General features: G+C 42.1%; 1 protein-coding gene and 1 non-coding gene across 2 annotated transcripts; both read left to right on the top strand.

The window, feature by feature from the left end:
- The first annotated feature begins 11,970 nt into the window (after positions 1-11,970).
- On the top strand, positions 11,971-45,212 carry LOC123751039 (uncharacterized). Its single transcript, XR_011226211.1, has 6 exons — positions 11,971-11,984; positions 13,715-14,011; positions 30,159-30,319; positions 37,668-37,975; positions 41,272-41,460; positions 43,628-45,212. It is a non-coding gene; the product is annotated as an uncharacterized protein (transcript).
- A 9,454-nt stretch (positions 45,213-54,666) lies between these two features.
- On the top strand, positions 54,667-56,815 carry LOC138360119 (exostosin-2-like). Its single transcript, XM_069320054.1, has 2 exons — positions 54,667-54,870; positions 56,257-56,815. Exons 1-2 carry the CDS (start codon positions 54,668-54,670, stop codon positions 56,462-56,464), a joined length of 411 nt encoding a protein of 136 aa, XP_069176155.1. The 5' UTR covers position 54,667; the 3' UTR covers positions 56,465-56,815.
- Positions 56,816-72,089: the final 15,274 nt, after the last annotated feature.

Genomic DNA, 72,089 nt, shown 5'->3' on the forward strand with positions numbered 1-72,089 from the left:
TATATGTCTCAAACCCCCCTGCAGTTTTCAAAATATCCCAAATATCCCAATTTCGAGGCCTGAGCCTTATTTTAAAGCCAAATTCTGGCTCTCTAAACGTATTCACAGTTTGATATTACGATTTTTATACCCTACATATGCCTAGTACTGAAAGCGGCAGTGAGTCACATTTCGCACAAACTCCCCTGCAGATTTCGAAATATCCCTATTTCGAGGCCTGAGCCATATTTTGGAGCCACATTCTGGCTCTATGCACGTATTCGCCGTTTGAAATTACGACATTTTATACCCAACATATGCCAAGTCCTGATAATGGCAGTGAGTCTCATTTCGCACAAACTCCCCTTAAGTTTTCGAAATATCCCAATTTCGAGACCTGAGCCATATTTTGGAGCCAAATTCTGGCTCTCTGCACGTATTCGCAGTTTGAAATTACGAATTTTTTATACCCAACATATGCCAAGTACTGAAAGCGGCATTTGGTCACATTTGTCTCAATCCCCCCTGCAGTTTTCAAAATATCCAAAACATCCCAATTTCGAGGCCTGAGCCATATTTTTGAGCCTAATTCTGGCTCTATGCACGTATTCGCAGTTTGAAATTACGACATTTTATACCCAACATATGCCAAGTCCTGCAAGCGGCAGTGAGTCACATTTTGCACAAACTCCCCTGCAGTTTTCGAAATATCCCAAATATCCCAATTTTGAGGCCTGAACCATATTTTGGAGCCAAATTCTGGCTCTCTGCACGTATTCACAGTTTGAAATTACGACTTCTTTATACCCAACATATGCAAAGTACTGAAAGTGGCGTTTGGTAACATTTGTCTCAAACCCCCCTGCAGCTTTCAAAATATCCAAAACATCCTAATTTCGAGGCCTGAGCCATATTTTGGAGCCAAATTCTTGCTCTATGCATGTGTTCGCGGTTTGAAATTACGACATTTTATACCGAACATATGCGAAGTCCTGAAAGCGGCAGTTAGTCACATTTCGCACAAACTCCCCTGCAGTTTTCGAAATATCCCAAATATCCAAATTTTGAGTCCTGAGCCATATTTTGGAGCCAAATTCTGGCTCTCTGCTCGTATTCACAGTTTGAAATTACGAATTTTTTATACCAACATATGCCAATGCGTTTGGTCACATTTGTCTCAATCCCCCCTGCAGTTTTCAAAATATCCCAAACATCCCAATTTCGATGCCTGAGCCATATTTTGGAGCCAAATTCTGGCTCTCTGCACGTATTCGCAGTTTGAAATTACGACATTTATACCCAACATATGCCGAGTCCTGAAAGCGGCAGTGAGTCACATTTTGAACAAATTCCCCTGCAGTTTCGAAATATCCCAAATATCCCAATTTCGAGGCCTGAGCCATATTTGGGAGCCAAATTCTGGCTCTCTGCACGTACTCGCAGTTTGAAATTACGACTTTTTACACCCAACATATGCCAATGCGTTTGGTCACATTTGTCTCAATCCCCCTTCCAGCTTTCAAAATATCCCAAACATCCCAATTTCGATGCCTGAGCCATATTTTGGAGCCAAATTCTGGCTCTCTGCACGTATTCGCAGTTTGAAATTACGACTTTTTTATACCCAACATATGCCAAGTACTGAAAGCGGCGTTTGGTGACATTTGTCGCAAACCCCCCTGCAGTTTTCAAAATATCCCAAACATCCTAATTTCGAGGCCTGAGCCATATTTTGAAGCAAAATTCTGGCTCTTTGCACGTATTCGCGGTTAGAAATTACGACTTTTTTATACCTAACGTATGCCACGTACTGAAAGCGGCGTTTGGTCACATTTGTCCCAAACCCCCCCTGCAGTTTTCAAAATATCCCAAACATCCCAATTTCGTGGCCTGAGCCATAGTTTGGAGTCAAATTCTGGCTCTCGCACGTATTCGCGGTTTAAAATTACGGCATTTTATACCCAACATATGCCAAGTCCTGAAAGCGGCAGTGAGTCACATTTCGCTCAAACTCCCCTTCAGTTTTCGAAATATCCCAAATATCCCAATTTCGTGGCCTGAGCCATATTTTGGAGCCAAATTCTGGCTCTCTGCACGAATTCGCAGTTTGAAATTTCGACTTTTTTATACCCAACATATGCCAAGTACTGAATGCGGTGTTTGGTCACAATTGTCCCAAACCCCTCCTACAGTTTTCAAAATATCCCAAACATCCCAATTTCGTGGCCTGAGCCATATTTTGAAGCAAAATTCTGGCTCTTTGCACGTATTCGCGGTTTAAAATTACGACATTTTATACCTAACATATGCCAAGTCCTGAAAGCGGCACGGAGTCACATTTCGCACAAACTCCCCTGCAGTTTTCGAAATATCCCAAATATCCCAATTTCGAGGCCTGAGCCATATTTTTGAGCCAAATTCTGGCTCTCTGCATGTATTCGCAGTTTGAAATTACGACTTTTTTTATACCCAACATTTGCCAAGTACTGAAAGCGCCGTTTGGTCACATTTGTCCCAAACCCCCCCTGCAGTTTTCAAAATATCCCAAATATCCCAATTTCGAGGCCTGAGCCATATTTTGAAGCCAAATTCTGGTTCTCTGCACGTATTCGCAGTTTGAAATTACGACTTTTTTATACCCAACATATGCAAAGTACTGAAAGCGGCGTTTGGTCACATTTGTCCCAAACGTCCATGCAGTTTTCAAAATATCCCAAACATCCCAATATCGAGGCCTGAGCCTTATTTTAAAGCCAAATTTTGGCTCTCTAAACGTATTCACAGTTTGATATTACGATTTTTATACCCAACATATGCCAAGTACTGAAAGCGGCAGTGAGTCACATTTCGCACAAACTCCCCTGCAGATTTCGAAATATCCTAATTTCGAGGCCTGAGCCATATTTTGGAGCCACATTCTGGCTCTATGCACGTATTCGCCGTTTGAAATTACGATATTTTATACCCAACATATGCCAAGTCCTGATAATGGCAGTGAGTCTCATTTCGCAAAAACTCCCCTCCAGTTTTCGAAATATCCCAATTTCGAGACCTGAGCCATATTTTGGAGCCAAATTCTGGCTCTCTGCACGCATTCGCAGTTTGAAATTGTGAATTTTTTATACCCAACATATGCCAAGTACTGAAAGCGGCGTTTGGTCACATTTGTCTCAATCTCCCCTGCAGTTTTCAAAATATCCAAAACATCCCAATTTCGAGGCCTGAGCCATATTTTGGAGCCTAATTCTGGCTCTATGCACGTATTCGCAGTTTGAAATTACGACATTTTATACCCAACATATGCCAAGTCCTGCAAGCGGCAGTGAGTCACATTTCGCACAAACTCCCCTGCAGTTTTCGAAATATCCCAAATATCCCAATTTTGAGGCCTGAACCATATTTTGGAGCCAAATTCTGACTCTCTGCACGTATTCACAGTTTGAAATTACGACATTTTTATACCCAACATTTGCCAAGTACTGAAAGCGCCGTTTGGTCACATTTGTCCCAAACCCCCCCTGCAGTTTTCAAAATATCCCAAACATCCCAATTTCGAGGCCTGAGCAATATATTGGAGCCAAATTCTGGCTCTATGCACGTATTCGCCGTTTGAAATTACGACATTTTATACCCAACATATGCTAAGTCCTGAAAACAGCAGTGAGTCACATTTCGCACAAACTCCCCTGCAGTTTTCGAAATATCCCAAATATCCCAATTTCGAGGCCTGAGCCATATTTTGGAACCAAATTCTGGCTCTCTGCACTTACTCGCAGTTTGAAGTTACGACTTTTTTATACCCAACATATGCCAATGCGTTTGGTCACATTTGTCTCAATCCCCCCTGCAGTTTTCAAAATATCCCAAACATCCCAATTTCGAGGCCTGAGCCATATTTTGGAGGCAAATTCTGGCTCTATGCACGTATTCGTGGTTTGAAATTACGACATTTTATACCCAACATATGCCAAGTCCTGAAAGCGGCAGTGAGTCACATTTCGCACAAACTCCCCTGCAGTTTTCGAAATATCATAAAAATATCCAAATTTTGAGGCCTGAGCCATATTTTGGAGCCAAATTCTGGTTCTCTGCACGTATTTACAGTTTGAAATTACGACTTTTTTATACCCAACATATGCCAAGTACTGCAAGCGACGTTTGGTCACATTTGTCCCAAACCCCCCTGCTGTTTTCAAAATATCCCAAACCTCCCAATTTCGAGGCCTGAGCCATATTTTGGAGCCAAATTCTGGCTCTCTGCACGTATTCGCAGTTTGAAATTACGACTTTTTTATACCCAACATATGCCAAGTACTGAAAGCGGCGTTTGGTCACATTTGTCCCAAAACGCCCCCCCAGTTTTCAAAATATCCCAAACCTCCCAATTTCGAGGCCTGAGCCATATTTTGGAGCCAAATTCTGGCTCTCTGCACGTATTCGCAGTTTGAAATTACGACTTTTTTATACCCAACATATGCCAAGTACTGAAAGCGGCGTTTGGTCACATTTGTCGCAAACCCCCCCTGCAGTTTTCAAAATATCCGAAACATCCCAATTTCGAGGCCTGAGCCATATTTTGGAGCCAAATTCTGGCTCTAATCACGTATTCGCGGTTTGAAATTACGACATTTATACCCAACATATGCCGAGTCCTGAAAGCGGCAGTGAGTCACATTTCGAACAAATTCCCCTGCAGTTTCGAAATATCCCAAATATCCCAATTTCGAGGCCTGAGCCATATTTTGGAGCCAAATTCTGGCTCTCTGCACGTACTCGCAGTTTGAAATTACGACTTTTTTATACCCAACATATGCCAAGTACTGAAAGCGGCGTTTGGTGACATTTGTCGCAAACTCCCCTTCAGTTTTCAAAATATCCCAAACATCCTAATTTCGAGGCCTGAGCCATATTTTGAAGCAAAATTCTGGCTCTTTGCACGTATTCGCAGTTTAAAATTACGACATTTTATACCTAACATATGCCAAGTCCTGAAAGCGGCACTGAGTCACATTTTGCACAAACTCCCCTGCAGTTTTCGAAATATCCCAAATATCCCAATTTCGAGGCCTGAGCTATATTTTGGAGCCAAATTCTGGCTCTCTGCAAGTATTCACAGTTTGAAATTTCGACTTTTTTATACCCAACATGGAGGAATAGTTCCTCTGGAGGAATATTTTCCTGTAACCTCTCACATGGTACAGGTGGCTCATTTTGTTAGTATCCATCAATGGTCCAAGTTCGTGTTCTACCTTTGCTAAATAGTCTCTCCTTGTTTGTCCTTTCTTTTCTGAGTATTTTTATGCTGGGATTGTCTCTCCTGTTTCTTCTCTCTTTGAGTAGCGTGCAGCTGAACATCCGTAGTCTCTCCTCGACGCTAATACCTCTCAGTTCTGGGACCAGTAAGTTGGCTTGCCTCTAAATATTCTCGAACTTCGTTATATGTTTAATGAGATAAGGACTCGATACTGTTGCCTTATATTCCTGCAATAGTTTTACATACGCGAAATTCAAGATCTGAACGTCTCATTGTTCAGATTCCAAATGGCAGTTCTTATATTACCTATTTATTAGCTTTTGGTGACAGGTTGTGGGTCATGTTGTAACGGGGGGTGGGGGAAATAGCTCTATCTTGTCCATTATTCCACCCCCCAGTTAACTAACGAGGCCGGGGGAAACAGCTCTCTCTAGTCCGTTATCCCGTCCTCAGTTAGCTAACTATTCTAGAGCAACTCCAGAGTTCCTAAGGCAACCTCTATCGTTCAACACCTTGTAACCTAGGTATTTGACTACCTAGGTGCTAAGACTTCAAGGCACCGTCACTTGATCAGTTACCCGAAACTCTAGAGAGAACTCTAGAATACATAATCATTACCACAAACGTATAAGAGGAAACGAAAGGAAAGAAATGAATAGTGAAGTTATTAGTGAGGGCTTGGGGTGAGAGGGAGAGAGGTGAGAGGAGCGAGGAGGGTCATTAGTTGAAAGTGAGAGTTTAGAGAGGGGGTGGAGGGAGAGGTGTAGATAGGTAGAAGTACAAGAGTAGATAGTAGAAGTAGAAGAGTAGATAGTAGAAGTAGAAGAGTAGATAGTAGAAGACGAAATGCTGCCACCATCCATTCATGATCATTACATACAAGACAAGGAATGGAACTTGTCTGTATCACAATATTCTCAAAAGATGTTATTACCATGTATCAACTCCAAACATGTACTCATTAATATCTTGAAACCAGTAACCACAGAGGCTTTCTCACCTCAACTCAAAGCTCTAGGGAACAAAGTTAAACACAATTTAAATAATAAATTCATAATTATATTTCACCTGAAGTATCATAATTTAGCAATTCAATTAAAATGTTCCAGTTTAATATGCAAAGTGAGTCATCATCCAAGAATTCGAGAACCCTAAACTTGACTGCCCCTGATCATCACACAACATATGTAAACACGACCAAGTCACCTTACTGCTCAACTCACCAAGTGTCTCTGCCTATAGCTGGATAGAGAGGGGGGGGGTCTGTAGTTGACAGAGACTCCCGCCCTGCTGGCCGACAGCCTCCCTGCTAGGGCCGTCTCCTCTGCTCTGCTGGCTGCCGTTCTGTCTGTCTCGTTAATGCTTAATGCTCTCGAATCGGTAGTTCTCCGAGTATTTATTGGGGAACCTAGTAGCTAACTCCGCCCACAAGTAGATAGCCTCCGGCTCTCTACCAAGCCACTCCTTGAACGTCGGCCTGTTTGAAGGCTAACAGGCTACCATTATAAGGTTAGCGGAAGCAAGGTGAAATTCTCATGATCTGACCTCAGGTCACTTGAGGTCATTAACGCTTTGAGGTGTGAGATCTCAGGCAGACAACTGGCGCCTTCTCTAATCCCTGTCTGTGACTCATGTACTCTATGTATGTATTAAACTAAACCAAACACCTTACAGTGTTACAATGTCAACTCGACAGTGAAAGTGATTTCACTGTCAGATTTCAATACGGAGTAATTGTAATCTTACTTTGTAATTGAACAAGTAATTTGTTATGGGGGCAGTGGTTGTACTGAGAAGGGCCAATAGCTAGAGTCAAGATGTATCTAGAATAGTGGGATAGATAGGCCCGCCCCCAAGGAACAAGGTTCCTAGTAATGATTCTATGTTTTAAATTACAGGTCTATAGACTATTAGCAAATCATCTACACCACTTCAACAGGATGAATGGATACTTCTCAAAATCAAGCTTATTTATTAAACCCTCTAATAACCCCTTATATACATTAATACAATAAATCACTTTACCACTCTTCCTTACGTTAATCACCTTGGACCACATAGACAGGATGCAAGGTTTACAACAGCAACTTGGGTAAAGACTACTTGGAAAAGGACAATACTAAAGGCTCTAAGTAGCCTGGTAAAACTTGATCACACATGGTTTCACTAAAACACCCTAGAGTAATCTTAGAGATATAAACACTAGCTTAGGCTACACAAGAACTAATTACACACTTTGCCAGAGCCCGGTAACACAGTATAAGGTAATTATCTTGTAGAACTGAGAATCAGGATAAGGTAAGGGGAGAGAGAGAAGGAAGAGGAGTACAGAGACTACGAGAGAGTGTGAACACCACAACAGCCAGAACAAGTGAGAAGGAGAACAGCCTCCTCCGCTCTCTTAAATATGTTGCCGGGAAGGGAGCCTAGCTGATCGTACAGCTATAAACATTACAAATTTTCACCAACATTCATTACTAGTTACTTTAACAGTTCTAAGAATAGCTAACAACTAGTTCAATATTTTATTTATTAATCAACAAGCTCAAAGTCTAAATGCTCTGTGAGAACAAGATTCATCTTACGTCTGGCAAGGTAGACGGAACCGAGGTATGAGAAGCTCTGCGTATAAACGTTATTGTTAACAAACTATCCTTCTCACAAGATTATTTGGAACTCAATTTGACCTCTAGTTTCAACTAAGAACCCAGGGTCGTAACATAATTGTAGAGGTCTTGAGTAATATGTGGTCTGTGGTGACAGGTCCTTCAGGGCCAGATGGTAGAGGTCTGGATAAATAATAGTGCTGTGGACGGGTCCTGGAAGAAGCTTTTGGTCATGTGTTCGAGCTACTTTACATCTGAAGACAAAACGGTGTCGTCCAGACGGTCGTTGGGACATCCAGAGATTCGGGGGTCATCCAGACAGTCGGGGGTCATCCAGACAGTCGGGGGTCATCCAGACAGTCGGGGGTCATCCAGACAGTCGGGGGTCATCCAGACATTCGGGGGTCATCCAGACATTCGGGGGTCATCCAGACAGTCGGGAGGCATCCAGACAGTCGGGGGGTCGTCCAGACAGTCGGGGGGTCGTCCAGACAGTCAGGGGGTCATCCAGACAGTCGGGGGTCATCCATACAGTCGTAGGGTTGTCCAGACAGTCGTAGGGTCATCCAGACATTCGGGGGTCATCCAGACAGTCGGGGGTCATCGATACAGTCATAGGGTTGTCCAGACAGTCGGGGGTCGTCAAGATAGTCAGGGGTCGTCCAGACAGTCGTTGGGTCGTCCAGACAGTCGGAGTCATCCAGACAGTCGTGGGGTCGTCCAGACAGTCGGGGGTCGTCCAGACAGTCGTGGGGTCGTCCAGACAGTCGGGGGTCATCCAGACAGTCGTGGGGTCATTCAGACGAAGGTGGGGTCATCCAGACAGTAGTGGGGACATCCACAAAGTCGTTGGTTCATCCTGACGGTCCTGGGGTGGTTCAGATGGTCGTGGGGTCGTCTAGACAGTCGTGGGGTCGTTCTGGCGGTTGTGGGGTCATCCAGACAGCCTTGGGGTCATTCAGAAAGCCGTGTGGTCATCCACATTGTCGTGGGGTTGTTCAGAAGGTCGTGGGGTTCTCCAGACAATCGTTGGGTCATGCCGACGGCCGTGGGGTCATCCAGACAGTCGTGAGGTCGTTCTGGCGGTTGTGGGGTCATCCAGACAGTCGTGGGGTCATCCAGACAGTTGTGGGGTCATTCAGACAATCGTGGGGTCATCCCATTGTCGTGGGGTCATCCACATAGTCGTGGGGTCGTCTAGACAGTCGTGAGGTCGTTCTGGCGGTTGTGGGGTCATCCAGACAGCCTTGGGGTCATCCAGACAGTTGTGGGGTCATTCAGACAATCGTGGGGTCATCCCATTGTCGTGGGGTCATCCACATAGTCGTGGGGTCGTCTAGACGGTCGTGGGGTCGTCCCACTTGTTCGATTGTTTCGTTGTGGCTTGTACTCACCTAGTTGTGCTTGCGTGGGTTGAGCTGCGGCTCCTTGGTCTCGCCTCTCAACTATCAATCAACTGGTGTATAGGCTCCTGAGTCTATTTGGGCTTTTTCATATCTATGTTTAGAACTGTGTATGGAGTCAGGCTCCACCACATCACTTTCTAATGCATTCCATTTACTATATTCTCGGACACTGATAACGTTATTTATAATGTCTCTGTGGCTTATTTGGGTACTCAGCTTCCACCTGTAATTACCTAAGTGTAGTTACAGGATGAGAGCTATGCTCGTAGTGTCCCGTCTTCCCAGCACTCTTTGTCATATAACGCTTTGAAATTACTGACGGCCTCCACCACCTTCTCACTTAACTTGTTCCAACCGTCTACCACTCTGTTTACAAAAGTGAATTTTCGTATATTTCTCCGGCAGCTTTGTTTCGTTAGTTCAAATCTATGACCTCTTGTTCTTGAAATTCCGGGTCTAAGGAATTCTTCCCTATCAATTTTATCGATTCCTGTTACTATTTTGAACGCAGTGATCATATCGCCTTGCGTCTAACCTCTCTTCGAGCTCTTGTCCTTCAGTTCTGGGAGCCACTTAGTGGCATGTCGTTGCACCTTTTCCAGTTTGTTAATGTGCTTCTTAAGATATGGGCACCATACAACCGCTGCATATTCCAGCTTTGGTCTAATAAAAGTCGTGAACAATTTCTGTAGTATTTCCCCATCTATGTATTTTAAAGCAATTCTGAGGTTAGAAAGTGTAGCATAGGCTCCTCGCACAATGTTCTTAATGAGGTCCTCAGGTGATAGTTTTCTATCTAGAACCACCCCTAGATCCCTTTCTTTGTCAGAATTCTTTAAAGATTTCTCACATAATTTATAGGTTGTGTGGGGTCTATGTTCTCCAATTGCACATTCCATAACATAGCATTTATTCACAGTAAATTACATTTGCCAAGTGTTGCTCCATATACTTATTTTGTCCAGGTCTTCTTGAAGGGCATGACAATCATCTAGGTTTCTTATCTTCCCTATTATCTTAACATAATAAGCAAACATGTTCATGTAATTCTGTATTCCCACTGGTAGATCGTTTATGTAGACAATGAACATTACCGGTGCAAGAACTGAACCCTGAGGTACTCCACTCGTGTCATTCCTCCAATCCGATACCTTGCCTCAGATTACGGCCCTCATTTTTATGTCAGTTAGGACATTTTTCATCCATGTTAGTAGCTTACCAATCACTTCTCCAATATGTTCCAGTTTCCAGAACAACTTCTTATGGGGAACTCTGTCGAAAGCCTTTTTTAGGTCCAGATAGATGCAGTCAACCCAACTATCTCTTTCTCTTAAAATCTCTGTGGCCCGATCATAAAAACTGAGCAAGTTCGTTACACAGGATCTTCCAGATCGAAAACAATACTGTCTGTCTGATATTATATCGTTTTCCTCCAGGTGTTCTACCCATTTAGATTTAATTATTTTTTCCAATATTTTGACTATTACACTTGTCAATGATGCAGGTCTATAATTAAGGGGGTCTTCCCTGCTTCCACTTTTGCAGATTAGAACTATGTTAGCCTTTTCAGGCACCCTTTAAACAGGGATGCCTGAAAAATCAGTTGAAGTGGAATGCTGAGCTTAGGTGCACATTCTCTCAGAACCCATGGTGAAACTGGACCAACTGCTTTGTTCTTACTTAACTCCTTGAGCATTTTTTCCACCTCATCTCTAGACACCTCAATGTGCTCTATGTTGTTCTCTGGAATTCTTATTGTGTCTGGTTCCCTAAAGATTTAATTTTGTACAAGCACACTTTGGAACTTTTCGTTTAGTGTTTCACACATTTCCTTTTCATGTTCCATGAATCTATTTCCCATTTTCAACCTCTGAATATTATCCTTTACCTGCAATTTGTTGTTTATGAATTTATAGAATAGACCTGGTTCTGTTTTACATTTGCCTGCAATCCCTTTTTCAAAATTTCTTTCTGCCTCTCTCTTTATTGCCATGTAGTTGTTTCTCCCATCTTTGTATCGCTGGTATGTTTGGGGGTTTGGCCTCTTCCTGTATTGATTCCATTTTTGTGCCTTTTGGTCTCTGGCCCTCTCGCAATTTCTATTGAACCAATCCTATTTCCTAGTTCTGCATCTATGTTTTGGTATAAATTTGTGTATGCCTTTATCATATATAGGCATATTTTATGCCTTGAGCCGGTCGGCCGAGCGGACATTACACTGGACTGTGATCCTGTGGTCCCGGGTTCGATCCCTGGCGCCGGCGAGAAACAATGGGCAGAGTTTCTTTCACCCTATGCCCCTGTTACCTAGCAGTAAAATAGGTACCTGGGTGTTAGTCAGCTCTCACGGGCTGCTTCCTGGGGGTGGAGGTCTGGTCAAAGACCGGGCCGCGGGGACACTAAAAAGCCCCGAAATTATCTCAAGATATATTTCACAAAATCTGACATACATCTCATTCACCTGTGTCCCCTTGTGTGTGTACCACCCATGTTAAATAATCCGTTCTTTGTCAATCCTGTCATTTTCCTTGAGAATTTTGTATATGGTGATCAATAGTGACAATAGGCACAATGAGGGGGCCGTTCTGCTTATCCCAATGGCCCCTCGTAGCATCAGGGGGTCTTCATTTTTTCTAACGGCCCCTCGTAGCACAGAGGGTGTTTTTTTTTCATTTTTCCATATTTTTTGTCAATTGCTGTCGTCAATCATGTATTATTTTCCAAAATGGGAATTAAAAGGTATCCTCCTAGTCCCTACCATTTCGGCCAAGGGGATTAAACGGCCACTTCCAGTCAACCCAAAATTTCGTTACCTCAGTGACCCTGCACAGACATTGCTAATGGTCAATGACGTCATCCAGTCGTCATCTTCCTTGTACAGGACCGTTTTCTGTTATGGTGTACTTATTCCCATTTTTAATATATGTGTCAAATGGATTAAAAGGCCGCCTTTCGTCGCACTTTATTTTCGTTACCTCGGTGACCCGGCACAGATATCGTTAATGGTCAATAACGTCAGTCATTCTTCATCTTCCCCGAATAAGTGCGTTTTCTGTTATGGTATATTTATTCTCATTTTCAATATTTATGTCAAGGGGGATTAAAAGGCTGCCTTCTGTCAAGCCTAATGTACAATGACGTCATCCTAATCTTTCCATAATAAACTCGTTTTCCTAAATTAGGTATTTCCATATTGTTTCCCATTTTCTAAGATCATTTTCTAGCTAAGATTGCATAATGCACATAAGAAATGAGTTCAACCCTGTTACCGAACCAGCATTTACCCAGGTCTTTTCCTAAATCTAAACTTACCCAATTTATATCCATTGTTTCGTGTTCTGTCTCGTGTTAAATCTTTTAATACTCTATTAATATCCCTTTTGTTATGTACATTCATCCACTTGCAAACCTCTATCATGTCATCCCCTAATTATTCGCCTTTTCTAGAGAATTTAGACTTTGTCAATCTTTATTCAAGGATCGTTTATCAAGCATTGGAAATAAAATGAAAATCCACATCTGCCATTCGTATGAAACAGACCCAGACATGGGAATACTACTGAATCCCTAATGAAGTCTCCAAGTACATGCGAATATATGTTATTATATAATTTTTCAAAACAGGCTACACCATCACTCAGATACTTTTATTTAATTCCTCCCACATTGATAGTCCTGTATACGTCTCATAATCGCTCAAAAACATGCCACCACACCCTTCTGTAACATATAACCCATCTATACCCACTCAAAATACTCATTCATTGTACATAGATATAAGAGCTACTTTGTATGTGTAAAATAGGCCTTCTGCATTTACCTTCAATCTGATGTTCTCATAACCTTAATAAAACGTCATCATCCCCAATGAGGTCTGATCACCAATGGGGTACGATGCTTTCAGCCTTCCATGACGTCATTAGCGGGTCCAAGGAGGGTCCCCACCTCTCATTAGCACATTCCCTTAATCTCTTAATAGCTCAACTGTTCTCGGTAAGTGTTATCACAGGCTATGCCATGATGCCTTGTATCCACTCATATCTTGGCTCATTGTATCTTTGCACATATTTTTTTTATATTTAATTCTTCAACTCTACCATACAAACCAAACCATCCCATAATAAATAAAAGCATTCTATAGAAATTAGATCCGTTCTTTTACTGGCGCATGACGTCACAAAAGCGATTTAGTGAGGGATTAATATAGCCTCACATTAACAAAGATGTGTGACTGGCTTACGGCGACCTGAATTTTCAACTGTGAGTGACGTCATAAGATGCACAATGAGGCCTTGGCATCCTACTTATTTATGTAGTATATTAAATGTTATTATTCAAAAAATGGCCAGATTGTCCATCCCCAACCTAACCTAACCTCCTCATCACAGGTTTAAGAATATACCACCTCATCACAGGTTTAAGAATATACCACCTCATCACAGGTTTAAGAATATACCTCCTCATCACAGGTTTAAGAATATACCACCTCATCACAGGTTTAAGAATATACCTCCTCATCACAGGTTTAAGAATATACCTCCTCATCGCAGGTTTAAGAATATACCTCCTCATCGCAGGTTTAAGAATATACCACCTCATCACAGGTTTAAGAATATACCTCCTCATCACAGGTTTAAGAATATACCACCTCATCACAGGTTTAAGAATATACCTCCTCATCACAGGTTTAAGAATATACCTCCTCATCGCAGGTTTAAGAATATACCACCTCATCACAGGTTTAAGAATATACCACCTCATCACAGGTTTAAGAATATACCACCTCATCGCAGGTTTAAGAATATACCTCCTCATCACAGGTTTAAGAATATACCACCTCATCACAGGTTTAAGAATATACCTCCTCATCACAGGTTTAAGAATATACCACCTCATCACAGGTTTAAGAATATACCACCTCATCACAGGTTTAAGAATATACCACCTCATCACAGGTTTAAGAATATACCACCTCATCGCAGGTTTAAGAATATACCACCTCATCACAGGTTTAAGAATATACCACCTTATCACAGGTTTAAGAATATACCACCTCATCACAGGTTTAGGAATATACCTCCTCATCACAGGTTTAAGAATATACCACCTCATCACAGGTTTAAGAATATACCTCCTCATCACAGGTTTAAGAATATACCACCTCATCACAGGTTTAAGAATATACCACCTCATCACAGGTTTAAGAATATACCTCCTCATCACAGGTTTAAGAATATACCACCTCATCGCAGGTTTAAGAATATACCACCTCATCGCAGGTTTAAGAATATACCACCTCATCGCAGGTTTAAGAATATACCACGTCATCACAGGTTTAAGAATATACCACCTCATCACAGGTTTAAGAATATACCTCCTCATCACAGGTTTAAGAATATACCACATCATCACAGGTTTAAGAATATACATTTCATACGTTTTTATTATTTTTATTGGCAATAAGTGTTTACATTCTAGTCATAATTAAAAATGCAATGGAGACAAGCATAATATTTCAGATGGCAGTCATAGCAAATTCAGTGATTTTAAATTTGCTAGGCAGTTCTATTCCAGCTTCTCTATCATATCAAATCAGGGTAATTCACAGAGAGTAACAGCGGTTATTTTCACTGTAGATGAATTGTACACTATATTCTACAGGTGGTTAGCATACATCTAGCTACTCATCATTCTAATACTTGTATTCATACGCTAGTCATGTATAACTGTAATCGTTCATTATGCAGTGCTAAGTTCAAAACTAGTTAACTATCCAAATGTCGTACCGCGATTTAAGCAGAATCGTACGTCTGGCAGCTTAGCGGATTAGTAGCTATGCTCATTGGTTAGTAAACTGTCCTCCCATCCGTCAAATAGTTGCCCAAATGTCGCACCGCAATTCATCCATCTGGCAATACAGCTGCATCCTAGCCAGTATATTCATTGGTTAATCATTTCTGAACCTCAAAAATCCTAATCTTGCTATGCAAATCAGCCAACTTGTTTCCGAACCAACAGTCACAAATACATGCATACATGCCAACACATGCTCCACAACACATACATGCCAACACATGCTCCACAACACATACATGCCAACACATGCTCCACAACACATACATGCCAACACATGCTCCACAACACATACATGCATAGAGAATAGGCTGTTTTTTGCCACTATTTGCTCCATTAATCAGATGTAATTTATACCATATTATAAATTATTGTACCATAATAAATGAAATGTATTAAGATTATGATTTCAGTAAACCCCACAGCTCACTCACCCCAAGTAATCTTAAAATTGTGTACTGTTAATTCATATTAATGCATACCAATCAGTAAGGTAACCATATTATTCAACCAAGTCTGAAACATTATTAAATTCCCTATTATATTTTAACACATCGAATATTGTAATTACATGAATAAATACCCACCTACATACTATTTATATGGATAAAGCAGGGTGTATATATCCCATTTAAATAAATATTACTAGTTATTAATAAAAAGCTTAGGTTGTGATAAGGCGCACTAAAATATATTAATTTAACATCATTAACACAAAATGCAACACTTGTACCTACACTCAAAATACACAAAGTAAATAACACGCAGTATAAAACACATACACATTTACACTCAATATAGCAGTTACACACAAAGCATTTCCACACAAAAAATCCATTTTATACATAAAATACCACATTTACTTACCAAATATGCCTTTTATGCACAAAATATACTTTTTACACACAAAATATAGCATTTACACACAATGTATGCCATTCACGCACAAAAATATGTCATTTATAGATAAAATGTCATTTACATACAAAATATGTAAGTTACACACACAAATATACCATTTACACAAATATTGCATATACAATCAAAGTATAACCTTTACACAGAGTATGGTATTTACACAAATATAGCAAATTGCTTATAAATTTAGAAAATCAAAATGCGCTCTCACTAAATTACTCAATTTCACAAACGTAATTTTCACAAAATACCCAAACATTGTCTCATAAACCAAAAATAAACTTTCACACTTGCACATGAAGATCTATTTTTTCAGATTACATATACAGAACTCAAACAAATACTCAACTCGCATAAAAATTACAGTTGCATCAGTTCCACTTCAGCAACTAAAAAAACACATTTTACATAAATACACTATTCACACTGCATGACAAAAGGTCTTCTACACCTTAGAAGACAGAAGACAGCGTGTCACTGTGAGGTCTCGGAGTGGCGAGGCGTCACCAATGGAGTCCCACAGGGATCAGTCCTTGGACCTATAGTTTCTGATATATATGTAAATGATCTACCAGAGGGAATAGACTCGTTGCTCTCAATGTTTCCTGATGATACAAAAATTAAGAGGAGGATTAAGACAGAAGAAGATAGTATAAGGCTAAAATATAACCTAAACAAACTGAAGGAATGGTCCAACAAATGGCGAATGCGAGGCTGGTTAGCATCAGAATGACCTTCAGAAACCTGTGTAAGGAATCCTTCAGAACCTTGTATATCACATTTGTAAGGCAAATGCTGCCATGCTGCCCCAGCATGGACCCAGAATCCATACTTCGTCAATCACAAAAAAAAAAAATCAGTTGACTAACAGTTGAGAGATGGGCCCAAAGAGCCAGAACTCAATCTGTGCAAGAACAACTTGGTGATAAACTACTAGGTGAGCACAAGCCGAAGCTGGCAAAAGTGCAGTTATGCTACTAGGCTAGTCCCAGAACTAATAGGCATGAGTTATGAGGAAAGGCAGTATGAACTGCACCTCACGTTGCTGGAAGACAGAAGAGCTTGGAGAGACATGATCACCACATACAAAATTCTCAAGGGAATTGACAGGGTAGACAAGGATGGATTATTTAACGCGGATGGTACACACACAAGGGGACACAGGTGGAAGCTGATTACCCAAGTGAGCCACAGAGACATTAGAAAGACCTTTTTTAGTGTCAGAGTAGATAGTAGATAGAATGCACTAGGAAATGATGTGGTGGAGGCTGGCTCCATGCATAGTTTCAAATGTAGATATGATGGAGCTTGAGAAGCTCAGGAATTTGTACACCAGTAGATTAACAATTGAGAGGCGGGACCAAAGAGCCAAAGCTTAACCCTCGCAAGCACAACTAGGTGAATACAACTTGGTGAGTACAATAGTAATTTGAACAAATTTATGATAAATATAAGTGTTGAATATTATGAGGTCAGAGCAGGGTGGCCGAGTGTGAGGGTGAACCACTGCCACCTTGCGGGTCGTGGTTCGCGACTCCACACACGCTCTTTTTATCCCTTATTTTATACAACTTAGTTTTAATATCTAATCTCCATTCTATTAAATATTATATTTAATTTAATTATGCACAATTTAAAAACTTAAGAAATAATCATAATATTAACATTTAAAATAATGTGAAGGACACTGTTAGTTTTTTACATGACACTAAAACCTGCGGCCTGAATGACACCCAGTTGTAACCTGGTGAGGTTAAGCTTAATGATACATTGAAAGTTGTAGATATTATTTTGGTCTATTGACCACAACAGTCTCACAATAAAAGATTATATAAAAAGTATATAATATGTCGTCAAGAGATATGGTATATCTATTTATAGTAAAAAATCATCAATGAAAAACCAGTAAAAGTCAAAGATCAGTGACAGAAAAAAAGGCAGCACAATGATAGCACTGTATACAATACCTTGAGAACTTTGTATACAGCACCTTGAGAACATTATATGCTGCACATTGAGAAAATTGTATACAGCTATATGAGAACTTTGTATACAGGACCTTGAGCACATTGAATACAGCACCTTAACTTGAGAACATTGTATACAACACCTTGAAAACATTTTATGCAGCACATTGAGAACACTGCATATAGTAGTGTAGGAGATGCTCCAGACCAACACTGGTGGGTGTGAGTGTAGAAGATGCTCCAGACCAACACTGGTGGTGTGGGTGTAGAAGACGCTCCAGACCAACACTGGTAGTGTGAGTGTAGAAGACTCGCCTGACTAATACTAGTCGTGTGGGTGTAGGAGACGCGCTTGACCAACACTGGTGGTGTGGGTGTAAAAGACGCTCCAGACCAACACTGGTGGTGTGAGTGTAGTAGACGCTCCAGACCAACACTGGTAGTGTGAGTGTAGGAGACGCGCTTGACCAACACTGGTGAGTGTGGGTGTAGGAGGCTCTCCTGACCAATACTAGTGGTGTGGGTGTAGGAGACGCTCCAGACCAACACTGGTGGTGTGGGTGTAGGAGACGCTCCAGACCAACACTGGTGGTGTGGGTGTAGGAGACGCTCCAGACCAACACTGGTGGTGTGAGTGTAGTAGACGCTCCAGACCAACACTGGTAGTGTGAGTGTAGGAGACGCGCTTGACCAACACTGGTGAGTGTGGGTGTAGGAGGCTCTCCTGACCAATACTAGTGGTGTGGGTGTAGGAGACGCTCCAGACCAACACTGGTGGTGTGGGTGTAGGAGACGCTCCAGACCAACACTGGTGGTGTGGGTGTAGGAGACGCTCCAGACCAACACTGGTGGTGTGGGTGTAGGAGACGCTCCAGACCAACACTGGTGGTGTGAGTGTAGCAGACGCTCCAGACCAACACTGGTGAGTGTGGGTGTAGGAGGCGCTCCTGACTAACACTGGTGGTGTGGGTGTGGGAGTCAATTCAGACCATCACTGGTGGGTGTGGGAGTCGACTGAGATCAACACTGGTGTTGAGGGCGTAGGAGATGTTCCAGACAAAAACTGGTGGTGTGGGTTGGGAGTGTGGGATAATCTAGCTCAGGTGTAATAATGATGTTAAATTTTTCAAAGGACCATTCTTTAAGAAGAAAAATTAGAGAACCAGTGCCTATGGATCTCTTTTATTAAATATAAATGATATATAATAGTTCATTCAAAATGAACTGTAAATAAATGTTAATTATAAAACCGTCTCCCTAACCAATCTTTGGAGGAAGGGGGTAAATTGATAAAATATACATATACATGGGAATAAAATATTAAATGATGCAATAATAAATCACTAGATTAATAATGTTTTAACTACTAGAAGAATACGAAACTGCTTAGCTGTTATAGCTGATAGAAGCATGCATCCAGCAAATATGTTACAGCAAACTTGTACAAGCAGGCTAAAGACAAGTGATCATGCTGGCGGAATGTCATCTCTCCTGCCCAGAACCCAAGTTGAAAGGCGAATCACATGTAATTTCCATTTATGAGTGTATATTCCCACACATATTAGTAATTTAGTGTGGATAGAATATGATAATGACTCTTACGAGGTTATTTTGATGGTCGTGCATCCTAACGACAAGGCACCCTATATAACATATAAATTGAGGCCACAACTATATTAAAAAGGGATATCTTACCTTGACCGGACGTGGTGTCCGGAATAAGATGAAGCCGTCACGTCTACTTGAGATCCGTTAATGCATGGATGCTATTAATATGAGAAGATAATTACACGAGCTCCAAGACACTCCTTCTAATACGATGTCTATCTCTGCCAAGTCTCTCTCGGCTGGCTCGCGCATGCACACTCGCTCGCAATGTTTGAACTCGGTAAATAATTGCTATATTTGGTCCTCCTTTCTGAGATGATGGAGACAAGGTTGATCTTAAATTTAATGATATTAATTTGTCTTGTATGACAACAGATTGGTTCTCGCTATGCAAATAATTTAAATAAAAGGGCGTTAAAAGAGCGAGAATATTAATTTTGAATTATTTCAAAATTTTCAGTTCCTTTGTCCTCCCCACCATTCTCCATTCCCCCATCCCCTCGTCCCCTCCATCCCAAATTTTCCCGTCTCCTCGTCCTTCCCCACCATTACCCCCCTCCCGTGTTCCTTCATCCTCCCCACCATCTCTCACTTCCGTCCCCTTGTCATCCCCACCATTCCCGACTCCCTCGTCTGATGCCTTCTCAAATGGTCTGATGTTCCCATCAGAAGATTGGGAACATCAAGTGATCTGATGTTCCCAACACTGAAATATAAGAAAAACAGTTAAAAAATGGAATGTAGATATGAAAAAAATCTATATAAATAAAAATGGAAATGTTCGTTTGTTCAAAATCGCTAATTTGCGAAAGTTCTTCACCGATTGCTTTGAAATTTTCACACAACGTTCCATTCGCATCCGAGCAAGTTTTTATATACGTACTATATAGATGTCACGTCTGTGACGGAAAAAAAACATGATTTTTCTTAAAAACTGTGTTTTTGCATGTGTTTTTTACATGAGGGAAACCTTCGAAACCTCTTTACCAATTGCTTTGAAATTTCGACACAAAGTTGCATTCAAATAGGCGCGTCTTTTTATATATCTACTATATACATGCCTCACCTGTGACAGGTAAAAATATGAGTCTTTGAAAAACAGCGCCATCTGTTGCACATAATAGCAACATGCATGCTATACTAAATATGTTATGAATTCCATTTCGATGTTTCCGATTGCATTGATAAATTTTATTTTCATAGATTTTGAGGAGTTGCTCCTGAGCTACCGTGCAGTGAGGACGTGTCGCCTGCTGCTCCGGTGGTTTGAGTCGGTTCTCACTACGTGAAGAGAGCCATGGGAAAAGGCTCAGCGCAAGAGGGAATGGAAGCAGCTTTCGGACGAGGAGGGACGGTGGACCGATGTGCAGCAGGCCCCAAAGAAAACTGCTATCGAGGCTTTACCACTTGCTTCTACCAGCAAGTCAGCGGACGTAATGGACCTAGAGAGGACAGCGTCAGTCACACACCAGCCAGTGTCAGTAAATGCTTCTCTGTCCGCAACGCTGCCGCGGGACGGCAGTATGAGTCAGGAGAGGACACCACCGGTTTCACGCCAGCCAGTGTCAGCCATTGTTCCTCTCTCCACAGCCCAGCCGCAGGACAGCAGTATGGGACAGGGGAGGACACCACCAGTCTCACACCAGACATCGCCAGCCTCTGCACTTCTTCCAAAATTCAAGATCATGCAGACCGACCACTTTCCTACAGCATATGGAGTAGTAACGGCGATGGAAAAAGAACAACCAGAGCTCAAACTTTCCATTACAGTCAACCTGAAGGGAGAAATAATACTGACACCTCAAGACCAACAGACTGCACATTACTTAGAGAAGGTAAGAGTCCTGCAGGGGAAACCTGTGTGCTTGGTAAAGCTGGACCCTTCAGAACGACGCACACGAGTCGTGCTTTTGGGATACCCAATCGACTTTCCCCTGGATCCAGTGCTAGAACACAAGCAAGTCCTGAGTGCGGAACGTTGCCACACAAATGTAGACAAGGCAGCGACGCGTCAGGTTCTGGTGACCGTCATGGGACATGTGCCAGAAACTTTCGGTCTTGGAAATTGGGGGACATACCGACAGAGGCATACGTCCTGGAACCCCTGCGCTGCTTCAGGTGTCAGAAATACGGCCACCATCAGTCACGCTGCACAGGACAGGAGAGGTGCGGAGTGTGCAGCCTGAGACATCCAACCAAAGACTGTATTGCCAAGCACAAGGCAAACCAGACCACAACAGCCAAATGTCCAAATTGTGGAGGCAAACATCATGCCTGGAGCACAACCTGCTCTGCACGGAAACAAAAAGTACAGACAGCTCAGGCCAGGATCAACACACTGCCCAGCAATACATACCCCAACACCAACGTCTGGAACACTCGTGCACAGCCACAACAGCCACCCGCTCTCACAGAGCAAAATTTCCCGAATCTGTCAATTCCGAATCAGACATTACACGAAAGTGTTGCAGAAGTCCAGCAAATGCAAAAGAGCAGAAAACACTTACTTTCGGAATCTGCTCACCAGCTATACAGTTTTACCGAGGTCCAGCTGAAAACCATCGTGAAGATCATGGCAGAGACCATTATCAATTGCCTACAGATGACGCAGAACGCCTCACAACAACAGACTCAAGACATCACTTGTGTGATAATGGACAAGATCGTGCAGCAGACCACAGTTACACGAGAAATAGACTCCGACAGGATGGAGCACGAGAGGACAACCAACGCAACTTGGACATACTGACTACCGACAACAGTCGGATAGTCAAGACTCCGGAACATCAACATTCACAAACGCAACTGCAAGAAGCAGTGACCACCCACGATCAACAGAATCTTCCAACACAGGAGACAGACAACAACAGCCAATGCAGTCTGATATGCAGCAACGCCAACAAAGACGTATTGAACAGCAGAGATGCACAGGTTCCGCCAACACAAGAAACGGCCACGAGCAATCAATGCAGTCCGACTTGCAGCAATACCAACAACAAAGTGATGGACCACAGTTCTGCACAGATTCCAACAATGCCGGGGTTGACCACGGACAATCAATGCAGTCCGACCTGCAGCACTTCCAACAACATAGCGATGGACCACAGTTATGCACAGATTCCAACAACGTCGGAGATGACCACGAACTATCAATGCAGTCCGATTTGCAGCGACACGACTTGCGAGGCGGAGAATATAGAGGTCAATTCCGAGGAGGAGTTCTAGTAGAACAAGCAACACCACCCGAACCCGTCGTTTGGCCATTACGAATTCTGCAGTGGAACATACAAGGCCTTGGAAATAAAAAACACACACTTCAGGAGGCTGCAATCAGCACGAAAGCAGATATCATCGTTTTGGAAGAAACTCTTTTCCCAGCCACGAAATCCTTCAGATTAGCTGGATATCAGCACTATGTTCTACCGTATGAGCGGGAGAGACTAAGAGGATTAATGACCCTAGTCAGAAACACCATACCCAGCAAGAAAATGGACTCAGTTTCATGTGGGGATGGAGTAGAGGTATTAGCAGTTACAGTGAATATGGCTAATTTTGAGCTCCTCATATACAACATCTACAAGCCCCCTAGACGTAAACTAGAAGCAGAGGCAGTGCTTGCCTTGGCCACGCAGGAAAATTTAATTATTGCTGGAGATTTTAATGCTCATCATCCAGAGTTAGGTGCAACTTGGCCAGCCAATGCAGATGGGCGCCATTTAGCTGCAGCTCTGCGTGAAGTACCTGAAATTACACTTCTCAACACTGGGGAACCCACTCACATTCTAGGAGGTTCCCTTGATCTTACATTCATCTCAACAGCACTCCAGCAACAGGCGAAGTGGGAAGTAGACCCGGTGATCACCAGTGACCACTATGCTACTGTCACGACACTAAACCTGGCACGACCTCCTACACCTCCTGCGCAGCCTCGGTGGAATTTAGGAAAGACCAATTGGAATGTATACCAGGAAGAACTTGATAAATGGTATGCAACGTACACGCCACCTGAGGATTTGAACATACACGAGACCAATCTGCAGGAAGCCGTTGCAGCTGCTGCGAACACAGCTATTTCAATCATTATCACAGGTAACACGAAACGAAAGAACTATTGATTCTATAGTAATGACGTTAAAGAACAGAACCACAGAGTCAACATCTTCAGAAAACATCTAAAGAGAAACCCCACACCAGAAGGAAGAACTCTGCTACGAGCGGTGATATCTGAAGCAAGACGAGTTTCTAGAGAAGTAAAGGAGGCAAGATGGTTTGAGTGGTGTCAAACTCTAAATGAACATAGTAGTCTTGGCAAGATATGGAGTCAGATTAAAACTATCTCAGGTCGACCAGCCCGGCCACAGGCATGTATTCAACCATTGCAGGAGGCTGAGAGACTTGCTCTCCAATTTGCAGAAAGAACAGCTTCATATCAGCTTCCTGCAATGGTCCGAAGGCAGCAAGAACACTTAAAACAAGAGAGGATGACAGTCATTCATGAGGGCATAGCTATAAATGACGAATGTGACTGTCCCTTCACCGAACAGGAACTAAGCAGAGCCAAAAAAGGTGGTAAGGACACTGCACCAGGTGCTGATAACATTACATACTCAATGATCGCACATGCAGGTCCTGCTGGAGACCGAGGGATATTGGACGTCATCAATGCGTCTTGGCAGCAAGGCAACCTACCGCCCTCTTGGAAGAAAGCAGACATCATACCGATTCCTAAGCCGAATGAACCTGGCAATTACAGACCCATTTCATTAACATCATGCGTTAGTAAAACTGCAGAACGGATGGTCTTAAATAGGCTACTGTGGAAGACTGGAGACCTTCATAAACACATATTTGGCTTCACTAGAGGAGTAGGTACTGCAAACTGCATAGCAACATTACTAGGAACAGTTAACTCTGGTCCAGCTATAGTGGTCTTCCTTGATCTGGAAAAAGCGTTTGAACTTGCAAGCCCGCCAGCAATACTACACACCTTAGTTAAAAAAGGTGTGAGGGGGAAAATGCTAGCATGGATTCAAGATTACCTAAGTCACAGGTATGCCAGAGTAAAGTTGCAAGGACAAGTGTCGGACTACCACTTGCACGAGAATGGGACTCCACAAGGAGGAGTCCTCAGTCCTAGTCTTTTTAATATCCTTATGGAAAACCTTGTTACCATGTCCTTTCCAGAAGGGGTTACATTGCTAAGCTATGCTGATGATCTAGCATTAGTCGTTACGGGTCCTTCACTTCTAAATAAAGCCCAAGGTGCTTTAGATCAAGTGACATCTGAATGCAGTGTTTTAGGGCTAAAAATATCTGCACAGAAGTCTAAGGCGATGAGACTCGGTGGCAACGCTCCAGACAGGCACCTACGCATTCAGGACATTAACCTTCAGTGGGTTACACAATATCGATATCTCGGAGTGTGGATTGATTTTAAAATGACATTCAATAAGCAAATTCAATATCTAAAGGAGAAAGCAAAGTCACGAATAAATATAATGAGAGCAATCACAGGGCCCCGTCTAGGAGCGGGACACAGAGTGTTGAGAATGTTTTACATACACGCCGTTCGTTCCCTGGTTGATTATGCAGCACCTGCCTTACTCACTCTTTCTCCTGGTCAGTGGGCAAACGTTGAGGTTCTTCAAAATGATGCATTGCGAGTCATAACAGGTGCTCCCAGATGGACTAAAATCCTGAACCTAAGACTAGAGACAAAGCTCACGTCGATTGAAATAAGGGTAAAGGGGATTGCTGCGTGCATGCTGACCAAGATATTGACTAGACCTAGAATCAGTTCACTTAAAGATATGATCACTGGAGCACTAACTCTGGACAGAAGAGCCTCCAATGGCAACAGGTGGACCCATTGTGCGATAAACGCCATCGATACATTCGATATGGCAAACACAGTCACTGAGAGGGGTGTCGACGACATACATGCAGACTTTGTTATACAAGCCCCTTGGGAATCTCTGCCAGCAGACTTTCAGATTATGGCTCTTGACGGAAAGAAGAACCAGACAAGTCCTCATCTGCTACGTCACATTGCACAGATGCATATAGAAGCAAACATGGCATCCGACAGCTTCACTTACTTCACGGATGGGTCAGTAGACCAGCAGGGACAAGAAACCGGAGCTGCAGTTAAAGCAGGAAACTCTGTATATAGTTGGAGGCTCTCAAATGGGTGTTCGACTTTACAGACTGAGATGCTAGCCATTCAAAAGGCTTTGGAACATGCTCTTGCTGAACACCGACAACATGTTATCATCCATACAGATTCGAGAACCGCCATTGAAACCTTGCAACAAGAACACATATGTGATAACATCCATCTGATCACCAATGTCTTATCATTCATGCACACACTCCAACGACAAGGCCGACGGGTACTTATCAACTGGGTGCCAAGTCATGTGGGACTATTAGGTAATGACATTGCAGACGAAGCTGCAAAACTTGCTACTAAGAGGAGGAATGTAGACATTTACATACCACAGAGTCTCTCCCAGATGAAGAAAGTGATTCGAAACAGAGCAATGCGAAAGATGTACAGTGACCACAACACAACAGTTGCAACATTAGGATCTGCGGGTTGGTACAAGAATTCAACCAACTACGAACCACTTAGTTTGATGAACGGGGGCAGTAGAACAACAGAAGTGCACTTACATCGCATCAGGCATGGATACCCATGTGCATGGGAAATAGGCTTACGGGTTCCGGAAGGTGAGAGGAAATGTCAACACTGTGGAGAAATGCCCGACAGACCACTGGAACATTATCTAACACAGTGCACAGTTACAAACCCGTTAAGATTTCACCTTCGATTCAACAGAGCAGAGGAAGTTGTTAAACACATATGGCAAAATCTTACTGAAGCGACCATACGAGTCATACATACTCATCCTCCGCCCAAGTAAAACAAAAACAAGCATCACTTAGTGGGCCAGCCAGAGGCTTAGGGCCCGTGCAGGATTATCCCTGCTAAAAAGAAAAAAAAATAGATTTTGATTTATTTTATTTTTTATTGAATTATTTTGTGTGACATTGTGTTGGATTTGAGCTGTGTTGTTTACCATACCGTTTATTTCGTAAGTATAAGTATAGATGCCACATCTGTGACAGGTAAAACTATGTTTTACTTGAAAAACAGCGCCATCTGTTGCATGTACGAGCAACACACATGCAATACTAAATATGTTATAATTCCATTTCAATATTTCTGATTGCATTGATAAATAGAATTTTCATAGATTTTGATTTATTTTCATTTTGATTTAATTATTTTTTTGTGAATTGCATTGGAATTGAGCTGTGTTGTTTACCATACCGTTCATTTCGTTAGTGTAGTTTATTTTTTAATTTTTTCACGTTTTCATTTAATTTTTTAACTGTTTTTCTAATATTTCAGTTATGGGAACATCAGATCACCTAATGTTCCCAATTTTCTGATGGGAACATCAGACCATTTGGGAAGGCATCGGGCGAGGGAGTGGTGAATGGTGGAGATGAAGAGGGGACGGAAGTGAGAGATGGTGGGGAGGACGAGGGGGTCAAGGGAGGAGGTACTGGTGGGGAAGGACGAGGGGAAGGAAGAGTTTGGGATGGTGGGGATGAGGGGATGGAGGAATGGAGAATGGTGGGGAGGACAAAGAGACAGGGGAGTAGGGTATGGTGGGAAGGAAAAGGAAATGGTGGAATGGGGGAAGGAATAAGGGACTGTGGAGTGGGGAATGGTGGGGAGGCCGAGGAGACGGGTGAGGGGGGGGGCAATAGTGGGGAGGACTGGGGGATAGGGAAGATTGCTGTGGCTCAGCAACACACATGCGTTGCTGAGCCACAGCAACACGTGGCTGGGTACTGCTAGTATATAAATAAAAATGGAAATGATTGTCTGTTCAATATCGCTAATCTCCAAAAGTTCTGCACCGATTGCCTTGAAATTTTCACACAACGTTCAATTCTCATACGAGCAGGTTTTTATATACATACTATATAGATGTAAGGTCTGTGACGGGAAAAAATATGTTTTTTTTTAAAGCTGTGCCTTTTTGTGTGTTTTTCAAGTGATGGAAATCTTCGAAACCTCTTTACCGATTGCTTAGAAATCTTGACACAACATTGCATTCGAATAGACAAGTAATTTTATATACCTACTATATACATGCCTCAACTGTGACAGTTGAAAAAACATGTTTTTTTTTTAAAGCAGCACCATCTGAAGGACGTATGAACAACACACGCTGTAATCTCCGAAAGTTCTTCACTGATTGCTTTGAAATTTTGACATAACGTTCCTTTCGAATACGTGTGTGTTTTGATATACCTACTATTCAGATGCCTCACCTGTGACAGGTAAAAACATGCATTTTTTTAAAAACAGCGCCATATGTTGAACGTAGGAGCAACATATGATATATAAGATATGTTACGATTCCATTTTCAATGTTTACGATCGCATTGACATATTGAATTTTCTTAGATTTTGTTTTATTTTCATTTTGATTTAATTATTTTCTGTGACACTGCATTGGAATTGATCTGTGTTGTTTACCATACCGTTCATTTCGTGGGTATAGCTAATTTGTTTCTTTTTTCGCTTTTTCATTCCATTTTTTTTAACTGTTCTTTTTCAGTGCAATTGGTGGTGAAATTGAGCTGTGTCGTTTGATCGGCGTTTGAATTTAAATATATTTTTAGTATTTTTTGTTTTTGTTTTGAGAACCTGAAAATGGACAACACGTTTATTTCACAGCTGCAAATGTGCAACAAACAGCTATGAATCCGCCGGCTACAACGCTAACTGCTTTCTTCACGTTATGTCAAAATGACGCGTTTAAGAAAACGTTGCTGTATTCTGAAGTGCCTACGTATTACACATGGAATGCCAGTTGAAAATCCTTTGAACGACGTAAACGATGAGAACGAGTTGAAGGACAACGTGGCATATTCAAACAAACTACGATAGGAAGACATGACTAGGGGACACCATGCATTACAATCAAGATGAATGCTTCTTTCATCGCAAGCTGTGTGTAAATGTTCCCGGTCCAACGTCTTTCCACCAATTGAGATTTGTCAGCGGTGTAAGACATGCCACTTTCTGTAATGCATGTCAAGCTCTGAATTTATTGGAGAACGACCGACACTGGGATGTATGCATTAATGACACATCCAACACGTCACATCCAAATCAAATTCGTGCATTGTTTGCAATCATATTGACCACCGGCTCTCCTTCATCTCCAACAGAGTATGGGAGAAACACAAATCGCACATGGTTGAAGATATTGTCCGTCGAATATGAAGGAAAATTCAAATTTGACCATAAATTTCACAGCAGAAATCCACAACGAAAAGTTGATAAGGATTAAAGATTTGTGCTTAGAAATCGCGAACAAAGTTCTCATTCAATGCCATCAATGAATCGATCTGATCTGCTGCTTTGACGCAACTTTTGTTGCGTCGTGAACAATATTACAAAACGGGAGATCTGTTATCATATGTGCAATCAAATATTCTTAAGCTAACACTTGAGCAAAAAAACATTTACTATTAAATAAATTCAAACTGTCAATAACGGGTTGGGAGAATTTTTTTTAGATGCGTCAGGAGGAACTGCAAAACCTTTCTAATTAGATTGATTTTGGCAACATTTCGATCCCAAAATGGCATAACCTTAGCTCTTGCATCGACCGGAATAGCTGCGACATTGCTACCAGGTGGAAGAACTGCTACTTCGGCTTTGAAAATGCCACTGAACATGCAATTCATTAAAACTTCCACGTGCAACATTTCCAAAGCATCCGGCATGGGAAAAGTATTGCAGAAATGTAAACTTATTGTATGGGATGAATGCACAAAGGTCCACAAAAAAATCGCTCGAGATTCTTGATCGATCATTGCAAGATTTGTGTGGAAACATCAGATCATTTGGGAACGCATTAATATTACTTGCAGGAGATTTCATGCAAACATTACCTGTAATTAGATCAACACTTGCGTACGAAATAAATGCTTGCCTGAAATACTCTACTTTGTGGCGCCACGTAAAGATGTTAAAATTAACTACAAATATGCGTATTCAACTGCAAAACGACTCATAAGCTGAGATATTCTCACATCAATTTCTGGAAATTGGGAACGGAAACGTGCCGGTTGATCTAACATCAGGACGAATTTCATTGCCTCATAACTTCTACAATTTAGTGACGTCAAAAGAAGAATTGGCTGAAAAAGTATTTCCCAATATTATAACCAATTATAAGAATCACGATTGGCTGAGTGAACGAGCTATTCTTGAGGCCAAGAACAAAGATGACCAAGATATTGACTAGACCTAGAATCAGTTCACTTAAAGATATAATCACTGGAGCACTAACTCTAGACAGAAGAGCCTCCAATAGCAACAGGTGGACCCATTGTGCGATAAACACCATCAATACATTCGATATAACAAACACAGTCACTGAGAAGGGTGTCGACGAAAGACATGCAGACTTTGTTAAGCAAGCCCCTTGGGAATCTCTGCCAGCAGACTTTAAAATTATGCTTATTGAAGGAAAAAGAAACAGACAAATCCTCATCTGCTACATAGCATTGCACAGATGCATATAGGAGCAAACATGGCACCCGACAGCTTTACTTACTTCACAGATGGATCAGTAGACCAGCAGGGACAAGAAACCAGAGCTGCAGTTAAAGCAGAAAACTTTGTAAATAGTTGGAGGCTCTCAAATGGGTGTTCGACATTACAAACAGAGATGCTAGCCATTTAAAAGGCTTTCGAACATGCTCTTGCTGAACACCAACAACATGTTATCATACATACAGATTCGAAAACCGCCATTGAAGCATTGCAACATGAACATATATGTGATAACATACATCTGATCACAAATGTCAAATCATTAATGCAAATACTTAAACGACAAGGCCGGTGGGTACATATCAACTGGGTGCCAAGTCATGTGGGAATAATAGGAAATGACAATGCAGACGAAGCTGCATTGTTGTTGCAACATTAGGATCTGTTGCAACATTAGGATCTGTGGGTTGGTACAAGAATTCATCCAAATACAAACCATTTAGTTTGATGAAAGGGAACAGTAGAGCAATAGAAATACAATAGTAGAGCAATAGTGTATTTCTATTGCTCTACTGTTCCCTTTCATCAAACTAAATGGTTTGTATTTGGATGAATTCTTGTACCAACCCACAGATCCTAATGTTGCAACTGCTGTGTTGTGGTCACTGTACATCTTTTGCATTGCTCTGTTTCTAATTACTTTCTTAATCTGTGATAGCCTCTGTAGTCTGTAAATGTCTACATTTCTTCTCTTAGTTGCAAGTTTTGCAGCTTCGTCTGCATTCATCAGTTCTTCGGCTGATGCTATAGGCAATGGTTATGTGCTCCGGCTCCAGTGGTTGTTTCAGCACTGTACCTATATCTTGAGATGATTTCGGGGCTTTTAGTGTCCCCGCGGCCCGGTCCTCGACCAGGCCTCCACCCCCAGGAAGCAGCCCGTGACAGCTGACTAACACCCAGGTACCTATTTTACTGCTAGGTAACAGGGGCATAGGGTGAAAGAAACTCTGCCCATTGTTTCTCGCCGGCGTCTGGGATCGAACCCAGGACCACAAGATCACATGTCCCGCGTGCTGTCCGCTCGGCCGACCGGCTCCCCTAGAGTGTGGTGTCTGTTTTCTAGGTGGTGCGTGAGCCGGGAATGATTCTCCAGTACTCGGGCTGCATGCGCCTAGGGTTCCCTTCCCTAGGTGCCCTGTAAGTACTGCCCTTGGGGCTTGGGGCCACCTTCCACAAGTTCCTTGGGTCCTGCCCCTGCTTGGCCGTTTACTGCTTGGTTCTCGGCCGCTCTTTGTGTGCTCGGGTGTTCTGTCTCCCTTGTTCGCCTTAGAGTAAGGGGCAGTTTTTGCACTGGTGGGGCGCAGGGTACTGTGCAGCTTGTCTTTACCAATCATAGCGGCCGGCTCTGTTCCGCTTGGGTACGCTGTCCTCTTGCGGGGTTTTATTTTTCTTTTTGTTTATCTACCTGGTGGGGGGGGGGGGGTCAGCCTTCGTTCTTGCCCCTTGTGTCCCTTGTGTTCTGAGTATTTTCTGTGTTCTCGAGGGTACGGGAAGATTTTTCGCTACTTCCCGCATTATTGGAACGTCTGTCGGCTCCTCGTACTTGTCGCCCTGTTGGGCTACTTGTCGCCCTATTGGGCTACTTGTTGCCCTGTTGGGCTACTTGTCGCCCTGTTGGGCTACTTGTCGCCCTGTTGGGCTACTTGTCGCCCTGTTGGGCTCCTTTTTGGGCTCTTTGCTTCTTTGGCCAGTTTTATTGTTCCTGCTTCCTCTTTTGGCTACTTTTCTCGTGCAGTGGTCCTGGCTGGCGCCTTCCCGCTGGGAGGGTGTGCGGTTCGGCCAGCGTGTTATGCGCATGTGCCGTGGAGTTTGTTTTGGTCTGGGCGGTGTTTTAGTGCTGGTGTTTTGCGCCCTTTTTGCTACAGTGCTTCGTCGCTCGTTCTTCTCCCTGGCTGCGGTATGTGCCCCTTTGCGCCGGGGGTGTCCTGGTTCCCAGTTGTGGGGAGGACACCGTGGTTTTCCCTGTGGCATGGGTGTAGACGCCTCCTTCGCCTCTCCCTGCTCTCCTGCGGGTCCGGCAGGGTCCGGCTCTGGCGTCTTCACCTGGCGGTGCTCCCAGGTTCTTCTGGGCACGGTTGCGTCGTGTCAAGTTCGTGCCACTATTCGCCAGGTGAGTTTCTGCGGTCTGGCGTCTTTTGGCCGGGCGCTGGATGCGGTGTTGTTTATTTACCTGTCTTTATTTAGGTATCTTTTGTACGACTGAGACCGTTCGCACATCAGTGACTGTCCCTTTTTCAACCCTTCCTGTCCCCCTCATGTGCATGTCCAACCCATGCTGGAGTCATTCAGGGGACCCTCCTTTTTTAATGTTGTGAGGGGTGGGGGTTGTAGGGTTGGTTCTGTACTCACCTGGTAAGGCTCCTGGCTGTGCTTGCAGGATTTGAGCTCTGGCTCTTGGGTCCCGCCTATCTGGTAGAACTTGCAGGATAGTACCAGTGGAGTGCAGTGGTGCTATTGGCACTTTTGGGGAACACTGTATTACCATCAGAGGTCTGTGCTTGTTACACGACCTACTTGCGAGCATAAGCTTTCTTGCTGGTTCGTCTGTGGACTTCCAGGGCGCACTAGCCTGTTTTCGTATGGCAGTTCCGGCCCGTCCTGGTTGTAGGGGTATGTGGGCCGGTGGACTGCTCCTAGCAGCTGCCTGGTGGGCCACCCTCTGGCCGGTCTAGCCTGGCCTTGGGCCGGGCTTGAGGTGTGAAAGAGCTCCCAGTACCTCATCCAGCAGGTATCGAGCGGGGTTTTCTCCGCCGTCGGTCGCCTGGTGCAGGTTTCTGGGCCTGCAGGGTTTTGTCGTGTCTCCGTTGGCCCTGTCTGGGGTCTGCCTGCTCCGTTCTCTGCCTTTGCAGAAGGGAGGTGCTATTTACATGTTGCATGTTGCAGTGGTGCCTGTTGCTGCTGCTGCACGTGTGCATTGGTACCGTGTTTCACGGTGGCGTGTCCTTGTTCCTGTGTCTGGTTGTGGAGTGGCACTTTGCTGCTGTTTTGTGCCTGGGGATTGCGTGGGTTTTTTTCTGTCCCTGCCTGATTGTCCACCCCTGGTTGTTCTCCTGGGGTTTTTGTGCTTCTGCTCTTTCTTCCTGCCTCCTCTGCAGCAGGGATATTCTGTGTGTGTTCTTAGGTGTTGGTCAGCCTGTGTCCTGTGATGTGCTTCTTTGTCTCGGTCTATTGCAGTTGTTCGTACCCCTTGGTTCGGGTACTGTTCTGGCGGCGACCCTTCCGCCTTCTTTGGTTTCCTAGCTAGCCCTGCTGGTTTTTTTTTTTTGGGGGGGGGGGGTCTTGCGATGTCTCACGTCGGACCCGTCGTTTCTGAACTCCTGCCGGGCTTGCATGTTTTGGGGAGATTTTCTGTTCGGCAGACGTTCCATGTCCTTGTACCGCCTGGGTTTCGATGGTCGCGCCCGAGATCTTCCCGCGGCTCCGCCTTTTTCCTGGGCTCGGAGGGGCCTTGTCGGGGCTGCTTATGTTCTGCCTCGCGGTCTCGCCTCCGGTTGGTGGTCGGGTGGCTTCGTGGTAGGTGTCCCACCTGCGTGCTTCTCTTGGCGGCAGTATGAGGTATTTTGGCGGTCCTTCCTTTTCCTGTCCCTTCTTAGGTGGTTACTCTTGTTGGCTTGGTTTACTCTCGGCTTGGTTTTCTGGTGGGGGTTGGGGGCCGTCATCTTGCCGCATACTGTCGCCTCTTTTCGTGCGGCGCGGGCGGAGCCGCTTCAGCTTGCTTTCGGTCTTGGTGTTACTTCTGCACCGTTAGTCAGCTGTCTTGTGCGTCGTTTCACCTCCGGCTTGTTCGTGCGCCGCTTGCACCATCCTGGTCTCTGGTCAGCGTGCTCTGTCTTCTCCTCGGTTGGTAGTGCCCCTTCGGTTTTAGCGTTTTGGTTGTTTGGTGGCAGCAGTCTCCATCTTTTCTGGCGCGGGATGGGGCTGCTGCATTCTGGAGGGGTCCAGGGTTTGTTGGTGCTTCATTGGTCGGACCGGGGGTGTGTCGTCTTTGTGTGTCGTTGTTTGCGTGCCACGGCGTTTGGGTCCGGAGCGCGTTTTGCGTTGATCCGGTTCTGTTCTTCCAGGTTCGCGGGTGATAGTGTCCCGGGTGGTCAGCCGTGTTCTTGCGGCTAAGCTGCCTGTGTTCTTCCCTCATGCATGTGGCGTTCGTGGCTTCGCTGCTCTCGCTGCCGTCTGGGCGACGTGGCCTTGCTGCTCGTGGTTCTCGTGTTGTTCCCGGGATTTTCGGGGCTGTGGCGCCTTGGGTTGGCGTTTGCTGCCGGTTGTCTCGCCTCCTTGGGGGGTGCGTGGTGTCAGCCTCCCGGTTCTGTCCCTTTGACCTTCCTCTGTGGGTAGTTAGCTCCGGGGAGCCGACGGGGCTCCCCCCAGAAAACCAGCGTTGAATGTAATGAAACGCCATTTTCTGGGTGAGACCCGGAGGCTCCCCGGCAACCCTCCTTCCCTCCGGTCGGCGTTTTTCGCGTGTTTTGACATCCAGCCTCAGAACTGATGGGTGGATAGCCGGCGTGGGAGGTCTGGGGCTCCCCCTTCCCCCTCCCGGGGAGGGGGGAGCTGCGCAGACAGCGGCGCGGTGATGTATGACGTCATGCTAGTTTCCTTGTTTTTTATTGAAGAGTTCTATCCACTAGTTCGGCTTTAGGTAGCAATTTTCACCAGAATAGGGGTTTGTTTTGGAATACTTACCTTTCTGGATGCTTGACCCGTTCGATGGCAGACATAGAATGCTTCCAACCACAAGCATATAGGTTTCTATAGGCCATTGCTCCCCTTGCCTCTCTGAGGGGGCCAGGTTCTGGCTCGTGGTCCCCGGTAGGCCCTAGAACTCCATTCACATGACTGATGCCAAAGTCTGACATTAGCATATCAGCCGGTTAAGCTCCGGGGAGCCTCCGGGTCTCACCCAGAAAATGGCGTTTCATTACATTCAACGCTGGTTTTTTGTCCATGTTGAGAGCACAAGCAGTGGTTCCTATCATTGAGGATTGGAAGCCTTGGTAGCCAAGGTTTCCCCCCCCCCCCCAGATAACTGAGTGACCTACTAATTTACTGCTAGATGAACAAAGGCATACAGCATTAAAAAACATGTCCAGATGTTTCACCCTGCTAGTGGAGCGACCTCAGGTCCAACTGTTCATGGTTTGTAACCTACCTCTTGTAAATTCAGGTAAAAAAAAAGAGCTTTAGGAGGTAGATATAGAGATGTAGTAGATGCTAAGGTAGAACTTGAAAGTGCCAAATTTGCATATACAGTACTGTACATATCATACAGAACAAATGGTTTTTGTATTTATATTTGGCCATAACCTACCTTACCTTCTAAATGTCAACCTATGTCTTTGCTATTATCAAACATCAATGATTAAATCACTAACTTGTAAAACTGCTGATATTTGCCATGTATAAACTTAAAGAAAATTGTAGTCCATCTGTTTATTTAGTTAAAATTGCTATCTGCTGTTCTGTTGCAACTGCTGTTCCATTCAACATGTCATTATTGTCATTCTTTTTTTTCTTCGTCATTTCACTTCATGCTTTTGATCTCAATTAGTTTTAAGTTTTTTCCCCACATCTTTACCGAAATGTTGCGCGTATTAGTGGCTTTAGGCATAATAGTATATATCCAACATTCTGCTTGTAACTCATTTTGTATGTATGTACTTTTTCCTAAGTAAACATTATTATTATTATTATTATTATTATTATTATTATTATTATTATTATTATTATATAATACACTGTTAGGCTAGGATTGATTAGGTGAGTTTTAATTTGTTTGGATTATATTTAGTATGGTTTAGTGGAGTGTGAACAGCTGCCTAGCTTCTATTATTTTTCTTTCACTCAACAGAAAATTTGATTTTCTATAACTTAAATAATACCACCGTGTTAAACTTGTAGGCACTGTTTAAAAACAGTTTAAAAACCTCCATTGTTAGAACATCTGCATACATATACCACAAGTACATCAATTAAAACCTTTGCATTCCAATGTCACTAAAATGTATCATCCATACTCCGATAGTAAACATTACAATGGCACTAGAACAGTTTGTTCGATTGCTATTCGTGAACATTTGTATTTTCATTAGTCATGCATAGTCTTTTGCATGCATAAATACAGATGTGTTTTTTTTTCCTCTATTTGCTAGAAAATTAATTTGCAAACATTTTGACACTAAATTTATGGTTATAATCCAACAAATAACTTAGAAAAGTAAAATGATTTTAAGAATTTTTCCCATTGCTGAGCAGCCTGTGAGAGGCCCAGGGAGCAGAGAATGCTTACAGTTGGGAATGCTCAGAGAGACTAGACTGCCAAAGATATAATATGGTAGATACCTACAAATGAACATTTTTGGAAAATATTTGAGGCCAGTATTTTGTCATCCAGGTCCATAGGCCTTACAAGAATTACAAGGAAAATAATATGGTGTCCAAATAAAAATTTTTAAATTATTAATTTTGGTTTTTATTCCTTTCAAACAGTTGTAAGCTCCTCCAAATTTAAGCTGATAGATCGATAGATATCTAGGAAGGATAATTCTAGGTGTTTGGTAATATGATATATCCGGAGGTTGGCACTTGATGTATCTGGATGTTGGCACTGACAGTGGTATATTGTCGGTCTCAGTGACAAAAATTAACTCCAAATCACCTAAGAAACACACAAAGCAGAAAGAAATAGGGGAAAAGCTGTCTATATTTGGACTTGGCTGGTCTCCGAACGTTGGCAGATTGGAACCCTAGTAGAAGAGCTAGTGGTAGCAGGAATAATACCTTCCCTGCCACAGAACTTAATTATAGTCATCAGATTGCAAGACATGTGACATTCCATAGTAATCATTACTAGCAATGACATGGCTCAAGAGCAATCCAATTAAATCTTATATCAGATCTGCCTAAATCCTCATTCCCTCAAATTAAATGCCTTATATAGTCCTCAATCAAACATAGAGTTGCTATGCAATATGGTGCCAAGGTTGTCTGGCCTCAATCAGTCTTATAGCTTGAGAGCTTGTAGATGTACCCATTCTGACTGACAGATTGCTCATGATTCTAATATTTATCAGTATTCTTTTACTCATGTGGAAACAGATAAAGCAAGAACTGAAATGCTATAACATAATCTTTAAGTGTAATATGTTTTATCATTGTATCAAAAACATTTATACCTAATTGAACACAGTTAATAAGTTGACACACACTGTTAATAATTTTTGTTGACTGAATATATTGTACATATAAGCTGTCATTCACATTATTTTATATTTATCTTATTATGTATTTACAGTTCTGAGTTGCATCATGAAGTGTTAATGACAGCAAGACTGACTTGACTGAGGGACAGTCATTCCTGTGCCTGGCACCACGACCAGGAAGTGGTGGTGTCCCCACCATGAGGGAGTCCTGTCTAACATGTCCCAGCAACACTCCATGCCATCGTAATCATCCGGCTGGCTCACCTGCTTCTCCAAAATGCTGTCCCTATGGGATTAAAGAAATACTTGCCTTTCCTGAATATGTTTGATCGCCTGCATTAGGCTCCCAAAGATTCCCATCTGAATCTGGGTGAGAGTGAAGCGAGTTGCCACCACAGTGAAGAGCCACGCTCTGTAGAGTCTGGAGATGCAACTGCTGCAACCGATATATGTGACGATACCATAGATGATGTTATCTTAGCACAGACAGGAGAATGTAATGAACATCTGTTAGATTCAAAAGAACTGTTAGTGGTAGGTCTGCTTTATAGTGTGTGTATTTGTAAACATTATAAACTAGAAAAAATTGTCAGGCTTATGAATGAATAGGAAAGTTAATATTTGAGGTTGACAGTTACATACTCCTAACAGCAGTGTTGTTTAACTAGATAACCAAGATCTTTTCAAACATCCTGATTGGAGCAACTATAGAAAGTATGTTCATAAACTCACACAGGTCTTTTTTTTTAAGTTACTAATTTCACAACTGGCTACTTCCCCTGATCACTGCCAAATGGCAGCACCCTCACCAACACCAAGTTTCCAGCCATGAGCCCTGTCACATTGACTGAAAAGAAAAAAAAAACATGCACAGGAGGATCTAAATTGTGTTTAGAAAATGACTATTTGTGTTTATTCAAATTTGGATTTCTGAGCTATTGTAGTCAGGTCTTAACTAGCCTAAGGCAAGAGTTGTTTAGAAGCAACTTAACACTTTATTGTTCTGAGCGAGTGAGTGCCGCGCTACCCCAAGTGGGTCCGGGCATTCCACGGGAGCGCGCGATAATACTGAAAAGTGTAAATTCTTTTCAAGTTTGTCACCTCAATTCTCATCCTAGGTTTTTCAATTTGGTATCAATGTGTTCGCAATAGAATTCTCTACAGGACTAAATGCATATGAACTCCAAAAGCATGGCTTACCACCCACAGCAAACAAAGAAAGTGAGAGCGAGTTACCCGGAAGTGAGCAAGAGCAATAAAATGTGTACACTTTTCACTTTGGTCACTTCAGTTCTCGTCCTAGGTCTTTCATTTTGGTATCAATGTGTTCACAATAGAATTCCTTACAGGAGTATAGGCAAATAATGTCAAAAACTGCGGGGCGCTTCACCCGCCGACAAGATGAAAGTGGGCCAAGGTTACCCGCAAGAGAACACTGCGCCACCCCAAGGCGTGCCTGGCATTCCATTAGAGAGCGTGGTAATACTGAAAAGTGAATACTCTTTTCGACTTTGTCATCTCAATTATCGTCCTAGGTTTTTCAATTTGATATCAATGTGTTTGCAAAAGAATTCTCTATAGGACTAAATGCATATAAAGCCCAAAAGCCCAGCGTACCATCCGCAACAAACAGAGAAAGTGAGACGTGTTATCATGGAGCATGCAAGAGCAATAAAGTGTACACTCTTTTCACTTTGGTCACCTCAATTCTCATTCTAGGTCTTATATTTTGGTATCATTGTCTTCGCAATAGAATTCTCTACAGGAGTATATCCAAATATAAAGTCCAAAAGCCCGGCGTACTACCAACAGCAAACAGAGAAAGTGACGGAGCGTTACCCCCGTGAGCGCTAATAAAGAGCAATAAAATGTGTATACAATTTTCAACTTTGTTACCTCAGTTCTGATCCTAGGTCTTTCATTTTGGTATCAATGTATTCACAATGAAATTTCCTACAGGAGTATATGCATATAATGTCCAAAACCGTGTTGCGCCCCTCCCACAGTAAAGTTGAAAGCAGGCCAAATTTTTACATTTTTGACACCATACTGCGTCGTTACCGAACATTTGTCTACTAATTTTTTTACACCATCCTGCGTCTTTACCGAGCGAAAGTGTTAAAATTATGAAAACTAGAAAAGAAATGATGCCACAGAACAGGAAGTAGACAGGACACCCCCACCCTCTCCATAGTGCTTTGTCACCAGGGAAGAAGTTTACCTGAAGGAGAGCTGTTGCAGTATTTGTAGTGTTGAAGTTACTGGTAGTATTGGTGGGTATTATTTTGAAGAATATAGACATCAAAGGTGCAATTGAACCTAAAAAGAGCATAAACCAAGGATGTCAGAACAGGCCATCATCGAGAAGAATATCCAGCAGCAAACTGCTGAAGGCTGTGAACCCAAGAATACACCTATGACTGATGCAGTTTGATTACACAGAGCCATAATGTGATGAAAAGTTAGCCTCAGTTAAACACACCCCCAGAGCAGCCTTGGGAACCCCCCAAAAAGACATACACTGTCCCATGGCTGCCTTATGTGTGGAACTGAAAGCTTCTGGTGATGACCAGTTCTCAGATTGCAAGGGATTTGCAGTACATGCTTTTTTGTTATCCTGGAGACATTGGGATTTCCAGTATGTTTCCCTCTAGTTCAAATTTTCCATATTATTTTCAGACTTACATCATTAGGGTGATCCTTCAGACTCATTGGCGGCTGACTCTGGCTTGGTTTGTGAGCCTTTGGACTCGGGCTTTGAACCTGTGCATATATTTCCGAGGCTCCATCTATTTTCAGCAATTCAGTCAAGAAAGGTTCCTCATTGGTTCGAAGTTATCTGTCAAACTTTGCGTATAGACTTATGTCGAGTATGCTTCCAACTGTATGGTGTACACTTACCGAGTTTTCAATTGTCATGTTTTTGGCTGTACCAGGTGGTTTGGCATGCTTTTTTTTAATTTTCCTTTCTGTATTTTTGACTTCAGGTGTGATTTTTTTCTTAGTTGATTATTGGACATAAACTGATACTGAATATTTTTGTCTCTCTTTTCCTGTAGCCATGATGGAGGGTCCTGTTGGCTTTCAAAGTGCATATCTTGTCTTTGCCATTTAGAGAGTTCTCAGGTTTCTTCATGCTTTTGTTCTGTGGCAGTGGTGTGGCACTACCTGCATGCCACTCAAAGGGCTCAGATAGCCACTTTGTTCATTAATCCTGTGTCTGTTTTTCCTTGTTCCTGGGCTTGGTTGTCTCTGAGGTGACTCTTTGGGTGGTTCAGTTTCATGAGCCTGTTGTTTCTCTGTGAGCTCATGTTGTCCACAGGTTTGTGGGCTGCCTTTTCCTTTATGTCCATAGCAGATATTCTGGCTTATATGGATTACAGTGTGTAGATTGTTTATGTTCTTTTATCTTAGAGCAAGTGGTCTCCTCCACTTTATGGTGAGAGCATTTACCAAGCTACTTGCAACAGTGGGGTAAATATTGACTGGAGCCGGGTGTGCAACTAGTACAGTACAGTACTTTAATTGGACTCAGGCACTGTCTTGGGGAGCAAGTGAGAGATTGGCTAAGAAAAGTGTGTTTTATTCAACTATGTTCCGTAGTTTTATAGTGCTGTGTATTATATTTACATTATAAACATTTAAATTTTTTAGCTGATATAAGCACTGTATTAGCTTTTAATTCCTTTGGTTTTGAGAAAAATTGTAGTTTTTGTATTAAATATTCATAATACTACTTGTATAGTAAGATATATGTGGTATAGAGGATGGGATTACTTTACCTGATCAGCTGGAATAAAATATTACGGTACTTTATATTTTTTTCACAGCAACATATGGTGAAAGTTAAGCAGTGGTGGGATGATGAAGGATGGTTTGGTAAACAAGACTCCAAACTCCGCAAGCAGCTGCGAGAAGCGTGCTCAGAGCTGCTAGAATCTCTCGGCTTTAAGTGCCAGTGCCCTGTCCTTTTGATGACTCTTGAATTGATGTTCTCCACAAAGGCTGGATTTAGCAAGGTGAGCTCAGTGATCTACATGCCTTTGGATTGAATCACCTCCAGGAACACAATAGCTGGCTTGACCTAATATTATTCACCTAAAAATTCAAATGGTTCATAAGTATTTTTAAGTACAGTATGTCAAGCCTGGTCTCAGGCCGGGCTCCGGGAGTAGAAGAACTCCCAAAACCTTGTCCATTTATGCCTTTACTTAGTTTGTGACTGTGCAATCCAGTATACTATAGAATAAATGTTTGGTAAAGTAATATCCTCCATGATATTATCTTAGGGGCTGCTGACCACTCATTGATTTGAACCTTGATTACTTGAATCTTCAGGTAATGTGATCAAAGTTGTGACCGAGTTTGACCGTCTCTTGATTCGGACAAAATCAGAATTATACAGCTTACCTATTGGGGAACTGAATGTTGTGTGGCAAATGTGTTTGTCCTCCTGTATGATACAACAAGGAAGAAAGAACAATATTCCTTTAAATTTTTCTTTTATACAAATTCCCCCCCCCCCTTGCCAAAAAAAAAAAAAAAATTGTGTACAAAATGTATAGGGGCAGAAGCAATCAATCTGAAGGTTTATAGTGCTGCTTGTGAATTTTTGTATTCATTTTGTTTACTATATAAACAATAAGATACATTCATTCATTATTTTTTACAAACCAATTCCACTCAGCCTTGTCCTTTGCAATTGTTCACACTCAATCGTTGCTTCCACGTACACTATGTTTGCCCACGTTATTCTTAGTTGGCTTCATTCTCATCTCAAAATCGAGGATCCCAGATTCGATTCCCAGGCAGGACAGAAATGGTTAGGCATGTTTCTTTTAACCTAATGCCTCTGTTCACCTAGCAGTAAATAGGTCCCCAGGAGTTAGGCAACTGTTGTGGGATTCCAACCTAGAGAAGGCCAGTAGTTTGACCTTGGGAAGACCACAAAACAAGTCTAAAGTATATATACATAGGCTTCCTGTCCCTAATTGAATAAATTAATTATTATTATTTAACAATCAACCATTATACATTCATTGAATATTACTAAACTGTTTTAATGTGTTCAGTCTTTTGATTTATTGAGTTTTGCACTTCATATCTGTTCATGACCGTTTAATTCCTTGCTCTATATATTCTCCTAACACCACACATGCTTTTCAGATTAAGAGTCTTTACTGCTCTAGCTAACTCCAAATGTTCCCACTTTTGTACACTTTCACAAACGAGAATTCTTACTGTACAAGAACTGTAAATCAAGCTCGTAATTAACTACAAATGAATAATAATGCACTATTATACATGCAGTCAGTAGTCAGTCAAAATAAATGCATAGATACTTTACTGGAACTTTCTCTGCTCACACTCAGACCACTGTACTGACCATTATAAAATTGCAAATAATCACTGGAAAATAATTGTTAGGACCTCACTGCTCACACAAAATGTCTACCAGCATAGCAGGCTCTTACACTGTACTACTATTCTTACACTGTCACTGGGTAATCACAGTAGCAGGTTGCTTTTGCATATGTTGACTCACTGCACTGCTTGACTCAGCACATACCAGTCCTTGGTTGGGACTGTCTTTAGGAAACATGCAACCCCCTTCAATTCATTTGAGGAGGAGTCAAACAATGACCTTCCATTCAGTTTATGCTCAGCAGGACGGATGCTTTACACACTAAGTCCTTGACCTTGCTTCCACGATGCGCTCAACTTTGCAACTTTCTTGAGATATCGTTGAGTAACATTCTGAGGTTAGATAAGCTGCTCCTTGCAATGTCCTGTAGCCTGCAGTGCTCAACAAGGCCTTGACTTGACCTGACCTGCAACTGATGAATTATGCGAAATTCGGGAACATCGGCCATGGGCACCCATTCACCACAAGATCCTGAGGCATAATCAGGACTCATAGGTTAAAGAGTGGCTCTCAATGATGATGTGACTTTGGATTACTTGTTGATTGGTTACTTCAATTAACATGTAGTTGATCATCATCCCTTTTCTCATCCTGGTCTCCAACGTTCTCACTTCATTATCAGGCACCAAAAAATGTCCTTTCAAGCAGAAATGCTGAAAGTGCCAGCATTGGTGTTTCCTTTCATAATACATATGTGCTCATGTTTACACACACATAATCATTTGTACTCTATATCTTAACATTTTATTATGTTTTTTCAGAGTGTGAGGACTGTGTCGTATCCCTGCAGTGCTACCTTGAAAAACTTTCTTTTGAAGCTTCAACCTTTCGGAATAGAGAAGCTATACACTGCTAATTTACAGTTTGACTGCCCATCTGTTGTTGTTACTATTTGTAAAAATTCTCCCTTGATTAAATGGATTCATCTGAGAATAGAATTTGCCAACGGGGAAATTTTGAGAGAAATAGGTCACACTGCTCCTGGCATTGAGACAGTTATTGTTGTTGTCAGAGAATATGAAATATATGAGGAAATATCATCTACTGTTGAAATTGTCATTGTTGGTGGGGAGGGTCTTGAGGATAATTTATACACAGGCTTTTTTGATGGTCTAGACAAAAATTCTGTGAATCATAAAATCCAGAATGATGAGGATATGAGAATCTCTTTCCCGAAACTAAAATATGTTGATGTTGGAAGCCACCGAGATGTGCGGGAGTTCTTGCATCACCTTCTATATGCATACCCAGATATAAGATGTATCACATGTAATTCAGAAAATTGGGTCTTGAGCAAATATTCTTTTGATTTTCCACCTGTAACTCCATCAACTTTAGGTAGGGGTCCCAAGTCTTTACGAAAAAAAACACCCAATTATAACCTAAGAGAGATGAGCTTTTCATCATTTTGCCTGGCATCAAAATTACGTGATATTTTTACTAAATATAGAAAGTTGAAGCATGTTGGTTTGCATTTACTGAAAGGTCCTTGGAAGATTAAATCAACCAGTGAAACTGCTAAAGAGCTTCTTTGTACAATTAATTGCAAGTACTTAACTATCTGTGCTGATGTATACATGAGTAATGATGACTTACTAAGTTATACATACCATCATTGCAAGCAACTGGATCATCTCTGAGAATATTACAGTTTCACCTTACTAATGAGGTGAATGTTAAGGTTTTATGTCAGCTGATCAACATGTGCCAGTTTATAGAGGAGCTGTCACTTGTAACATCTTGCGAAAGATGTGAAGTTGAAGGCGAGGACACAGATGAAATTCATATTAATGAATTATCTCGGTTGAAATGCTTGAGCATCTCTAGTCCCTATAATGTTACAGATGCTCTATATTTACTGTCGCAAAGACTTATATTCTCTGCTACAAATCTAATTACTTTAGAGCTTGAACTTGGTGGACGAAAAGTAACAGAATGGTTGATGGAGATTGCCTCAAGAGGGGCTCTTGAATCACTAGAAATCTTTCACATCAATTTACCAAGTTATAAGTTTGATACATTGATAATAAGCAATGTTTGCTTCTGTGTTGTCCATATATTAAGAGCACGATATCAGTTCTCAAACTTGAGAATTATTTCTAGGACTTCATCGTACTTGGCATTCAGAAGTCTATCTTCTAGGTGCTGTTGAGTATATGCTTTAATATGAATGTTATTGAAACTTTTCAATTAAGTCAAGCAATGTGATACTGTACTGTACATTCCGGTGGCGTCTGGGATTTTGTCTTGGAAACAGTTTTAACCCAGTCACCGCATATTTTTGTTTCGCTACTGGTTGCATTTTTCAAGTAAGAACATGAATTACTTTTCCATTGATACCATTCTTAAATTTAGTTCTTAAATATTTTCGTACAGTATTTAAACAATTTGTTTTTGAGTCTATTCTCTAATGAAAAAAATGATCCTGGTAACTTTATACAAAGTTATTAAGTGATCTTAAAGAATAGAATATCATAAATAAAACAAATAGGCATAAGTGCTAAAATATTGTGTTTGTCCACTTTTTATTTATAACAAGTTAATTAATGCGAACAAGCCTGAATGGTCCCCAGGCGTATATGCAATGGAAAACTCCACCCCCAGAAGTGACTCGAAGCCATACAGCCAGGAGCACTATGCAACTGGTGTACAGGAGACCTTAACCACTCGACCATCATGACCGGACAAAAGATGGCTATTTCCCCATCATCCTGCTAGCGCTCTGATGGTATTTTTTCAAATCACCTCATTTTTTCAGGCCATGTGAGCAACACAAATGCGAACAAGCCTGAATGGTCTCCAGGCATATATGCAGCTGAAAACTACCATCATCTTTTGTCCGGTTGTGATGGTCGAGCGGTTAAGGTCTCCTGTACTCCTGTTGCATAGTGCTCCTGGCAGTATGAGTTTGAGTCACTTCTGGGGTGTGGAGTTTTCAGTTGCATAAACGCCTGGGGACCATTCAGGCTTGTTCGCATTTGTGTTGCTCACGTGGCCTCCAAAAATGAGGTGATTTGATAAAATACCATACCCAAGATTACCATCAGAGTGCCGGTGGGATGATGGGGAAATAGCCTCGGCTACCATCATTTTTTATCCGGTCGTGATGGTTGAGCGTTTAAGGTCTCCTGTACACCAGTTGCATAGTGTTTCTGGCAGTATGGGTTCGAGTCACTTCTGGGGGTGTGGAGTTTTCAGTTATACATACATGCATATATATATATATATATATATATATATATATATATATATATATATATATATATATATATATATATATATATATATATATATATGTCGTACCTAGTAGCCAGAATGCACTTCTCGGCCTACTATGCAAGGCCCAATTTGCCTAATAAGCCAAGTTTTCCTGAATTAATATATTTTTTCTATTTTTTTTCTTATGAAATGATAAAGCTACCCATTTCATTATGTATGAGGTCAATTTTTTTTTATTGGAGTTAAAATTAACGTAGCGTAATGACCGAACCTAACCAACCCTACCTAACCTAACCTAACCTATCTTTATAGGTTAGGTTAGGTTAGGTAGCCGAAAAAGTTAGGTTAGGTTAGGTTAGGTAGGTTAGGTAGTCAAAAAACTACTAATTCATGAAAACTTGGCTTATTAGGCAAATTGGGCCTTGCATAGTAGGTTGAGAAGTGCGTTCTGGCTACTAGGTACGACATATATATATATATATATATATATATATATATATATATATATATATATATATATATATATATATATATATATATATATATATATATATATATATATATATATGTCGTACCTAGTAGCCAGAACGCACTTCTCAGCCTACTATAAAAGTCCCGATTTGCCTAATAAGCCAAGTTTTCCTGAAAAAAATATATTTTTTCTAATTTTTTTCTTATGAAATGATAAAGCTACCCATTTCATTATGAATGAGGTCAATTTTTTTTTATTGGAGTTAAAATTAACGTAGATATATGACCGAACCTAACCAACCCTACCTAACCTAACCTAACCTATCTCTATCGGTTAGGTTAGGTTAGGTAGCAGAAAAAGTTAGGTTAGGTTAGGTTAGGTAGGTTAGGTAGTCGAAAAAACAATAATTCATGAAAACTTGGCTTATTAGGCAAATTGGGATGTGCATAGTTGGCTGAAAAGTGCGTTCTGGCTATTAGGTACGACATATATATATATATATATATATATATATATATATATATATATATGTCGTACCTAGTAGCCAGAACTCACTTCTCAGCCTACTATTCAAGGCCCGATTTGCCTAATAAGCCAAGTTTTCCTGAATTATTATATTTACTATAATTTTTTTCTTATGAAATGATAAAGCTACCCTTTTCACTATGTATGAGGTCAATTTTTTTTATTGGAGTTAAAATTAACATAGATATATGACCGAACCTAACCAACCCTACCTAACCTAACCTAACCTATATATATAGGTAAGGTTAGGTTAGGTAGCCAAAAAAAGCTAGGTTAGGTTAGGTTAGGTAGGTTAGGTTGACGAAAAAACATTAATTCATGAAAACTTGGGTTATTAGGCAAATCGGGCCTTGCATAGTAGGCTGAGAAGTGAGTTCTGGCTACTAGGTACGACATATATATATATATATATATATATATATATAATATATATAATATATTTCCATGTACCCAGTATATGGAACCTGTTTTGTTTTATAAGGGTGACTTAGTCATGAACAAGAAGAAGACATTATTATCCTAGAGAGGGAAAGGGAATCATGTTTGAGTGTTGTCAACAGATGGCAGCACATATTGGGCTCAGTGCCTAATATGAGGAGTTGAAGTCCTGAGGATTTGATCACTGAGCACTGTTACAGTATTTGTTATTCTTTTTATGGGAGGGGGGGGGGGGTGCACTTGGAGAAAAGTTGAATAATATAGTGTTGGAAAATGTTTTTTTCAGTGAAAGGGTTAAAAATGGGAGCATTTTGGATATACTGTGGCACCTGGGCACTGGACTGCCTTTGCATTTAGTGCTGAAAAAATAATGTATATGGTACTGCTAAGCAAGAAGAGGATTTACAGTGCTAGATATAATTCTTGAAAGGCAGGATATAAAATATTAATCACCCTGTCATATTTAATGGTTCATGCATTCTATTAAATTGTATATCATAAATAAAAACCAATTACAGTATTATAAATGTTATTTTTTGCCATTTTACACAGAAGGAGGTTCAGGAGTACCCAGAACCCGTACACTTGTAGTGGTCTAGGGCGCGTGCTCGGCCGTACCCAGAACCCACACAATTGTAGTGGTTTAGGGCACGTGCTCAAGAGTACCCAGAACCCACACAATTGTAGTGTTTAGGGCGCGTGCTCGGGAGTACCCAGAACCCGCACAATTATAGTGGTTTAGGGCGCGTGCTCGGGAGTACCCAGAACCCACACGTTTGTAGTGGTCTAGGACGCATGCTCAGGAGTACCCAGAACCCGCACACTTGTACTGGTCTAGGGCGCATGCTCGGGAGTACCCAGAACCCACACACTTGTGGGTTCTGGGGTGCCGGTAGCTGTGTGGATAGCACGGTGGACATGTAATCCTGTGGCCCGGATTTGATTCCCGGTGCCGGCGAAAAACAATGGGCAGAGTTTCTTTTACCCTGATGTCCCTGTTTCCTAGCAGTAAATAGGTACCTGGGAGTTAGACAGCTGTTACGGGCTGCTTCCTGGGTGTGTGTGTGTAAAAAACAAAAAATAGTAGTTAGTAACAGTTGATTGACAGTTGAGAGGCAAGCCGAAAGAGCAAAACTCAACCCCTGCAAGCACAACTAGGTGAATACTTGTACTGGTCTACGGCGAGTGCTCAAGAGTACCCAGAACCCACACACTTGTAGTGGTCTAGGGCGTGTGCTCGGGAGTACCCAGAACCCTCACACTTGTAGTGGTCTACGGCACGTGCTCAGGAGTACCTAGAACCCGCACATAGAGAACCACTCTGTAAACAGATTGGTAGACGGTTGGAAAAAGTTAGGTGAGAAGGTGGTGGAGGCCAAAACCGTCAGTAATTTCAGTGTTATATGACAAAGAGTGTTGGGAAGACGGGACACCACAAGCGTAGCTCTCATCCTATAACTACACTTAGGTAATTACTGTACTTGTAGTGGTCTAGGGTGCGTGCTTGGGAGTACCCAGTGAGCGGGTTCGAATCCTTCTTATGGCTCCAACTGATTTTTCTCATGTTCTGTGTAATTGTAAAATTCAGACTGCAGTATATTAGATATGCTGAAGTTTTTTGAGGAGTAACTTAAATTTGAATTTATTTATTTATATACAAGAAGGTACATTGGGTTGTGAGAGTTTGAGCATTACATTCTTGCAAAGTCATTAACACAAAAGCATTTTGGGCAGAGCAATGTGAAGATGTTAAATGCAGACCTATGAGGTGCTGTAATATTTGGATACAGGATTGTGTGGGGACTGTTTAATGGAAACAGGATATATTAAACTAGTATAACTGGCTTTTTACAAGTAAGGAAATAATGAAGTTTCATTTTGTGTGCAAGTAGTGCAGCACCCCATAAGCCTGTGTCCATATTGTACAGTGCACCATAATCTTGCATGTAACATATTCACAATTAAACTCCAAGGATGTGAGTTTGATCCCCTCACATGGCCTTAGTATTTTCTTGGACCTCTCCCATTGTGCAGAAACAAATGTACACCTATTTTTAATTATTGAGTCCTGCATAGCCTATTATCTACAAGCAATACTGTTTGATTAGTCTATGTTTTATACACAAGTTTACACCTTTAATTTTGCACACCAATTTAAATTAGAGGCTTCTTCATAGCCTCTGTACTCTCTGTTCATTATGGTCAAGCCATCCTGTATAATTTGTTTATTTGTGCATTATGCTACTGAATTTTACTCCACAGGTATTACTTAGTTATTTCACGTTCAATTATGTCATGCTTATTTGTTTATAAGTGCTATTTTCTTGATGATAAATGCAAGATATGTTTACTACTTTCATTTATTAAGGAAAAAAAATCTCCATGTGTTTTGCTTGATCTCAGAAATAAATGTGTATCCAAGATGCATCAATTTCTGAGACAAGCAGGGAATGATACCAACATCCTAGTGTGGGTGCTGGTTTCCACACCCCTACTCCCCAGATCATTGTATAAAGTGCCCTCGAGTCATTACCCTTCATTCTCCCTTACTCGGCCCTCTCCTCTGAACACCTGGCAAATTGCCCTGTGCTATAGCTGTCAGCCCGTTAGGCCTGTGTGTTGTTAACCCTCGACGGGAAGGGGTTGGACAAGACCCACCCCAACCCCTTGTAGCACATTTATGTCTATATGTCATACTGTATATACAGTGTATATATATATATATATATATATATATATATATATATATATATATATATATATATATATATATATATATATATATATATATATATAAATATGTCGTACCTAGTATCCAGAACGCACTTCTCAGCCTACTATGCAAGGCCCGATTTGCCTAATAAGCCAAGTTATCATGAATTAATTGTTTTTCGACTACCTAACCTAACCAAACATAACTTTTTTGGCTACCTAACCTAACCTAACCTATAAAGATAGGTTTGGTTAGGATAGGTAGGGTTGGTTAGGTTCGGTGATATATCTACGTTAATTTCAACACTAATAAAAAAAAAATGACCTCATACATAATGAAATGGGTAGTTTTTTCATTTCATAAACAAAAAATTAGAGAAAATATATTAATTCATGAAAACTTGGCTTATTAGGCAAATCGGGCCTTGCATAGTAGGCCGCGAAGTGCGTTCTGGCTACTAGGTACGACATATATATATATATATATATATATATATATATATATATATATATATATGTCGTACCTAATAGCCAGAACGCACTTCTCAGCCTACTATGCAAGGCCCGATTTGCTTAATAAGCCAAATTTTCATGAATTAATTTTTTTTCGACTACCTAACTTACCTAACGTAACCTAACCTAACTTTTTGGGCTACACAACCTAACCTAACCTATAAAGATAGGTTAGGTTAGGTTAGGTAGGGTTGGTTAGGTTCGGTCATATATCTACGTTAATTTTAACTCCAATAAAAAAAAATTGACCTCATACGTAATGAAATGGGTAGCTTTATCATTTCATAAACAAAAAATTAGAGAAAATATATTAATTCATGAAAACTTGGCTTATTAGGCAAATCGGGCCTTGCATAGTAGGCCGAGAAGTGCGTTCTGGCTACTAGGTACGACATATATATATATATATATATATATATATATATATATATATATATATATATATGTCGTACCTAGTAGCCAGAACTCACTTCTCAGCCTACTATTCAAGGCCCGATTTGCCTAATAAGCCAAGTTTTCCTGAATTAATATATTTACTATAATTTTTTTCTTATGAAATGATAAAGCAACCCTTTTCTCTATGTATGAGGTCAATTTTTTTTTATTGGAGTTAAAATTAACGTAGATATATGACCGAACCTAACCAACCCTACCTAACCTAACCTAACCTATATTTATAGGTAAGGTTAGGTTAGGTAGCCAAAAAAAGCTAGGTTAGGTTAGGTTAGGTAGGTTAGGTAGACGAAAAAACATTAATTCATGAAAACTTGGCTTATTAGGCAAATTGGGCCCTGAATAGTAGGCTGAGAAGTGCGTTCTGGCTATTAGGTACGACATATATATATATATATATATATATATATATATATATATATATATGTCGTACCTAGTAGCCAGAACTCACTTCTCAGCCTACTATTCAAGGCCCGATTTGCCTAATAAGCCAAGTTTTCATGAATTAATATATTTACTATAATTTTTTTCTTATGAAATGATAAAGCAACCCTTTTCTCTATGTATGAGGTCAATTTTTTTTTATTGGAGTTAAAATTAACGTAGATATATGACCGAACCTAACCAACCCTACCTAACCTAACCTAACCTATATTTATAGGTAAGGTTAGGTTAGGTAGCCAAAAAAAGCTAGGTTAGGTTAGGTTAGGTAGGTTAGGTAGACGAAAAAACATTAATTCATGAAAACTTGGCTTATTAGGCAAATCGGGCCTTGAATAGTAGGCTGAGAAGTGCGTTCTGGCTATTAGGTACGACATATATATATATATATATATATATATATATATATATATATATATATATATATATATATATGTCGTACCTAGTAGCCAGAACGTACTTCTCAGCCTACTATGCAAGGCCCGATTTGCCTAATAAGCCAAGTTTTCATGAATTAATTGTTTTTCGACTACCTAACCTAACTTTTTCGGCTACCTAACCTAACCTAACCTATAAAGATAGGTTAGGTTAAGTTAGGTAGGGTTGGTTTAGTTCAGTCATATATCTATGTTAATTTTAACTCCAATAAAAAAAAATTGACCTCATACATAATGAAATGGGTAGCTTTATCATTTGATAAGAAAAAAAAATACAGAAAATATATTAATTCAGGAAAACTTGGCTTATTAGGCAAATCGGGCCTAATATTTCGAAGGGGGTTCGATGCAGTCCTTGGCTCTTTTGGGTTGGTCGCTTCGGGTGACTCGTCTGCTGAGTTCTCGGGGTTTGGTTCTCCTGGTGGAATTCCTTTCCTTTCCACAGAATGGACGATCGATGCCGATTCTTTCAGTTGGCTCTGCCAGACGTTCGGGCACCCGGAGGTGGACCTCTTCGCGTCGGTGTGATCAAGGCGTCTTCTGGTATATATGGCGCCCTTCCCCGACCACGAGGCTGTCGGGATCGACGCCTTTCTGCAGGACTGGTCTAGGTGGGGGTTCCTGTACCTCTTTCCTCCGGTTCAGCTGTTGCTCCAGGTCCTGGCTTGCTTGGAAACTTGCTAGGGGCGAGTTGTCCTCTTGGCCCTGTGGTGGCCGGCCCAGCTTTGGTTTCAGGTGCTGCTTGCCCAGTGTCCGAACCCGGGGGTTTTTCCGCAGCTCCACCTCTTCCAGAAGATCGGCCCGGTCTGTTACGAGCTTGGTTCGCTCTTCTCCTCGAGTCCTTGTATTTGGTATTTTTGACTCGAGTTTATCACCATTTGTATGGTGATCAGGTGGCTTCGTCGATGGTATCCCACCTGTGGGCTTCGTCTTGGCATTAGTATGAAGTTTCCTGGCGGTCCTTCCGTTTCTTTCTGACTCTTCGTCATTGTACTTCGCTTTCGGTTCGGGTGATGGTGTCCTTTCTCTCATGGTTATTCCAGGACCGTCATCTTATGCGGAATACTGTCGCCTCATATCGTGCGGTGCTGGCGGAGCCGCTTCAGCTCGCTTTTGGTATAGATGTTACTTCTGCGCCATTTCGCAAGCTGTCTCGTGCGTTGTTTCACTTCCGGCCAGCTCATGCGCTGCCTGAGCCGTCCAGGTCTTTGGACAGAGTGCTCTCCTATCTTTCTTCTCCTCGGTTTGTTGTGGCCCCTTCGGTTCAGGATTGTTTTTCGAAGGCTCTTTTTTTTCCTGTTGGCATTGGCCCCCAAGGGTTGGGTCGGGGAGTTTCATGCTCTCCTCTGGCACAGGAGTTTCTGCTCTTTCGGTCCGGCAGATAGGTTGTTCGTCTGCAGCCGTCTCCTTTATTTCTTGCGAAGAATGAGACTGCTGCTTTCCGGAGGGGTCCTTGGGTTATTGATGCTTGGTTGGTCAGGCCAGGGGTGCATCATGTTTTGTGTCCGGTTGGGGCTCTCCGCCATTATTTGCGCGCCACGGCTTCTGTGTTCTTGGACGTACTTTGGGTTGATCCGGTTTCCCTTCTTCCCTGTTTGTGGGTACGGGTCTCTCAGATTGTCCGCAGGGTTATTAAGCCTAGCCAGCCTGCGGTCTATCCCCGTGCCCATGACGTTCGTTAGTTCGCTGCTCTTGCCGTCATTTTTGGGAACATGTCCTGGGTTGACATTCGGGCACGGGGTTTTTGGCGGTTGAACAGGGTCCTGGCTGCACGCTACCTCATGAACGTTCCCGGGCCTAGTCGGGCCTGTGTTGCTTTTGGTCGGCGTCTGCAGCCTGTCTCGACTTCGAGTTGAGGTGTGGAGCACTGACCGCCTCCCGGGTAAGTCCCCTTTTTCCTCAGTCTTTGGTGAAATAGTTCCAGGGAGCCATAAGGGCTCCCCCCAGAAAACCAGCGTTGAATGTAATAAAACGTAATTTTCTGGGTGAGTCCCGGAGGCTCCCCAGCAACCCTCCCTCCTTCCAGTCGACAGTTTTCACGTCTTTTGATAGCTAGTCTCGGAATTGGAGGTTTGGATCGCCGGCGCGGTTCTGGGGCTCCCCTTTCCCCCTCCCAAGGAGGGGGGAGCTGCGCAGACATGCGGCGCAGCTCGTGTGACGTCATGCTTGTTTGCTCTTTTCCCTTGGGGGAGTTCTGTCCACTTGTTTTGTTATTTTTATTGGTTTCACCAGAATAGGGGTTTGTTTCGAGGCGCTTACCTTTCTGGGTGCCTGTCTGGGTCGATGGCAGATATAGAATGTTCCAAAATCTCATGTGCATTTCTATAGGCCATTGCTCATTGTGCTTCTCTGAAGGGGCCAGGTTCTGGCCGTGGTTCCCGGTAGGCCTAGAACTCCACCCACATCGACTGATGCCAAAAGTTAGGACTATCCCTATCAGCCTGGATAGCTCCGGGGAGCCTCTGGGACTCGCACAGAAAATGACGCTTCATTACATTCAGCACTGGTTTTTTCGGGTACTGTATCATATTACTATAGTACAGGTACAAAATTCTGTAATTGGTGTCCATATCAACAGGTACGTTTATCCCATGACTCGCTACGTGGATGAAGACCACATAGCCATCAAGCCAATGTCTCGCGAGTTCTTTGAAATCATCGACACCATACTCAACTCCGAATATTATACTCCCAATCCTCACGATGCGTGCATCCTCGTTCCTCCAGTAGACACATTGAATGAAAATAACCTGAGGAAGGATAAGATCGCTCAGACACTGGCCATGCTTCCTTAGTAAGTGAACTTTGCTTTTATCACTATTCAGTGCCAATATGTGTTTTCTTAGCACCATTAAAAAGACCATGTAACATGAACACTTCATTATCATACAAAATCTTATTTTGACACCATCTTCTGTTAATGAAATACAGTACTTGCCACCATCTTGGCTGTCATTTCTTTGAGAATGTATAAATATTGCTGCTGGTTACCATTGGCTGTTTACAAAAATATACTTGACTATGACAGTAAATGTTGGTGGAAAGCCTGAATATAGTGAACTAAGGAATTTACAGCATTGCAATAAGGAGAGGCATTAAGAGTTTATAAGGTTAACGGAGAGATGAAGGAAGTGATGTGATGTTCCATTGAGTTTGGATGGGTACAAATAGGGGTTGCTGTACATAAGCCAATTGCCCTTTTGCATTGTTATGTTCTCTTGCGTGTGGATTGTCGAAGGGCATAGCCATTTGAGTGTAGGGTCAGCCGTGTGTCATGGATTGTGTTCGGGAGGAGCATTTCTTTCCAGTTGATGCTCTATTTTTACTCTAGGAAAAAATCTGATTATTATTTGAGTGTGGAAACAAGCAAAAATATATATTCATAATTTTTAGTAAGAAAAGTGATACCAAACTTCATGAAAGATAAAAACAAAAATTTAATTCGTTTAAAATTTGGATGGGGTTCAGAATGCTACTGAGCTGAATTTCAAGGTTATACTGTTCAGTATGTAGTAATTGGGTCTTGTACTGTACTTATTTTAACCCATGATTAAATTTTAGATTTTTTCCATTATTTTTTATATTTTTTATATTATGTAAGGTCTTTCATGTCTGGTAGACAGTTCTAGTTAAAGCGTATACAACCAAAATGCAGATGCCAATATATATAATGACAAATATTTTAAAACTGCAGTACAGTAGTGTAATTACAAAGATACACCCAACATTACAAAGGCTGCTTACCAAATGTTAGCGAGAGGTAAACTAATGTGTTTTTGGCTAACTTTTGAGCCAGTACAGTAATTGCTTGAGGCCAAGACAGAAATGGTTGGGCACATTTTCTTTCACCTAATGCCCTAGTAGTAAGTATACCCGAGAGTCGAGCAACTGTTGTGGGTTGCATCGAGGGGGAAGGTCAGTATATTTATATACATACACAGGCTTTCTATCCCCAACAACATGAATTATTATATACATTAAAGCCATGTACACGCTCCACTAGTTTAGACTGTAATTTGCTTAGCTAATTGAATTTTTGGGTTCAGTTCCTGAACCTATTATATGCCTTTATAATTTTGGGAATAGGTTTGGGATGCATAATAATAAATGAACTAAACTAGAGTGCAGTCATATTGATTTTTTTTATACTGTTGAATATAATTTTGGTTATATTCCACAGCTGGTCAGAGGGTGAAAACCATCTCCTCTTCACCATGTTGCCGGGAACACCTCCAATATTTGACACAACACTGAACTTGGCACGTGGCAAGGCACTCATGGCTGGCAGAGGATTTTCCTCGTTTACATATCGTCGGGGATATGACGTCTCCCTACCCGTGTATAACCCAGCCCACCAAGACTCCCCTGTAGGAAGAAAGCCAGTGTAAGCCTGGCGATTTCCAAATCATTGGGTTTTCCCTTGTGCCCAAATACAGAAGCGCTACTCTAAGGCTGAGTCGTGATAAACTTATGGAGCAGATGTGTAAATTTGTGGCTCTCAGATAGTGTACTTTTTTTTTTATCAAAGTTGAATATTACAGTAAGCTCTTGATTACATACCTGGTTTTGATTCATTATTAGAGTTGTATCTTTTATGTGTTAAGTTTTGAAGAATATATATTATACTAGGAGGGGTCCCTGGGATAGTCTCTCCTCACACCCCTCCATTCCAACTTTCTTCTTTCCTCCTCTTCCCTCCCCTCATTACCCCTCTTACTCCCCTTTTCTTGCCCTTTCCCTTCTCCTCCTCTTCCCTTTTGTTTCACCCTCATCTCCCTTCCATCTTGAAACAGATTGAAATTTTAATTTATATACTGTATATATAAAGTAAATCATTACAGTGCATGGGTAAGTGGCAGGAATAATGTTAGAGAGAATGGAACACAAATGTTAACCCTTGTGTTGCTCAGGGCTAATTAGCATTTGTCACCCACAGGCATATACCAAAAAAAAAAATTATTTTTTCTTCTAAACCTATTAATTTGTGTTCTCTGATCATGTGAAAAATAATAAAAAAGTCGTAAGTGGCATATATTGCCCGCTATAGGGCGGGGAAGTCTGGCAAAAAACAGGCGCTGACTCAGCGTGCGTCCTAGATGGTCTGTTGCTCCCAGCTGTCAGGCATGAGTGGCCACAAAGAGATAATTACCTAATTATTTCAATGTCTCTGATTTTTTGTTGTTTTTGCTGTAATATTACTCAATAGTGTGTAGTGTGATATATTTATATAATAAAATGAGTGAATCATCGATGTACTCAAAAATATGGTGTGCATATTGCTGATTCAATTATTATGTTCATCAAACAGTGAACAAATACTTTGTCGGTTATTACACTATATACACAGGATATATGTATCTGCATGTTTTGTTCACCATAACGAACCACTAAGTTGGTATTGTGAGTCAAATCAGGATACGAACTTTTCATTGGGATACGAGTTTGTTGATACGCGTACGGCCGACCTAGAGCGTGGTGGCATGGCGATCGCGCCTCAGTTTACCAGTGCCTCACGCCCAGTGACTATCCCGCCTGATTTCTTCACAAGAATTTACAGTTTTTTGTCAGATTTTTGGCCATTTGAGCATAAAAGTTGTTATTGTATATCTCGTCATGGGGTCCCAAGAAAGCCAGTGGTAAGGTTCAAAGCAAGAATCACATGTGAGAATAAGCATAGAGGAAAAGCGAGATCATTCATAAGCATGAAAATGGTACTCGTGTTGTTGAATTAGCTACACAGTACAACAAATCTTCAGGGAAGGAAGAGGAGGCAGTAGAGAATGTGAATGTCCCTTCCTTATTAATTAAGAAAATGTGTGCAATATGGGAAGGACTGCAAAGTTTTGCTGAAAAGAATCACCCAGATAAAGCTGTAGTAGGCCATTGCATTGATCTTTTTAATGACAATGTGATGCCTCACTACAGACAAGTGTTGCAAAGAAGGGAAAAACAATCTTCAATGGAATGTTTCCTTGTGAGAAAAGTGAGAAAATCAAGCCACAACCAACCACAACCAGGATCTAGTTGAGCCACAACCAGGACCTAGTGGAGCCACAACCAGGACCTAGTTGAGCCACAACCAGGACCTAGTGGTATGCAGACAAAATGTGCCAGAGAGTGCACCCCAGAAAAATCATCACTGTCTGATGTTATAATGGAAGGGGACTCCCCTTCCAAACAGCAACACCTCTCTTCCTCCCCTCCTCACCATCTTCCATACGTCAACAGGAGTCATCTGCAAGGGTAAGTAATAACTTGAACATACTTTTATAGTGAAGATTTGGGTGAATTAGGTATAAAATTTACTTTGAAGTGAAGTTTTTGGGGAGTCAGGAATGGATTAATTCATTTCCCATTATTTCTTATGAGGAATTTTGCTTCGGTTTATGAATTTTCGGGTTACGAACCGTCTACAGGAATGGATTAAATTCTTAAACCGAGGTACCCCTGTATTGTATTTATAATAGACCTACAAAAGTGAGGCTCATTAGGAAGTGGTGTTTTAGGTATTACATTAGACGATTGTCTCGGTTTCTCTCTCAACAGCTCACACACGAGAAAATGGCAAAATTATCATTAAGTATTGTATATGATTGTTCTGTATTTCATATTTGCTACTGCAAGCAAGAAGCGCATGAATTTTAAATTGTTTGTGTACACACAACAGGGCGTCCCGTCGCTGGTTTGTGGTATCATCACAGATCAACCTCCATCGAGACTACCGTGAGGATCTGGAGGGCCAGCATAAGAACAAACAGATGCAGCATAATGATTTGTTCATCTTGGACAAGTGTCAGCCCTTCACTAACCTCACAGTCAGGTGTCATGGGTCGAAGATATTTTCCTACCCAGAGGTGCTAAGGGTAAGAGCCTGAGGATGCGCACAAATTATTTCATGTTTGCATTCAGTAAAACATTTTTATTTATACTTATTAGTGGATAATTTTGGATTTTGGATAGCTGGTTACATCCTCTCGTCTAATACATTACATTTGTTAACGAATCAACAATCCCTTAAAAATGCGATATACAGTACTGTATTGGTGAAAGTCAAAGCACTGTAATATTGATGTTTTCTGTTCCTTGGCCATGATAAGTGTGCTTCAGGCCGGGCTCGGGGAGTAGAACAACTCCCAGAGCCTTCGCCAGGTATGCTCCAGATAGGATAAGTGGATTGCTTGGGTTCATTTGTTTCTGGTAAGTTTTTTTTTTTTTTTTTTTTTTTTTTTTTTTTTTTTTTTTTAGCAAATGTAGAGAACAGACTGGGTTTACTTGCTCTAGAATGTAAAACAGCTTTTGTATGTTACTTGTAAGAAGCCTGTTCATGAAATTAATGAATGGTGATACCTGCTTGATGGGGGTTCTGGGAGTTGTTCTACTCCCCAGGCCTGGCCTGAGGCCATGCTTGACTTGTGAGAGTTTGGCTATTATATATTATATAAGTATATTATATAAGGCTATTATATAATATATAAAAGATTAATGACAATGACACATGCCAGTTAATTTGTAAAAATAAGGATGAAGGAATAAAGAGCATAAGGAATGAGAGACTATAAATGCTAGAAAAGTGGGGGTTTCCCCCTCCAATATCTCTCTCAAGTAGTATTAAGCAATCAGTGAAGTAGATTTAGCTTTAATCTTCAAGACATGAAAAAATATATAGATTTAATTATAAAAGAATAAAATATATTAAATATATCTCGCTACAATTCTGGAGAATTTTAAAAGTGAGCATGAGCAAGGGGATGAAAAATAAACTTATATTTGTGTAAAAGGAAGATCATTGAAGAGACATGAAAATACATTGAATCATTGAGCAGTTATTGTAATTTTGTTCATTAAATTAACCATGTGTTTGCTACTAACAAATTTGCATAAGGTGGAAATTTAAAAAAAAAAAAAGGCACTTAATGTAATGAAATGATTCTTTCTGGAGGAGCCTCAGTGGTTCCATGTAGCTATCTTGCTGATTGCAAATGGAGCAATAGATTGCTCCATTCTAAAAGGTCCTGTTAGTTGAAGAAATTTTGTTTGGTCCACAGGGACTAGAGCCAGAACCTATTCCCCTTATAGAGGGTGGAGTGAGAGTTCTCTACCTCATTGGATAAAAAGCCTCTTGGAAGTTAGCGAAGCTTTAAAGACAGCCGGAAGGTTCACAGAAAATGAAGCCTTGAAACTGCCCAGTAACTCTGCAAATAATTCACACAGAACTAAAACCAGCTTTAAACTCGTTAGTACTGATTAACACCACCAGGTAGCCAAGCCTCGGCCAACAGCTGACTCCCCAGCTTGGTCCAGGAGCTAATGATCAACAACTCCATGATGAAGCAACAATCCTGGAGGGAGGGAGGAGGAAGAATGAGGGAGTCACCAGGGCTTCTCCAGAAAGAGGCATTTCATAATACTGGTATTCTATGGTGATTTTCTGGGGGAGCTCCCCAGTGGCTCCCTGAAGCTAAGAAGAAAAATGGGTCTTCCCAGGGAGGAGGAGAGGCAGGAGACACCATGATGAACAGAATCCAGGCTAGGAAACACTGTCCAAGTAATATAACCAATTGAGATCAGGAACAGTGACTAAATACTGATCCATAAGAATCCTGTTAGAATGCCAAAACCAATGAGCCCAAATATCAACCCAGAACATGTGAGAAGAGACTGCAACCAAAGCCTCATTCTTGTGAATATCTTGGGCGATCAGAACATGATATTTGTGGAGGGTAGACTACAAACTGGCTAGACTTGATGACACTGTGGACAACCTGAGTGTGTGTGAAGTGTGACAACACTTCAAAAACTCCAGATGTGAAGAGCAGAGCAGTTCAAACTAGTGAAGTACCTGTACATCGCTGGGCCAATCTGGTGATAAGAGACTGAGCCAAGGAAAAAAGCTCGGGTTTGGACACAGGACCAGAAGAGCCAGAAACGAAGGCTGGGCTGGGCACCAAAGAACCCAGAAGGATCACCTTCCCCAAGTATGACTCCAGACTGGACAGCACCCTGAGCAACAATTGAATGCGGAAAAGGTAAATGCACCTCGACCAGTCCATTCACAAGGCATCCACCATGAGAGCCTTGTGATTGGAGATTGAGGCCACGTAAGGGAGAAGGTGCTGGTTCCATGCTGATGTGAAGAAGTTCACCTCGGGGCAACTGAACATCTCACAGAGCCAACAGAAGATACAGCATCGATGGTCCATTCCATAGAAATGGGGCAAAAGCAAGATCACCAGTTCACAAGAACATTAGATACACCCCGCATGTGAACACACTGAGAACCAAGCCCAGGGAATCCAGAAGCCAAGTTACTTAAACATCCAGCTCCACAGGGCAATGAAATGAAGCATCTTCCAACAGTTCAAGCAATGAACCATTGGGGAGCAGTCAGAAAGAAGCCGGAGTACAGAGCCTGGAGGAAGCCGTATACTCCTCAGGGCATGCCACACAGCCACAAACTTGTGCCCCTGAAGTAATGGGCCCGACCGCTGATACTGGGCAGCCTGGTGAGCATTGGTCACATAATGGGGGGGATGGCACCTTGGAACTGAACCCCGACAAACCCAAAGGGGAAACTAGAGAAGCAAGAGCTTACTTGAACAATATTACAACACTGGTGATCTGTTATCTTATGTGCAATCAAATCTTCTTAAGCTAACGCCTGAGCGAAAAGGCATTTACGATCAAATAATTCAAACTTTCCATAATGGGTTTGGAGAAATCATTTTAGATGCGTCAGGAGGATCTGTAAACCTTTCTAATTAGATTGATTTTGGCAGCATTTCGATCTTAAAATGGCATTACCTTAGCTCTTGCATCGTCTGGAATAGCTGCGACATTGCTACCAGGTGGAAGAACTGCTACTATGGCTTTGAAATTGCCATTGAACATGCGATTCATTGAAACTTCCACGTGCAACATTTTCAAAGCATCCGGCATGGGAAAAGTATTGCAGAAATGTAAACTTATTGTTTGGGATGAAAGCACAATGGCCCATAAAAAAATCGCTCGAGACTCTTGACCGATCATTGCAAGATTTGCGTGGTAACATCAGACAATTTGGGAATGCATTAATATTACTTGCAGGAGATTTCATGCAAACATTACCTGTAATTCTTAGATCAACACTAGTGGACGAAATAAATGCTTGCCTGAAATACTCTAATTTGTGGCGCCACGTAAAGATGTTAAAATTAACTACAAATATGCATGTCCAACTGCAAAACGACTCATAAGCTGAGATATTCTCACATCATTTTCTGGAAATTGGGAACGGAAACGTGCCGGTTGATCTGACCTCAGGACGAATTTCATTGCCTCATAACTTCTACAATTTAGTGACGTCAAAAGAAGAATTGGTTGAAAAAGTATTTCCAAATATTCAAGCCAATTATAAGAATCACGATTGGCTGAGTGAACAAGCTATTCTTGAGGCCAAGAACAAAGACGTCTAAGAACTTTACAATATTTTTCAGTCTAACGTACAAAGCAAGGCAGTCACAGACAAGTCCGTCGACACTGCGGTGGAAGTAGATGAAGCGATTAATTATCCAACAGAATTTTTTAATTCACTCGATCTGCCAGGAATACCACCACTGCACGAACTTCAATTAAAATTCGGCGTGCCAATTATCATGTTACGAAATATCAACCAGCGAAAGCTTAGCAACGGCACACGGCTTGCAGTAAAAAGTTATTCAGCAACGTCGTAGAAGCAACAATCTTGGCAGGACCTTTCAAAGGTGAAGATGTCCTCATTCCTCACATTCCTATGATTCCAACGGATTTGCCATATCAATTTAAGAGATTGTAATTTCCTAATTTGATTGGCGTTTGCAATCAACATCAACAAAGCTCAGGACCAATCTTTAGAATTGTGCGGTTTAGATCTAGACACTGATTGCTTCTCACATGGACATTTATATATTTCCTGTTCTACAGTCGGCAATCAGATAATCTCAATATCTTCACAGACAGTGGAACAAGAAAAATATGTTATATACACACAAACATTCTGAAATTAAACAAGTTAGTAACATGAATTTTCTGTTTTCTTTCTTTTTCATTTAACCAGAGAGAGCCACAGCAACGCGTGGCAGGTACAGCTTGTATATGTATATGTCGTACCTAGTAGCCAGAACGCACTTCTCAGCCTACTATGCAAGGCCCGATTTGCCTAATAAGCCAAGTTTTCCTGAATTAATATATTTTCTATCATTTTTTTCTTATGAAATGATAAAGCTACCCATTTCATTATGTATGAGGTAATTTTTTTTTTAATTGGAGTTAAAATTAAGGTAGATATATGACCGAACCTAACCAACCCAACCTAACCTAACCTAACCTATCTTTATAGGTGAGGTTAGGTTAGGTAGCCGAAAAAGTTAGGTTAGGTTAGGTTATATATATATATATATATATATATATATATATATATATATATATATATATATATATATATATATATATATATATATATATATATATATATATATATATTATTAAATATGACCGAAAAAGTAAGATTAATAATTCTAACACGAATTTTCTCAATCTTTCGTACATTACGCTTCACTGTTGGAGGTAAATCAAAAATCAATTCTCCAAAATTCATTTTTATTTCTAGTCTGACGCGACACGGGCGCGTTTCGTAAAACTTATTACATTTTCAAAGACTTTAGTTCACAAATACACAACTGATTAGAACTTACGTATCTCCGATTTTATATCTACATTTGAGTGAGGTGGGAGGGGTGATGTGGTATTAACACAAGACAGAACAAGAGGGGATATTAATAGGGTATTAAAAGTATTAACACAAGACAGAACACAAACAATGGGTATTGAATAGAAGTGTTTGTAGAAAGCCTATTGGTCCATATTTCTTGATGCTTCTATATTGGAGCGGAGTCTTGAGGTGGGTAGAATATAGTTGTGCAATAATTGGCTGTTGATTGCTGGTGTTGACTTCTTGATGTGTAGTGCCTCGCAAACGTCAAGCCGCCTGCTATCGCTGTATCTATCGATGATTTTTGTGTTGTTTACTAGGATTTCTCTGGCGATGGTTTGGTTGTGGGAAGAGATTATATGTTCCTTAATGGAGCCCTGTTGCTTATGTATCGTTAAACGCCTAGAAAGAGATGTTGTTGTCTTGCCTATATACTGGGTTTTTTGGAGCTTACAGTCCCCAAGTGGGCATTTGAAGGCATAGACGACGTTAGTCTCTTTTAAAGCGTTCTGTTTTGTGTCTGGAGAGTTTCTCATGAGTAGGCTGGCCGTTTTTCTGGTTTTATAGTAAATCGTCAGTTGTATCCTCTGATTTTTGTCTGTAGGGATAACGTTTCTATTAACAATATCTTTCAGGACCCTTTCCTCCGTTTTATGAGCTGTGGAAAAGAAGTTCCTGTAAAATAGTCTAATAGGGGGTATAGGTGTTGTGTTAGACTATTTTAGACCCCCTATTAGACTATTTTACAGGAACTTCTTTTCCACAGCTCATAAAACGGAGGAAAGGGTCCTGAAAGATATTGTTAATAGAAACGTTATCCCTACAGACAAAAATCAGAGGATACAACTGACGATTTACTATAAAACCAGAAAAACGGCCAGCCTACTCATGAGAAACTCTCCAGACACAAAACAGAACGCTTTAAAAGAGACTAACGTCGTCTATGCCTTCAAATGCCCACTTGGGGACTGTAAGCTCCAAAAAACCCAGTATATAGGCAAGACAACAACATCTCTTTCTAGGCGTTTAACGATGCATAAGCAACAGGGCTCCATTAAGGAACATATAATCTCTTCCCACAACCAAACCATCGCCAGAGAAATCCTAGTAAACAACACAGAAATCATCGATAGATACAGCGATAGCAGGCGGCTTGACGTTTGCGAGGCACTACACATCAAGAAGTCAACACCAGCAATCAACAGCCAATTATTGCACAACTATATTCTACCCACCTCAAGACTCCGCTCCAATATAGAAGCATTAAGAAATATGGACCAATAGGCTTTCTACAAACACTTCTATTCAATACCCATTGTTTGTGTTCTGTCTTGTGTTGATACTTTTAATACCCTATTAATATCCCCTCTTGTTCTGTCTTGTGTTAATACCACATCACCCCTCCCACCTCACTCAAATGTAGATATAAAATCGGAGATACGTAAGTTCTAATCAGTTGTGTATTTGTGAACTAAAGTCTTTGAAAATGTAATAAGTTTTACGAAACGCGCCCGTGTCGCGTCAGACTAGAAATAAAAATGAATTTTGGAGAATTGATTTTTGATTTACCTCCAACAGTGAAGCGTAATGTACGAAAGATTGAGAAAATTCGTGTTAGAATTATTAATCTTACTTTTTCGGTCATATTTAATAATATATGTCTACAGGAAAGACTGCTACCAAAATATACTAATATATATATATATATATATATATATATATATATATATATATATATATATATATATATATATATATATATATATATATATGTCGTACCTAGTAGCCAGAACTCACTTCTCAGCCTACTATGCAAGGCCCGATTTGCCTAATAAGCCAAGTTTTGTGAATTAATTGTTTTTCGACTACCTAACCTACCTAACCTCACCTAACCTAACTTTTTCGGCTACCTAACCTAACCTAACCTATAAGGATAGGTTAGGTTAGGTTAGGTAGGGTTGGTTAGGTTCGGTCATATATCTACTTTAATTTTATCTCAAATAAAAAACAATTGACCTCATACATAATGAAATGGGTAGCTTTATCATTTCATAAGAAAAAAATTAGAGAAAATATATTAATTCAGGAAAACTTGGCTTATTAGGCCTCCTTCAGCTTCAGCTTCAGGCATTTGAGCAGAGTTCTGTGCTGCGTTTCACTTACGAGATGGAAAAGGATGGGAAGCTGCCCTTTCTAGATGTAACAGTCATGAAAAAGGGCGGAGGTTTCCACACTGCAGTCTACACTAAGGAAACAAACATAGAAATGTGCCTAAATGCCAACAGTGACTGCCCAGACAGGTACAAGAGGAGTGTTGTTAACGCATATGTCGACCGTGCTCTCAGCCACAGCTCAGAATGGAAGCAAGTCGACGAAGAACTATGTAGGGTAAGGCAGGTCCTAGTCAATAACGGCTTCTCCAATGGTTTCGTCGAAGACATCATAAGAAGGAAAGTGAAAAGCCATGCAACCTCTGAAGAGACAACTAACACAACACCTATACCCCCTATTAGACTATTTTACAGGAACTTCTTTTCCACAGCTCATAAAACGGAGGAAGGGTCCTGAAAGATATTGTTAATAGAAACGTTATCCCTACAGACAAAAATCAGAGGATACAACTGACGATTTACTATAAAACCAGAAAAACGGCCAGCCTACTCATGAGAAACTCTCCAGACACAAAGCAGAACGCATTAGAAGAGACTAACGTCGTCTATGCCTTCAAATGCCCACTTGGGGACTGTAAGCTCCAAAAAACCCAGTATATAGGCAAGACAACAACATCTCTTACTAGGCGTTTAACGATGCATAAGCAACAGGGCTCCATTAAGGAACATATAATCTCTTCCCACAACCAAACCATCGCCAGAGAAATCCTAGTAAACAACACAGAAATCATCGATAGATACAGCGATAGCAGGCGGCTTGACGTTTGCGAGGCACTACACATCAAGAAGTCAACACCAGCAATCAACAGCCAATTATTGCACAACTATATTCTACCCACCTCAAGACTCCACTCCAATATAGAAGCATCAAGAAATGTGGACCAATAGGCTTTCTACAAACACTTCTATTCAATATCCATTGTTTCGTGTTCTGTCTTGTGTTGATGAAATTAATACCCTATTAATACTCATGTTCTGTCTTGTGTTGATGAAATTAATACCCTATTAATACCACATTTTGTTCTGTCTTGTGTTAATGCCACATCACCCCTTCCACCTCACACAAATGTAGATATAAAATCGGAGATACGTAAGTTCTATTCAGTTGTGTATTTGTGAACTAAAGTCTTTGAAAATGTAATAAGTTTTACGAAACGCGCCCGTGTCGCGTCAAACTAGAAATAAAAATGAATTTTGGAGAATTGATTTTTGATTTACCTCCAACAGTGAAGCGTAATGTACGAAAGATTGAGAAAATTCGTGTTAGAATTATTAATCTTACTTTTTCGGTCATATTTAATAATATATATATATATATATATATATATATATATATATATATATATATATATATATATATATATATATATATATATATATATATATATATATATATATATATATGTCGTACCTAGTAGCCAGAACGCACTTCTCAGCCTACTATGCAAGGCCCGATTTGCCTAATAAGCCAAGTTTTCATGAATTAATTGTTTTTCGACTACCTAACCTAACCTAACCTAACTTTTTCGGCTACCTAACCTAACCTAACCTATAAAGATAGGTTAGGTTAGGTTAGGTAGGGTTGGTTAGGTTCGGTCATATATCTACGTTAATTTTAACTCCAATAAAAAAAATTGACCTCATCCATAAGGAAATGGATAGCTTTATCATTTCATAAGAAAAAAATTAGGGAAAATATATTAATTCAGGAAAACTTGGCTTATTAGGCAAATCGGGCCTTGCAAAGTAGGCCGAGAAGTGCGTTCTGGCTACTAGGTACGACATATATATATATATATATATATATATACATATATATATATATATATATATATATATATATATATATATATATATATATATATATATATATATATATATATATATATATATGTCGTACCTAGTAGCCAGAACGCACTTCTCAGCCTACTATGCAAGGCCTGATTTGCCTAATAAGCCAAGTTTTCCTGAATTAATAAATTTTCTCTATTTTTTATCTTATGAAATGATAAAACTACCTATTTCATTATGTATGAGGTCAATTTTTTTTATTAGAGTTAAAATTAACGTAGATATATGACCGAACCTAACCAACTCTACCTAACCTAACCTAACCTATCCTTAAAGGTTAGGTTCGGTTAGGTAGCCGAAAAAGTTAGGTTAGGTTAGGTTAGGTAGGTTAGGTGGTCGAAAAATCATTAATTCATGAAAACTTGGCTTATTAGGCAAATCGGGCCTATATATATGTATATATATATATATATGTATATGTATTTGTATATGTATATATATATATATATATATATATATATATATATATATATATATATATATATATATATATATATATACATTTTTTTTTTTATATATGGAAGGGAGTACCACCTCTAGCTGGAAGAAGGGGGACCCATAGCCTCGGAGGAAACCACGCATAACGCATTAGAGGGAATGTTTAGATCCCCTCCACTACAGTTTCTGTGTGCTTTTCTCCTACCACCCCCATCCATTTTTATTTTTTGTGCTTTATTATGCATTTGATGGTTAGAAGATATACATGGGTTGAGACAAAAATAATAATGCAAAAAGGTGCTTAAAAGTTATGGAACATATATATATATACATATATATATATATATATATATATATATATATATATATATATATATATATATATATATATATATATATATATATATATATATATATATATATATATATATATATATATATATTGTGACGGTGTTCCCCCCCTTATATTTCTCCCACGCCTGCAGTAAGAGTCATGTCCACTTTACCCAAGCGTTCTCTACGTCGCAGGCATCAGTTTGATATATGTGGGAGGAAGTAGTGTTCTCGTAGTGCCGAGAAATTCATAAAAGAAGAGTATTTTGGGCTGTGGTTTAGGCCCTTTAGGAAGCCAAGATGGCGCTGGCTCTCCTGTTTCCCCGCCAAAACTGTGTGACGTCAGTGACACCGGATTGGGCACCGACAGCAATGTGGCACAGGGAGCCAATGAAAACCTCCCGTGGCGAATAAGACGTCACGAAGGAAGGGGGGTCCAGTCATCGCGCTGCGCTGGCGCCATCAGTCTAAGACAGCACGTCAAGGAGGTCGGACGTGCGCTGGGGGGTCCTGTCAGTTGGACAGTTTACCCCGACTCCGGAGGATTTACGCATCACCCGTGGTCTGCCAACACCTGTGGGGTCTTCCTTCGTTCATGTGTTGAACCGAAGAAGGAATTGACAGGATATTGAGCAACAAGTGCTCCAGGAACAGGTGTTGTGCAAGAGTGGAGTCTAGGCAGCGACGTATGCGACGGCTGATAGCTCCACAGTGATGACGTAGTTGCTGAACCAATCCTCCATGAGGGAATCAGTCTGACACGACACGTCAAGGTAGTTGGACGTGTGAAGATTGGTCCTGTCAGTTTGACAGTTGATTCCCGCTCCCGTGGATTTTACGCGTCACCCGAAGTCTGCCAGTACTCTGTGAGGTCTTCCTTCGTTCGTGTGTTGAACCAGAGAGGGAACCCAGCAAACAATTTTAGGTTGCCACAACATATCTGGAAAGTATTTGAAAGTATAGGAAACGTTTGTTTTATCGTATCAGATACGATATTGTGTGTGGACTTAAATAGGTTTCCAAAACTTATAACCAAGACATATGTATCTAACACTAATTTGAGATGTTGTGGCAACTTTACACTCCTAACATGAGTCATTCATAATCCATTCATATACCAATATGAATCTCTTATGAAAGGTTTGAGCCAATAATCTGAACCCTTTTCACATCTTTGTGTTTAAAGTTAAATTTCTTGAAATTAAATTATATTTTATATTATATTATTTTTATTATATTTTATATTATATTATTTTTATTATATTTTATATTATATTATTATTTTCAATTTAAATATTAAAACCAATTTAAGGGTAAAAAAAATCTAATAATTTATATTTCTTTTATTATTTACTAACAATTATAATTATTTACTAACGGAGAGAGGGGAGGCTGTACGGCGGAGAGTGGCGGCTGTGGCGGACAGTGGTGGCGGTGGCGGATAGTGGCTGCGGGCGGACAGTGGCGGCGGGCGGACAGTGGCGGCGGCGGGCGGACAGTGGCGGCGGTGGCGGATAGTGGCGGCGGCCGGACAGTGGCGGCGGTGGCGGATAGTGGCGGCGGGCGGACAGTGGCGGCGGGCGGACAGTGGCGGCTGTGGCGGACAGTGGCGGCGGCGGGCGGACAGTGGCGGCGGCGGGCGGACAGTGGTGGCGGCGGGCGGACAGTGGTGGCGGCGGGCGGACAGTGGTGGCGGCGGGCGGACAGTGGAGGCGGCGGGCGGACAGTGGTGGCGGCGGGCGGACAGTGGTGGCGGCGGGCGGACAGTGGTGGCGGCGGGCGGACAGTGGTGGCGGTGGCAGACAGTGGTGGCGGTGGCAGACAGTGGTGGCGGTGGCGGACAGTGCTGGCGGATAGTGGCAGCGGGCGGACAGTGGCGGCGGGCGGACAGTGGCGGCGGTGGCGGATAGTGGCGGCGGGCGGACAGTGGCGTCGGGCGGACAGTGGCGGCGGTGGCGGATAGTGGCGGCGGGCGGACAGTGGCGGCGGGCGGACAGTGGCGGCGGTGGCGGATAGAGGCGGCGGGCGGACAGGACGGCGGCGGGCGGACAGTGGCGGCGGTGGCGGATAGTGGCGGCGGGCGGACAGTGGCGGCGGCGGGCGAACAGTGGCGGCGGCGGGCGGACAGTGGAGGCGGTGGGCGGACAGTGGAGGCGGCGGGCGGACAGTGGAGGAGGCGGGCGGACAGTGGAGGCGGCGGGCGGACAGTGGAGGCGGCGGGCGGACAGTGGAGGCGGCGGGCGGACAGTGGAGGCGGCGGGCGGACAGTGGTGGCGGCGGGCGGACAGTGGTGGCGGCGGGCGGACAGTGGTGGCGGCGGGCGGACAGTGGTGGCGGCGGGCGGACAGTGGTGGCGGCGGGCGGACAGTGGTGACGGCGGGCGGACAGTGGTGGCGGTGGCAGACAGTGGTGGCGGTGGCGGACAGTGGCGGCGGTGGCGGACAGTGACGGCGGTGGCGGACAGTGGCGGCGGTGGCGGACAGTGGCGGACACTGGCGGCTGTGTCTGGCGGTGGTGGCGGGCGGTGGCGGGTGGCGGCGTCTGTGATGAGTGGTGGCGGCTGGCGGTGGTGGGTGGTCGCGGCTGTGGTGGTGGGTGGTGGTGGCGGCGGCGGCGGCTGGTGGTGGTGGGTGGTGGCGGCGGTGGTGGTGGGTGGTGGTGGCGGCGGCGGATGGTGGTGGTGGGTGGTGGCGGCGGGTGGTGGGTGGTGGCGGCTGTGGTGGGTGGTGGCGGGCGGTGGCGGGCGGCGGCTACCTACCTACCTTGAGGTGCTTCCGGGGCTTAGTGTCCCCGCGGCCCGGTCGTCGACCAGGCCTCCTGGCGGCGGCTGTGGTGGGTGGTGACGATCGGCGGTGGGGGGGGGGCTGGTGGCGGCTGGCGGTGGCGGCTTGCGGTGGCGACTGTGGCAACGGGCGGTGACGGCTGATAGCGGGCGGTGGTGGCGGCTGGTGGCAGGTGGTGGTGGCGGTGGTGGCGGCTGGTGGTGGCGGCTGGTGGTGGTGGCAGCTGGTGGCGGTGATGGCGGCTGGTGGTGGTGACAGCTGGTGGCGGTGATGGCGGCTGGTGGTGGTGGCGGCTGGTGGTGGTGGCGGCTGGTGGTGGTGGCAGCTGGTGGCGGCTGGTGGCGGTGATGGCGGCTGGTGGTGGTGGTGGTGGTGGTGATGGCGGCTGGTGGCGGGCGGTGGCGGCTTGTGGCGGCTGGTGGTGGCGGCGGTGGTGGGTGGTGGTGGTGGTGGTGGGTGGTGGTGGTGGCTGTGGTGGGTGGTGGCAGCTGGTGGCGGCTGGTGGCGGTGATGGCGGCTGGTGGTGGTGGTGGTGGTGGTGATGGCGGCTGGTGGCGGGCGGTGGCGGGCGGTGGCGGCTTGTGGCGGCTGGTGGTGGCGGCGGTGGTGGGTGGTGGTGGTGGTGGTGGTGGGTGGTGGTGGTGGCTGTGGTGGGTGGTGGCGGTGGTGTCGGCGGCGGCTGTGGTGGGTGGTGACGGCGGCGGCGGTGATG

This window comes from Procambarus clarkii, unplaced genomic scaffold, assembly GCF_040958095.1.
Source record: "Procambarus clarkii isolate CNS0578487 unplaced genomic scaffold, FALCON_Pclarkii_2.0 HiC_scaffold_96, whole genome shotgun sequence".
NCBI classification, from domain to species: Eukaryota; Metazoa; Arthropoda; class Malacostraca; order Decapoda; family Cambaridae; genus Procambarus; species Procambarus clarkii.

What these genes read in the sequence shown, in the direction of transcription:
- LOC138360119 (XM_069320054.1), top strand. Translation starts at nt 54,668, where the DNA reads ATGACTCGCTACGTGGATGAAGACCACATAGCCATCAAGCCAATGTCT. An exon ending in ACACTGGCCATGCTTCCTTA is followed by an intron (nt 54,871 to 56,256) that starts GTAAGTGAACTT and finishes TATATTCCACAG; the next exon opens with CTGGTCAGAGGGTGAAAACC.